Source organism: Podarcis erhardii, assembly GCF_964252035.2.
Source record: "Podarcis erhardii genome assembly, chromosome: W".
Classification (NCBI taxonomy): Eukaryota; Metazoa; Chordata; class Lepidosauria; order Squamata; family Lacertidae; genus Podarcis; species Podarcis erhardii.
Window position 1 is genome coordinate 27,460,661 of NC_138506.1, and position 70,809 is coordinate 27,531,469.

Genomic DNA, 70,809 nt, shown 5'->3' on the forward strand with positions numbered 1-70,809 from the left:
AAATGTTCTTTAACTTCTTCTGTTGTTTCATTTCCTTCCTTATAGATTTCTCTAAAGAATTCGAGAAATCGTTTCTCTATTTCTTTAGGGTTGTTTATTATTTTGCCTTTGCACTTAACTCTATTTATAAGCCTTTCTGCCTCTCTCTTCTTTAATTGCCATGCTAATAACCAGGCTCAGGTTCTGTTTCAGGCTGTGTCTCTGTTTCAGTCTGTATCAACCACTGTTGCAGACTCAGGCTGTGGCACTATGGCTGTAGCTGTGGCTCTGGTTCTGTTTCAGGCTCTGGCACTGTATCAAGCACGGTTTCAGGCTCAGGCTCAGGCTCAGGCTTCTGCTCTTTATTAGGCTTTTTCTCAGTCTTTGGCTCTAGCACTTATTCTAGCTCTATTTCAGGCTCGGCCTGTGTCTCAGCCTTTGTCTCTGTTTCACGCTGTTTCAGGCTCCGACGCTGTTTCAAGCCCTGTATCTGCCTCTGCCTCTGTTTCAGGCACTGGCACTCTATCAAGCACTGTTTCTGGCTCTGGCTCTCTTTCAGGCTCTGGTTCTGAATTAGGGTTTTGTTCTGGCTCTGGCTGTGTCTCTGGATCTGGCTGTGTCTCTGCTTCAGGCTCCTACGCTGTATCAAGCACTGTATCAGGCTCTGCCTCTCCCTCTGCCCCTGGCTACGTTTAAGCGTCAGGCTCAGTTTCAGACAGTGTCTCTATTTCAGGATCAAGCACTCTATCAAGCACTATTTCAGACTCAGGCTGTGCATCTCGGCTGTGGCTGTGGATCTCGGCTGTGGCTCTAGGCTCCGGCTGTGGCTCTGTCTGTGGCTCTGGCTCTCTTTCAGGGTCTGGTTCTGAATGAAGACCTGGTTCTGACTCTGATTCAGGGTCTCATGATGGCTCTTCCTCTGCCTCTGACCCAGCTATGTTTCAGGGTCTGGCTCTCTTTCAGGCTCTGGTTCTGAATTAGGGTTTTGTTCTGGCTCTTGCTCTGGCTCTGGCCCTGGCTCTGGCTCTGTTTCAGGCTCAGGCTCTGTTTGAGGCTGTGTCTCTGTTTCAGGCTCCGGCACTGTATCAAGTACTGTTGCAGACTCAGGCTGTGGCTCTAGGCTGTGGCTGTGGCTGTTGCTCTGGTTCGGGCTGTGGCTCTATTTCAGGCTCTGGTTCTGAATTAGGGCTTGGTTATGGCACTGATTCAGGGTCTCGCTCTGTCTCTGGCTGTGTCTCTGTTGCACCTCAAATGGTGGTTTGTTGTTGTTGTTGTTGTTGTTGTTGTTGTTGTTGTTGTTGTTGTTATTTTCTTTCATGGGTGGGACAAATGTTTAGTTGGGGCGGGGATTATTTTAAGTTTAGCATAATTGTTTCTTGCTTTGTTTTTCTTTTACTATCTTTTTAGGTTATTGTATAGTTTGTATTTTGCTTTTTAAGGGGAAAGGGTCAGGGCTGCCTGGGAGGGGGCCTCAGCCAACAGAATGGCTGGGGCAGGTTCCCTACGGGGGGATGTATTGGAACACCCAATCTCTGTTATCGCGGGTGGGAGGAGCAGTTGCGCTAAGACCAGACCACGTCTTTACCGAAGATCTGGTTCTGACTCTGATTCTGATTCTCTGATTCTGGCTCCCTATCAAGGGTTGTTTCAGACTCAGGCTGTGGCTGTTGCTCTGGTTCTGGCTCTGGCTCTGGCTCTTTCTCAGGCTCTGGTTCTGAATGACGGCTTGGTTCTGGCACTGATTCAGGGTCTGGCTCTGGCTCTGGCTGTGTCTCTGGATCTGGCTGTGTCTCTGCTTCAGGCTCCTACGCTGTATCAAGCACTGTATCAGGCTCTACCTCTCCCTCTGCCCCTGGCTACGTTTAAGCGTCAGGCTCAGTTTCAGACAGTGTCTCTGTTTCAGGATCCAGCACTCTATCAAGCACTATTTCAGACTCAGGCTGTGGATCTCGGCTGTGGCTGTGGATCTCGGCTGTGGCTCTAGGCTCCGTCTGTGGCTCTGTCTGTGGCTCTGGCTCTCTTTCAGGGTCTGGTTCTGAATGAAGACCTGGTTCTGACTCTGATTCAGGGTCTCATGATGGCTCTTCCTCTGCCTCTGACCCAGCTATGTTTCAGGGTCTGGCTCTCTTTCAGGCTCTGGTTCTAAATTAGGGCTCTGGTTCTGAATTAGGGCTCTGGCTCTGGCTCAGGCTCTGGCACTGTATCAAGCACGGTTTCAGGCTCAGGCTCAGGCTCAGGCTTCTGCTCTTTATTAGGCTTTGTCTCAGTCTTTGGCTCTAGCACTTATTCTAGCTCTATTTCAGGCTCGGCCTTTGTCTCTGTTTCACGCTGTTTCAGGCTCCGACGCTGTTTCAAGCCCTGTATTGCCTCTGCCTCTGTTTCAGGCTCTAGCACTCTATCAAGCACTGTTTCTGGCTCTGGCTCTCTTTCAGGCTCTGGTTCTGAATTAGGGTTTTGTTCTGGCTCTGGCTGTGTCTCTGGATCTGGCTGTGTCTCTGCTTCAGGCTCCTACGCTGTATCAAGCACTGTATCAGGCTCTGCCTCTCCCTCTGCCCCTGGCTACGTTTAAGCGTCAGGCTCAGTTTCAGACAGTGTCTCTGTTTCAGGATCCAGCACTCTATCAAGCACTATTTCAGACTCAGGCTGTGCATCTCGGCTGTGGCTGTGGATCTCGGCTGTGGCTCTAGGCTCCGGCTGTGGCTCTGTCTGTGGCTCTGGCTCTCTTTCAGGGTCTGGTTCTGAATGAAGACCTGGTTCTGACTCTGATTCAGGGTCTCATGATGGCTCTTCCTCTGCCTCTGACCCAGCTATGTTTCAGGGTCTGGCTCTCTTTCAGGCTCTGGTTCTGAATTAGGGTTTTGTTCTGGTTCTGGCTCTGGCTCTGGCTCTGTTTCAGGCTCAGGCTCTGTTTGAGGCTGTGTCTCTGTTTCAGGCTCCGGCACTGTATCAAGTACTGTTGCAGACTCAGGCTGTGGCTCTAGGCTGTGGCTGTGGCTGTTGCTCTGGTTCGGGCTGTGGCTCTATTTCAGGCTCTGGTTCTGAATTAGGGCTTGGTTATGGCACTGATTCAGGGTCTCGCTCTGTCTCTGGCTGTGTCTCTGTTGCACCTCAAATGGTGGTTTGCTGTTGTTGTTGTTGTTGTTGTTGTTATTTTCTTTCATGGGTGGGACAAATGTTTAGTTGGGGCGGGGAATATTTTATGTTTAGCATAATTGTTTCTTGCTTTGTTTTTCTTTTACTATGTTTTTAGGTTATTGTATAGTTTGTATTTTGCTTTTTAAGGGGAAAGGGTCAGGGCTGCCTGGGAGGGGGCCTCAGCCAACAGAATGGCTGGGGCAGGTTCCCTACGGGGGGATGTATTGGAACACCCAATCTCTGTTATCGCGGGTGGGAGGAGCAGTTGCGCTAAGACCAGACCGCGTCTTTACCGAAGATCTGGTTCTGACTCTGATTCTGATTCTCTGATTCTGGCTCCCTATCAAGGGTTGTTTCAGACTCAGGCTGTGGCTGTTGCTCTGGTTCTGGCTCTGGCTCTTTCTCAGGCTCTGGTTCTGAATGACGGCTTGGTTCTGGCACTGATTCAGGGTCTGGCTCTGGCTCTGGCTGTGTCTCTGGATCTGGCTGTGTCTCTGCTTCAGGCTCCTACGCTGTATCAAGCACTGTATCAGGCTCTACCTCTCCCTCTGCCCCTGGCTACGTTTAAGCGTCAGGCTCATTTTCAGACAGTGTCTCTGTTTCAGGATCCAGCACTCTATCAAGCACTATTTCAGACTCAGGCTGTGGATCTCGGCTGTGGCTGTGGATCTCGGCTGTGGCTCTAGGCTCTAGGCTCCGGCTGTGGCTCTGTCTGTGGCTCTGGCTCTCTTTCAGAGTCTGGTTCTGAATGAAGACCTGGTTCGGACTCTGATTCAGGGTCTCATGATGGCTCTTCCTCTGCCTCTGACCCAGCTATGTTTCAGGGTCTGGCTCTCTTTCAGGCTCTGGTTCTGAATTAGGGCTCTGGTTCTGAATTAGGGCTTTGGCTCTGAATTAGGGCTCTGAATTAGGGCTCTGGCTCTGGCTCAGGCTCTGGCTCAGGCTCTGGCTCAGGCTCTGGCTCAGGCTCAGGCTCAGGCTCAGGCTCAGGCTCAGGCTCAGGCTCAGGCTCCTCCGGCTCCTCCGGCTCCTCCGGCTCCGGCTCCGGCTCCCGCATTGTATAAAGTACTGTTGCAGACTCAGGCTGTGGCTCTAGGCTGTGGCTGCAGCTATGTTTTGCGCTGCAGCCCTGTATCAAGTCCTATTTCCGGCTCTGGCTCTGGCACTCTATCAAGGACTGTTTCAGACTCAGACTCAGACTCAGGCTGTGGCTGTGGCTCTCCCTCTGTTTCAGGCTCAGGCTCTGTTTGAGGCTGTGTCTCTGTTTCAGGCTCCGGCGCTGTATCAACCACTGTTGCAGACTCAGGCTGTGGCACTATGGCTGTAGCTGTGCTTCTGGTTCTGTTTCAGGCTCTGGCACTGTATCAAGCACGGTTTCAGGCTCAGGCTCAGGCTTCTGCTCTTTATTAGGCTTTGTCTCAGTCTTTGGCTCTAGCACTTATTCTAGCTGTATTTCAGGCTCGGCCTTTGTCTCTGTTTCACGCTGTTTCAGGCTCCGACGCTGTTTCAAGCCCTGTATTGCCTCTGCCTCTGTTTCAGGCTCTAGCACTCTATCAAGCACTGTTTCTGGCTCTGGCTCTCTTTCAGGCTCTGGTTCTGAATTAGGGTTTTGTTCTGGCTCTGGCTGCGTCTCTGGATCTGGCTGTGTCTCTGCTTCAGGCTCCTACGCTGTATCAAGCACTGTATCAGGCTCTGCCTCTCCCTCTGCCCCTGGCTACGTTTAAGCGTCAGGCTCAGTTTCAGACAGTGTCTCTGTTTCAGGATCCAGCACTCTATCAAGCACTATTTCAGACTCAGGCTGTGGATCTCGGCTGTGGCTGTGGATCTCGGCTGTGGCTCTAGGCTCCGTCTGTGGCTCTGTCTGTGGCTCTGGCTCTCTTTCAGGGTCTGGTTCTGAATGAAGACCTGGTTCTGACTCTGATTCAGGGTCTCATGATGGCTCTTCCTCTGCCTCTGACCCAGCTATGTTTCAGGGTCTGGCTCTCTTTCAGGCTCTGGTTCTAAATTAGGGCTCTGGTTCTGAATTAGGGCTCTGGCTCTGGCTCTGGCTCTGGCTCTGGCTCTGGCTCTGGCTCTGGCTCTGGCTCTGGCTCTGGCTCTGGCTCTGGCTCAGGCTCCTCCGGCTCCTCCGGCTCCGGCTCCGGCTCCGGCTCCGGCACTGTATAATGTACTGTTGCAGACTCAGGCTGTGGCTCTAGGCTGTGGCTGCAGCTATGTTTTGCGCTGCGGCCCTGTATCAAGCCCTATTTCTGGCTCTGGCTCTGGCTCTGGCTTTCTTTCAGCTCTGGCTCTGAATGAGGCTCTGGCTCTGACTCTGATTCATGGTCTCACTCTGACTCTGATTCAGGGTCTCGCTCTGGCTCTGGCTCTGGCTCTGGCTCTGGCACTCTATCAAGGACTGTTTTAGACTCAGGCTGTGGCTGTGGCTCTGCCTCTGTTTCAGGCTCAGGCTCTGTTTGAGGCTGTGTCTCTGTTTCAGGCTCCGGCACTGTATCAAGTACTGTTGCAGACTCAGGCTGTGGCTCTAGGCTGTGGCTGTGGCTGTTGCTCTGGTTCGGGCTGTGGCTCTTTTTCAGGCTCTGGTTCTGAATGAGGGCTGATTCAGGGTCTGGCTCTGGCTCTGGCTCTGGCACTCTATCAAGGACTGTTTCAGACTTAGGCTGTGGCTGTGGCTCTGCCTCTGTTTCCATTCTTACAATGGAATGTACACAAAACAATAATCCTTTCTATATAAATTTTCCAATACATTCTGAAAACATAATAAATCCTTAATTGTTGTCCACCTCCTTTTAGTTCCTTTATCACTCGAATGCTAGCACGGAGTCAAAACTATGATTGTATTTTTGAACATATCTTGTATAACCATCCCATTTTTCTGCAAATTTTTGCTTTGAGATTCCTCTGAGTTTGCTAGTCAATTGAGCCGTCTCCACCAATTCCTGTAATTTGATTTGCCAATCTGTTATTTTTGGAGCCTTGTGATCTTTCCATCCCTTGGCCACAAGTAGACGAGCTGCTGCGGTTGCATACAAGAATACCTCTCTTAGATTTTTGGGGATCTCTTTATCTAAAATACTTCATAGAAATGCCTCCGTTTTTTTCGTAAAAGTTATCCTCATCATCTTTTTTAATTCATCGTATATTCCCCCCCCCCAAAAAAAATCTTAATCTTTTCACACGTCCACCACATGTGGCTCATGTCACCGTTACTTCCTCCACATCTCCAACAAGCATTCGCCAAATTTTTATACATTCTTGATCATCTGGAAGGAGTGAGGTACCACCTATGAGCCGTTTTCATCATGTTTGCTCTTATATTATAGCTGCCTGTAAATTTCAAATTTACATTCCATCAGTTTTCCCCATCTTTTAGCATAATTGGACGGCCCACATCTTGGGCCCACTTTATCATTGAAGCCTTAACCTCCTCATCCATTACTTCGTAGTCTAAAAGAAGTCTATACATTTTTGCGATTATTTTGGTTTTACTATTCAGTAGTTCTCTTTCAAATCTTGAAGGCTCCTTTTTAAAACCTATCTGCTTATCCTGTCTGAACACTTCATTCACCTGGAAGTAATCTAGCCAACTAGAAAAGTGATCTTTTATTTTCTCATAACTTATCAATATTAGTTGACCCTCCTCCTCCCCCCTTAATATTGTGTTATACGTTATCCCGTTCTCTTTGATGTTGTTGCTTTTTTTAACAGCGATTGCTTCTAGTGGAGAGTTCCATCTTGGGGTTTTCTGTTCCAAATATCTTTTGTATTTTCCCCATACCTTATATATAGCATTTCTTATTATATGATTTGAAAAACTCCTATGCGTCTTTATTTTCCCATAATTAAGATAGCCATGCCACCCAAAACGGGTGTCATGACCTTCTAGATCTAAAATATCCCATTTTTTAAATAAATACCCATCTTTCAACCAGAGAAGACACGAGGCTTCGTAATATAGCTTCAAATCCGGTAACCCGTAGCCACCTCTTTCTACAGTATCTATTAATATCTTATGCTTTACTCTTGATGTTTTACCCTTCCACAAAAATTTAGAAATTTCTTTTTGCCACTTGTTGATACTGCTGGTCTTTCCTGTAATTGGAATCGTTTGGAATAGAAAGAGTAGCTTCGGTAAAACTATCATTTTAATTACCGAAATAGGGCCCAGGAATGATAAATTTAACCTTGTCCATGTCTCCAACTGTCTTTTGATATCTTTCCAACAATTGGTATACAGTAATTATCTTCATATAAGTTAATATTCTTTGGTGTTATCCAAAATCCTAAATACTTGATTTTGGGGTAGATTTTAATGTGTATTATTTGTTCTAATTCTGCTTTTTCATCTGGCGACATATTTTTAAGTAATAGTTTTGTCTTGTTTAAATTCATTTTGAACCCCGCAACTTTACCGTAGTCATAGATTATTTCCAACGCCTTTCTTAAACTCTGTTTTGGTTGCTCCGTAGTTATAATTAAATCGTCAGCAAATGCCCTCATTTTGTAACTTCTATTTCCCAGCATAATCCCTTTTATTTCTTTTTCTTCCCTAATTTGTTTACATAAAACTTCCAATGTTAATATGAAAATTAAGGGGGATAGTGGGCAACCTTGTCTGACCCCTTTACTGATTTCACACTCCTGTGATAAATTTCCATTGATGATGATTTTCGCTTTTTGTTTTGATTATATTGCTTCAATCCCTTTTATATACTGTATACCAAAATCCATATGGTGTAATAGACCTTTCATAAATTTCCAGGATACCCTGTCGAAAGCTTTTTCTGCATCTATAGCCATTAAGACTGCCTTCTTTTCTATTCTTAAGTCTAAATACGCTAATAAGTTTATAATGTTGCTAGTGTTGCTATAAATGTGCCTCCCGGGCAAAAAGCCAGCTTGGTCATTGTGTATCATCATCTGGAAGACTTTTTTTGATCTTTCGGCTAAAATATTTGCATATAATTTATAATCATAATTTAGAAGTGTGATAGGCCTATAGTTGTTAATAAGTAGATTGTCCGTACCCTGTTTTGGAATTAATGCAATAAGGCTGTCTTTCCAAGAATCCGGCATGGTTCCGTCTTTTAAGATGTTGTTCATGATACTTCTTAATGGGTCAGACAGTAAGTCCTCAATTTTTTTATAATATATTGCCGGTAGGCCATCTGGCCCTGGTGGCTTTCCTATCTTTGCTTCCTTAATTGCTCTTTGAATTTCGTACGATGTAATAGGGGCATTCAACAGTTCTTTTTGTTCTTTAGTAAGTTTCGGAAGACAGTTCTGTTCTAAATGTTCTTTAACTTCTTCTGTTGTTTCATTTCCTTCCTTATAGATTTCGCTAAAGAATTCGAGAAATCGTTTCTCTATTTCTTTAGGGTTGTTTATTATTTTGCCTTTGCACTTAACTCTATTTATAAGCCTTTCTGCCTCTCTCTTCTTTAATTGCCATGCTAATAACCAGGCTCAGGCTCTGTTTCAGGCTGTGTCTCTGTTTCAGTCTGTATCAACCACTGTTGCAGACTCAGGCTGTGGCACTATGGCTGTAGCTGTGGCTCTGGTTCTGTTTCAGGCTCTGGCACTGTATCAAGCACGGTTTCAGGCTCAGGCTCAGGCTCAGGCTTCTGCTCTTTATTAGGCTTTGTCTCAGTCTTTGGCTCTAGCACTTATTCTAGCTCTATTTCAGGCTCGGCCTGTGTCTCAGCCTTTGTCTCTGTTTCACGCTGTTTCAGGCTCCGACGCTGTTTCAAGCCCTGTATCTGCCTCTGCCTCTGTTTCAGGCTCTGGCACTCTATCAAGCACTGTTTCTGGCTCTGGCTCTCTTTCAGGCTCTGGTTCTGAATTAGGGTTTTGTTCTGGCTCTGGCTGTGTCTCTGGATCTGGCTGTGTCTCTGCTTCAGGCTCCTACGCTGTATCAAGCACTGTATCAGGCTCTGCCTCTCCCTCTGCCCCTGGCTACGTTTAAGCGTCAGGCTCAGTTTCAGACAGTGTCTCTATTTCAGGATCCAGCACTCTATCAAGCACTATTTCAGACTCAGGCTGTGCATCTCGGCTGTGGCTGTGGATCTCGGCTGTGGCTCTAGGCTCCGGCTGTGGCTCTGGCTCTCTTTCAGGGTCTGGTTCTGAATGAAGACCTGGTTCTGACTCTGATTCAGGGTCTCATGATGGCTCTTCCTCTGCCTCTGACCCAGCTATGTTTCAGGGTCTGGCTCTCTTTCAGGCTCTGGTTCTGAATTAGGGTTTTGTTCTGGCTCTGGCTCTGGCTCTGGCTCTGGCTCTGGCTCTGGCTCTGGCTCTGGCTCTGGCTCTGGCTCTGGCTCTGGCTCTGGCTCTGGCTCTGGCTCTGTTTCAGGCTCAGGCTCTGTTTGAGGCTGTGTCTCTGTTTCAGGCTCCGGCACTGTATCAAGTACTGTTGCAGACGCAGGCTGTGGCTCTAGGCTGTGGCTGTGGCTGTTGCTCTGGTTCGGGCTGTGGCTCTATTTCAGGCTCTGGTTCTGAATTAGGGCTTGGTTATGGCACTGATTCAGGGTCTCGCTCTGTCTCTGGCTGTGTCTCTGTTGCACCTCAAATGGTGGTTTGTTGTTGTTGTTGTTGTTGTTGTTGTTATTTTCTTTCATGGGTGGGACAAATGTTTAGTTGGGGCGGGGATTATTTTAAGTTTAGCATAATTGTTTCTTGCTTTGTTTTTCTTTTACTATGTTTTTAGGTTATTGTATAGTTTGTATTTTGCTTTTTAAGGGGAAAGGGTCAGGGCTGCCTGGGAGGGGGCCTCAGCCAACAGAATGGCTGGGGCAGGTTCCCTACGGGGGGATGTATTGGAACACCCAATCTCTGTTATCGCGGGTGGGAGGAGCAGTTGCGCTAAGACCAGACCACGTCTTTACCGAAGATCTGGTTCTGACTCTGATTCGGATTCTCTGATTCTGGCTCCCTATCAAGGGTTGTTTCAGACTCAGGCTGTGGCTGTTGCTCTGGTTCTGGCTCTGGCTCTGGCTCTTTCTCAGGCTCTGGTTCTGAATGAGGGCTTGGTTCTGGCACTGATTCAGGGTCTGGCTCTGGCTCTGGCTGTGTCTCTGGATCTGGCTGTGTCTCTGCTTCAGGCTCCTACGCTGTATCAAGCACTGTATCAGGCTCTCCCTCTCCCTCTGCCCCTGGCTACGTTTAAGCGTCAGGCTCAGTTTCAGACAGTGTCTCTGTTTCAGGATCCAGCACTCTATCAAGCACTATTTCAGACTCAGGCTGTGGATCTCGGCTGTGGCTGTGGATCTCGGCTGTGGCTCTAGGCTCCGTCTGTGGCTCCGTCTGTGGCTCTGGCTCTCTTTCAGGGTCTGGTTCTGAATGAAGACCTGGTTCTGACTCTGATTCAGGGTCTCATGATGGCTCTTCCTCTGCCTCTGACCCAGCTATGTTTCAGGGTCTGGCTCTCTTTCAGGCTCTGGTTCTGAATTAGGGCTCTGGTTCTGAATTAGGGCTTTGGCTCTGAATTAGGGCTCTGAATTAGGGCTCTGGCTCTGGCTCTGGCTCTGGCTCTGGCTCTGGCTCTGGCTCTGGCTCTGGCTCTGGCTCTGGCTCCGGCTCCGGCTCCGGCTCCGGCTCCGGCTCCGGCTCCGGCTCAGGCTCAGGCTCAGGCTCAGGCTCAGGCTCAGGCTCAGGCTCCTCAGGCCTCTCCGGCTCCTCCGGCTCCGGCTCCGGCTCCGGCTCCGGCTCCGGCTCCCGCATTGTATAAAGTACTGTTGCAGACTCAGGCTCCGGCTCTAGGCTGTGGCTGCAGCTATGTTTTGCGCTGCGGCCCTGTATCAAGCCCTATTTCTGGCTCTGGCTCTGGCTTTCTTTCAGCTCTGGCTCTGAATGAGGCTCTGGCTCTGGCTCTGATTCATGGTCTCACTCTGACTCTGATTCAGGGTCTCGCTCTGGCTCTGGCACTCTATCAAGGACTGTTTCAGACTCAGGCTGTGGCTGTGGCTCTCCCTCTGTTTCAGGCTCAGGCTCTGTTTGAGGCTGTGTCTCTGTTTCAGGCTCCGGCGCTGTATCAACCACTGTTGCAGACTCAGGCTGTGGCACTATGGCTGTAGCTGTGCTTCTGGTTCTGTTTCAGGCTCTGGCACTGTATCAAGCACGGTTTCAGGCTCAGGCTCAGGCTCAGGCTTCTGCTCTTTATTAGGCTTTGTCTCAGTCTTTGGCTCTAGCACTTATTCTAGCTGTATTTCAGGCTCGGCCTTTGTCTCTGTTTCACGCTGTTTCAGGCTCCGACGCTGTTTCAAGCCCTGTATTGCCTCTGCCTCTGTTTCAGGCTCTAGCACTCTATCAAGCACTGTTTCTGGCTCTGGCTCTCTTTCAGGCTCTGGTTCTGAATTAGGGTTTTGTTCTGGCTCTGGCTGTGTCTCTGGATCTGGCTGTGTCTCTGCTTCAGGCTCCTACGCTTTATCAAGCACTGTATCAGGCTCTGCCTCTCCCTCTGCCCCTGGCTACGTTTAAGCGTCAGGCTCAGTTTCAGACAGTGTCTCTGTTTCAGGATCCAGCACTCTATCAAGCACTATTTCAGACTCAGGCTGTGGATCTCGGCTGTGGCTGTGGATCTCGGCTGTGGCTCTAGGCTCCGTCTGTGGCTCTGTCTGTGGCTCTGGCTCTCTTTCAGGGTCTGGTTCTGAATGAAGACCTGGTTCTGACTCTGATTCAGGGTCTCATGATGGCTCTTCCTCTGCCTCTGACCCAGCTATGTTTCAGGGTCTGGCTCTCTTTCAGGCTCTGGTTCTAATATAGGGCTCTGGTTCTGAATTAGGGCTCTGGCTCTGGCTCTGGCTCTGGCTCTGGCTCAGGCTCAGGCTCAGGCTCAGGCTCAGGCCCCTCCGGCTCCAGCTCCGGCTCCGGCTCCGGCACTGTATAATGTACTGTTGCAGACTCAGGCTGTGGCTCTAGGCTGTGGCTGCAGCTATGTTTTGCGCTGCGGCCCTGTATCAAGCCCTATTTCTGGCTCTGGCTCTGGCTCTGGCTTTCTTTCAGCTCTGGCTCTGAATGAGGCTCTGGCTCTGACTCTGATTCAGGGTCTCGCTCTGGCTCTGGCTCTGGCACTCTATCAAGGACTGTTTTAGACTCAGGCTGTGGCTGTGGCTCTGCCTCTGTTTCAGGCTCAGGCTCTGTTTGAGGCTGTGTCTCTGTTTCAGGCTCCGGCACTGTATCAAGTACTGTTGCAGACTCAGGCTGTGGCTCTAGGCTGTGGCTGTGGCTGTTGCTCTGGTTCGGGCTGTGGCTCTTTTTCAGGCTCTGGTTCTGAATGAGGGCTGATTCAGGGTCTGGCTCTGGCTCTGGCTCTGGCACTCTATCAAGGACTGTTTCAGACTTAGGCTGTGGCTGTGGCTCTGCCTCTGTTTCCATTCTTACAATGGAATGTACACAAAACAATAATCCTTTCTATATAAATTTTCCAATACATTCTGAAAACATAATAAATCCTTAATTGTTGTCCACCTCCTTTTAGTTCCTTTATCACTCGAATGCTAGCACGGAGTCAAAACTATGATTGTATTTTTGAACATATCTTGTATAACCATCCCATTTTTCTGCAAATTTTTGCTTTGAGATTCCTCTGAGTTTGCTAGTCAATTGAGCCGTCTCCACCAATTCCTGTAATTTGATTTGCCAATCTGTTATTTTTGGAGCCTCGTGATCTTTCCATCCCTTGGCCACAAGTAGACGAGCTGCTGCGGTTGCATACAAGAATACCTCTCTTAGATTTTTTGGGATCTCTTTATCTAAAATACTTCATAGAAATGCCTCCGTTTTTTTCGTAAAAGTTATCCTCATCATCTTTTTTAATTCATCGTATATTCCCCCCCCCAAAAAAAATCTTAATCTTTTCACACGTCCACCACATGTGGCTCATGTCACCGTTATTTCCTCCACATCTCCAACAAGCATTCGCCAAATTTTTATACATTCTTGATCATCTGGAAGGAGTGAGGTACCACCTATGAGCTGTTTTCATCATGTTTGCTCTTATATTATAGCTGCCTGTAAATTTCAAATTTACATTCCATCAGTTTTCCCCATCTTTTAGCATAATTGGACGGCCCACATCTTGGGCCCACTTTATCATTGAAGCCTTAACCTCCTCATCCATTACTTCGTAGTCTAAAAGAAGTCTATACATTTTTGCGATTATTTTGGTTTTACTATTCAGTAGTTCTCTTTCAAATCTTGAAGGCTCCTTTTTAAAACCTATCTGCTTATCCTGTCTGAACACTTCATTCACCTGGAAGTAATCTAGCCAACTAGAAAAGTGATCTTTTATTTTCTCATAACTTATCAATATTAGTTGACCCTCCTCCTCCCCCCTTAATATTGTGTTATACGTTATCCCGTTCTCTTTGATATTGTTGCTTTTTTTAACAGCGATTGCTTCTAGTGGAGAGTTCCATCTTGGGGTTTTCTGTTCCAAATATCTTTTGTATTTTCCCCATACCTTATATATAGCATTTCTTATTATATGATTTGAAAAACTCCTATGCGTCTTTATTTTCCCATAATTAAGATAGCCATGCCACCCAAAACGGGTGTCATGACCTTCTAGATCTAAAATATCCCATTTTTTTAATAAATACCCATCTTTCAACCAGAGAAGACACGAGGCTTCGTAATATAGCTTCAAATCCGGTAACCCGTAGCCACCTCTTTCTACAGTATCTATTAATATCTTATGCTTTACTCTTGGTGTTTTACCCTTCCACAAAAATTTAGAAATTTCTTTTTGCCACTTGTTGATACTGCTGGTCTTTCCTGTAATTGGAATCGTTTGGAATAGAAAGAGTAGCTTCGGTAAAACTATCATTTTAATTACCGAAATAGGGCCCAGGAATGATAAATTTAACCTTGTCCATGTCTCCAACTGTCTTTTGATATCTTTCCAACAATTGGTATACAGTAACTTTCTTCATATAAGTTAATATTCTTTGGTGTTATCCAAAATCCTAAATACTTGATTTTGGGGTAGATTTTAATGTGTATTATTTGTTCTAATTCTGCTTTTTCATCTGGCGACATATTTTTAAGTAATAGTTTTGTCTTGTTTAAATTCATTTTGAACCCCGCAACTTTACCGTAGTCATAGATTATTTCCAACGCCTTTCTTAAACTCTGTTTTGGTTGCTCCGTAGTTATAATTAAATCGTCAGCAAATGCCCTCATTTTGTAACTTCTATTTCCCAGCATAATCCCTTTTATTTCTTTTTCTTCCCTAATTTGTTTACATAAAACTTCCAATGTTAATATGAAAATTAAGGGGGATAGTGGGCAACCTTGTCTGACCCCTTGTGTATCATCATCTGGAAGACTTTTTTTGATCTTTCGGCTAAAATATTTGCATATAATTTATAATCATAATTTAGAAGTGTGATAGGCCTATAGTTGTTAATAAGTAGATTGTCCGTAACCTGTTTTGGAATTAATGCAATAAGGCTGTCTTTCCAAGAATCCGGCATGGTTCCGTCTTTTAAGATGTTGTTCATGATACTTCTTAATGGGTCAGACAGTAAGTCCTCAATTTTTTTATAATATATTGCCGGTAGGCCGTCTGGCCCTGGTGGCTTTCCTATCTTTGCTTCCTTAATTGCTCTTTGAATTTCGTACGATGTAATAGGGGCATTCAACAGTTCTTTTTGTTCTTTAGTAAGTTTCGGAAGACAGTTCTGTTCTAAATGTTCTTTAACTTCTTCTGTTGTTTCATTTCCTTCCTTATAGATTTCTCTAAAGAATTCGAGAAATCGTTTCTCTATTTCTTTAGGGTTGTTTATTATTTTGCCTTTGCACTTAACTCTATTTATAAGCCTTTCTGCCTCTCTCTTCTTTAATTGCCATGCTAATAACCAGGCTCAGGCTCTGTTTCAGGCTGTGTCTCTGTTTCAGTCTGTATCAACCACTGTTGCAGACTCAGGCTGTGGCACTATGGCTGTAGCTGTGGCTCTGGTTCTGTTTCAGGCTCTGGCACTGTATCAAGCACGGTTTCAGGCTCAGGCTCAGGCTCAGGCTTCTGCTCTTTATTAGGCTTTGTCTCAGTCTTTGGCTCTAGCACTTATTCTAGCTCTATTTCAGGCTCGGCCTGTGTCTCAGCCTTTGTCTCTGTTTCACGCTGTTTCAGGCTCCGACGCTGTTTCAAGCCCTGTATCTGCCTCTGCCTCTGTTTCAGGCTCTGGCACTCTATCAAGCACTGTTTCTGGCTCTGGCTCTCTTTCAGGCTCTGGTTCTGAATTAGGGTTTTGTTCTGGCTCTGGCTGTGTCTCTGGATCTGGCTGTGTCTCTGCTTCAGGCTCCTACGCTGTATCAAGCACTGTATCAGGCTCTGCCTCTCCCTCTGCCCCTGGCTACGTTTAAGCGTCAGGCTCAGTTTCAGACAGTGTCTCTATTTCAGGATCCAGCACTCTATCAAGCACTATTTCATGTAGGAATGAAAATCACGGGAGACGAGCAGTGGGTGTCACGAGAGGCGTCTGCCGGGAAAAGTCCCGGGAACTCTCTTTTATTGAATATTACAAACATTGCCACAGGTGTGCTTGTGGCTGATTGGTTGATACAAACACAAAGAAACTTAATGCTGATTGGTTAACATACATACAAGGCGGGAATTACATGTGAGGGGTGGGAATTACATGTGAACATTAATCACCGGTAGATTAAAGGCTGGGAAACGAGGTTGGGACTAGACAAGCATGAAACCTCCTAATTAATAATAACTAAAGATTAATATGGCATAAAACAATTACTAATGATTGATCATAACATGAAAGAATACAATAATCAAGTTCTATAGATGTGGTCAGCTATGCATGGAGAACAAGTCACCATGAACTTAAGGTGAACTGAACGATGAGAGAATGTCTTGGTGTTTGGAACAGGTTCGTACAGTGTGTGCAGAAACAGAGAAAAGATTATAAGCAAGACTTCCCAGAATGCAAGAGAAAAGAAGCAATGCTTCCCATAAGGCCACAGTTATGTGTAGAAAGAGAAAGATGCAATGCTTCCCTATAATGCAACAGTTATGTGCAGAGGGAAAACATATGTGCAGAAGGAAAACTTCCCTTTAATTTCAGACTCAGGCTGTGCATCTCGGCTGTGGCTGTGGATCTCGGCTGTGGCTCTAGGCTCCGGCTGTGGCTCTGTCTGTGGCTCTGGCTCTCTTTCAGGGTCTGGTTCTGAATGAAGACCTGGTTCTGACTCTGATTCAGGGTCTCATGATGGCTCTTCCTCTGCCTCTGACCCAGCTATGTTTCAGGGTCTGGCTCTCTTTCAGGCTCTGGTTCTGAATTAGGGTTTTGTTCTGGCTCTGGCTCTGGCTCTGGCTCTGGCTCTGGCTCTGGCTCTGGCTCTGGCTCTGGCTCTGGCTCTGGCTCTGGCTCTGTTTCAGGCTCAGGCTCTGTTTGAGGCTGTGTCTCTGTTTCAGGCTCCGGCACTGTATCAAGTACTGTTGCAGACTCAGGCTGTGGCTCTAGGCTGTGGCTGTGGTTGTTGCTCTGGTTCGGGCTGTGGCTCTATTTCAGGCTCTGGTTCTGAATTAGGGCTTGGTTATGGCACTGATTCAGGGTCTCGCTCTGTCTCTGGCTGTGTCTCTGTTGCACCTCAAATGGTGGTTTGTTGTTGTTGTTGTTGTTGTTGTTGTTGTTGTTGTTGTTATTTTCTTTCATGGGTGGGACAAATGTTTAGTTGGGGCGGGGATTATTTTAAGTTTAGCATAATTGTTTCTTGCTTTGTTTTTCTTTTACTATGTTTTTAGGTTATTGTATAGTTTGTATTTTGCTTTTTAAGGGGAAAGGGTCAGGGCTGCCTGGGAGGGGGCCTCAGCCAACAGAATGGCTGGGGCAGGTTCCCTACGGGGGGATGTATTGGAACACCCAATCTCTGTTATCGCGGGTGGGAGGAGCAGTTGCGCTAAGACCAGACCACGTCTTTACCGAAGATCTGGTTCTGACTCTGATTCGGATTCTCTGATTCTTGCTCCCTATCAAGGGTTGTTTCAGACTCAGGCTGTGGCTGTTGCTCTGGTTCTGGCTCAGGCTCAGGCTCTTTCTCAGGCTCTGGTTCTGAATGAGGGCTTGGTTCTGGCACTGATTCAGGGTCTGGCTCTGGCTCTGGCTGTGTCTCTGGATCTGGCTGTGTCTCTGCTTCAGGCTCCTACGCTGTATCAAGCACTGTATCAGGCTCTACCTCTCCCTCTGCCCCTGGCTACGTTTAAGCGTCAGGCTCAGTTTCAGACAGTGTCTCTGTTTCAGGATCCAGCACTCTATCAAGCACTATTTCAGACTCAGGCTGTGGATCTCGGCTGTGGCTGTGGATCTCGGCTGTGGCTCTAGGCTCCGTCTGTGGCTCCGTCTGTGGCTCTGGCTCTCTTTCAGGGTCTGGTTCTGAATGAAGACCTGGTTCTGACTCTGATTCAGGGTCTCATGATGGCTCTTCCTCTGCCTTTGACCCAGCTATGTTTCAGGGTCTGGCTCTCTTTCAGGCTCTGGTTCTGAATTAGGGCTCTGGTTCTGAATTAGGGCTTTGGCTCTGGCTCTGGCTCTGGCTCTGGCTCTGGCTCTGGCTCTGGCTCTGGCTCTGGCTCTGGCTCTGGCTCTGGCTCCGGCTCAGGCTCAGGCTCAGGCTCAGGCTCAGGCTCAGGCTCAGGCTCAGGCTCAGGCTCAGGCTCAGGCTCAGGCTCAGGCTCAGGCTCAGGCTCAGGCTCCTCAGGCCTCTCCGGCTCCTCCGGCTCCGGCTCCGGCTCCGGCTCCGGCTCCGGCTCCGGCTCCCGCATTGTATAAAGTACTGTTGCAGACTCAGGCTCCGGCTCTAGGCTGTGGCTGCAGCTATGTTTTGCGCTGCGGCCCTGTATCAAGCCCTATTTCTGGCTCTGGCTCTGGCTTTCTTTCAGCTCTGGCTCTGAATGAGGCTCTGGCTCTGGCTCTGATTCATGGTCTCACTCTGACTCTGATTCAGGGTCTCGCTCTGGCTCTGGCACTCTATCAAGGACTGTTTCAGACTCAGGCTGTGGCTGTGGCTCTCCCTCTGTTTCAGGCTCAGGCTCTGTTTGAGGCTGTGTCTCTGTTTCAGGCTCCGCCGCTGTATCAACCACTGTTGCAGACTCAGGCTGTGGCACTATGGCTGTAGCTGTGCTTCTGGTTCTGTTTCAGGCACTGTATCAAGCACGGTTTCAGGCTCAGGCTCAGGCTCAGGCTTCTGCTCTTTATTAGGCTTTGTCTCAGTCTTTGGCTCTAGCACTTATTCTAGCTCTATTTCAGGCTCGGCCTTTGTCTCTGTTTCACGCTGTTTCAGGCTCCGACGCTGTTTCAAGCCCTGTATTGCCTCTGCCTCTGTTTCAGGCTCTAGCACTCTATCAAGCACTGTTTCTGGCTCTGGCTCTCTTTCAGGCTCTGGTTCTGAATTAGGGTTTTGTTCTGGCTCTGGCTGTGTCTCTGGATCTGGCTGTGTCTCTGCTTCAGGCTCCTACGCTTTATCAAGCACTGTATCAGGCTCTGCCTCTCCCTCTGCCCCTGGCTACGTTTAAGCGTCAGGCTCAGTTTCAGACAGTGTCTCTGTTTCAGGATCCAGCACTCTATCAAGCACTATTTCAGACTCAGGCTGTGGATCTCGGCTGTGGCTGTGGATCTCGGCTGTGGCTCTAGGCTCCGTCTGTGGCTCTGTCTGTGGCTCTGGCTCTCTTTCAGGGTCTGGTTCTGAATGAAGACCTGGTTCTGACTCTGATTCAGGGTCTCATGATGGCTCTTCCTCTGCCTCTGACCCAGCTATGTTTCAGGGTCTGGCTCTCTTTCAGGCTCTGGTTCTGAATTAGGGCTCTGGTTCTGAATTAGGGCTTTGGCTCTGAATTAGGGCTCTGGCTCTGGCTCTGGCTCTGGCTCAGGCTCCTCCGGCTCCGGCTCCGGCTCCGGCTCCGGCTCCGGCACTGTATAATGTACTGTTGCAGACTCAGGCTGTGGCTCTAGGCTGTGGCTGCAGCTATGTTTTGCGCTGCGGCCCTGTATCAAGCCCTATTTCTGGCTCTGGCTCTGGCTCTGGCTTTCTTTCAGCTCTGGCTCTCTTTCAGGCTCTGGTTCTGAATTAGGGCTCTGGTTCTGAATTAGGGCTTTGGCTCTGAATTAGGGCTCTGAATTAGGGCTCTGGCTCTGGCTCTGGCTCTGGCTCTGGCTCAGGCTCAGGCTCAGGCTCAGGCTCAGGCTCAGGCTCAGGCTCAGGCTCAGGCTCCTCCGGCTTCTCCAGCTCCTCCGGCTCCTCCGGCTCCGGCTCCGGCTCCGGCTCCCGCATTGTATAAAGTACTGTTGCAGACTCAGGCTGTGGCTCTAGGCTGTGGCTGCAGCTATGTTTTGCGCTGCAGCCCTGTATCAAGTCCTATTTCCGGCTCTGGCTCTGGCTCTGGCTCTGGCTTTCTTTCAGCTCTGGCTCTGAATGAGGCTCTGGCTCTGGCTCTGATTCATGGTCTCACTCTGACTCTGATTCAGGGTCTCGCTCTGGCTCTGGCACTCTATCAAGGACTGTTTCAGACTCAGGCTGTGGCTGTGGCTCTGGCTCTGTTTCAGGCTCAGGCTCTGTTTGAGGCTGTGTCTCTGTTTCAGGCTCCGCCGCTGTATCAACCACTGTTGCAGACTCAGGCTGTGGCACTATGGCTGTAGCTGTGCTTCTGGTTCTGTTTCAGGCTCTGGCACTGTATCAAGCACGGTTTCAGGCTCAGGCTCAGGCTCAGGCTTCTGCTCTTTATTAGGCTTTGTCTCAGTCTTTGGCTCTAGCACTTATTCTAGCTCTATTTCAGGCTCGGCCTTTGTCTCTGTTTCACGCTGTTTCAGGCTCCGACGCTGTTTCAAGCCCTGTATTGCCTCTGCCTCTGTTTCAGGCTCTAGCACTCTATCAAGCACTGTTTCTGGCTCTGGCTCTCTTTCAGGCTCTGGTTCTGAATTAGGGTTTTGTTCTGGCTCTGGCTGTGTCTCTGGATCTGGCTGTGTCTCTGCTTCAGGCTCCTACGCTGTATCAAGCACTGTATCAGGCTCTGCCTCTCCCTCTGCCCCTGGCTACGTTTAAGCGTCAGGCTCAGTTTCAGACAGTGTCTCTGTTTCAGGATCCAGCACTCTATCAAGCACTATTTCAGACTCAGGCTGTGGATCTCGGCTGTGGCTGTGGATCTCGGCTGTGGCTCTAGGCTCCGTCTGTGGCTCTGTCTGTGGCTCTGGCTCTCTTTCAGGGTCTGGTTCTGAATGAAGACCTGGTTCTGACTCTGATTCAGGGTCTCATGATGGCTCTTCCTCTGCCTCTGACCCAGCTATGTTTCAGGGTCTGGCTCTCTTTCAGGCTCTGGTTCTGAATTAGGGCTCTGGCTCTGGCTCTGGCTCTGGCTCTGGCTCTGGCTCTGGCTCTGGCTCTGGCTCAGGCTCAGGCTCAGGCTCAGGCTCAGGCTCAGGCTCCTCCGGCTCCGGCTCCTCCGGCTCCGGCTCCGGCTCCGGCTCCGGCACTGTATAATGTACTGTTGCAGACTCAGGCTGTGGCTCTAGGCTGTGGCTGCAGCTATGTTTTGCGCTGCGGCCCTGTATCAAGCCCTATTTCTGGCTCTGGCTCTGGCTCTGGCTTTCTTTCAGCTCTGGCTCTGAATGAGGCTCTGGCTCTGACTCTGATTCATGGTCTCACTCTGACTCTGATTCAGGGTCTCGCTCTGGCTCTGGCTCTGGCTCTGGCACTCTATCAAGGACTGTTTTAGACTCAGGCTGTGGCTGTGGCTCTGCCTCTGTTTCAGGCTCAGGCTCTGTTTGAGGCTGTGTCTCTGTTTCAGGCTCCGGCACTGTATCAAGTACTGTTGCAGACTCAGGCTGTGGCTCTAGGCTGTGGCTGTGGCTGTTGCTCTGGTTCGGGCTGTGGCTCTTTTTCAGGCTCTGGTTCTGAATGAGGGCTGATTCAGGGTCTGGCTCTGGCTCTGGCTCTGGCACTCTATCAAGGACTGTTTCAGACTTAGGCTGTGGCTGTGGCTCTGCCTCTGTTTCCATTCTTACAATGGAATGTACACAAAACAATAATCCTTTCTATATAAATTTTCCAATACATTCTGAAAACACAATAAATCCTTAATTGTTGTCCACCTCCTTTTAGTTCCTTTATCACTCGAATGCTAGCACGGAGTCAAAACTATGATTGTATTTTTGAACATATCTTGTATAACCATCCCATTTTTCTGCAAATTTTTGCTTTGAGATTCCTCTGAGTTTGCTAGTCAATTGAGCCGTCTCCACCAATTCCTGTAATTTGATTTGCCAATCTGTTATTTTTGGAGCCTCGTGATCTTTCCATCCCTTGGCCACAAGTAGACGAGCTGCTGCGGTTGCATACAAGAATACCTCTCTTAGATTTTTGGGGATCTCTTTATCTAAAATACTTCATAGAAATGCCTCCGTTTTTTTCGTAAAAGTTATCCCCATCATCTTTTTTAATTCATCGTATATCCCCCCCCCCAAAAAAATCTTAATCTTTTCACACGTCCACCACATGTGGCTCATGTCACCGTTATTTCCTCCACATCTCCAACAAGCATTCGCCAAATTTTTATACATTCTTGATCATCTGGAAGGAGTGAGGTACCACCTATGAGCCATTTTCATCATGTTTGCTCTTATATTATAGCTGCCTGTAAATTTCAAATTTACATTCCATCAGTTTTCCCCATCTTTTAGCATAATTGGACGGCCCACATCTTGGGCCCACTTTATCATTGAAGCCTTAACCTCCTCATCCATTACTTCGTAGTCTAAAAGAAGTCTATACATTTTTGCGATTATTTTGGTTTTACTATTCAGTAGTTCTCTTTCAAATCTTAAAGACTCCTTTTCAAAACCTATCTGCTTATCCTGTCTGAACACTTCATTCACCTGGAAGTAATCTAGCCAACTAGAAAAGTGATCTTTTATTTTCTCATAACTTATCAATATTAGTTGACCCTCCTCCTCCCCCCTTAATATTGTGTTATACGTTATCCCGTTCTCTTTGATGTTGTTGCTTTTTTAACAGCGATTGCTTCTAGTGGAGAGTTCCATCTTGGGGTTTTCTGTTCCAAATATCTTTTGTATTTTCCCCATACCTTATATATAGCATTTCTTATTATATGATTTGAAAAACTCCTATGCGTCTTTATTTTCCCATAATTAAGATAGCCATGCCACCCAAAACGGGTGTCATGACCTTCTAGATCTAAAATATCCCATTTTTTAAATAAATACCCATCTTTCAACCAGAGAAGACACGAGGCTTCGTAATATAGCTTCAAATCCGGTAACCCGTAGCCACCTCTTTCTACAGTATCTATTAATATCTTATGCTTTACTCTTGGTCTTTTACCCTTCCACAAAAATTTAGAAATTTCTTTTTGCCACTTGTTGATACTGCTGGTCTTTCCTGTAATTGGAATCGTTTGGAATAGAAAGAGTAGCTTCGGTAAAACTATCATTTTAATTACCGAAATAGGGCCCAGGAATGATAAATTTAACCTTGTCCATGTCTCCAACTGTCTTTTGATATCTTTCCAACAATTGGTATAATTATCTTCATATAAGTTAATATTCTTTGGTGTTATCCATAATCCTAAATACTTGATTTTGGGGTAGATTTTAATGTGTATTATTTGTTCTAATTCTGCTTTTTCATCTGGCGACATATTTTTAAGTAATAGTTTTGTCTTGTTTAAATTCATTTTGAACCCCGCAACTTTACCGTAGTCATAGATTATTTCCAACGCCTTTCTTAAACTCTGTTTTGGTTGCTCCGTAGTTATAATTAAATCGTCAGCAAATGCCCTCATTTTGTAACTTCTATTTCCCAGCATAATCCCTTTTATTTCTTTTTCTTCCCTAATTTGTTTACATAAAACTTCCAATGTTAATATGAAAATTAAGGGGGATAGTGGGCAACCTTGTCTGACCCCTTTACTGATTTCACACTCCTGTGATAAATTTCCATTGATGATGATTTTCGCTTTTTGTTTTGATTATATTGCTTCAATCCCTTTTATATACTGTATACCAAAATCCATATGGTGTAATAGACCTTTCATAAATTTCCAGGATACCCTGTCGAAAGCTTTTTCTGCATCTATAGCCATTAAGACTGCCTTCTTTTCTATTCTTAAGTCTAAATACGCTAATAAGTTTATAATGTTGCTAGTGTTGCTATAAATGTGCCTCCCGGGCAAAAAGCCAGCTTGGTCATTGTGTATCATCATCTGGAAGACTTTTTTTGATCTTTCGGCTAAAATATTTGCATATAATTTATAATCATAATTTAGAAGTGTGATAGGCCTATAGTTGTTAATAAGTAGATTGTCCGTACCCTGTTTTGGAATTAGTGCAATAAGGCTGTCTTTCCAAGAATCCGGCATGGTTCCGTCTTTTAAGATGTTGTTCATGATACTTCTTAATGGGTCAGACAGTAAGTCCTCAATTTTTTTATAATATATTGCCGGTAGGCCGTCTGGCCCTGGTGGCTTTCCTATCTTTGCTTCCTTAATTGCTCTTTGAATTTCGCACGATGTAATAGGGGCATTCAACAGTTCTTTTTGTTCTTTAGTAAGTTTCGGAAGACAGTTCTGTTCTAAATGTTCTTTAACTTCTTCTGTTGTTTCATTTCCTTCCTTATAGATTTCTCTAAAGAATTCGAGAAATCGTTTCTCTATTTCTTTAGGGTTGTTTATTATTTTGCCTTTGCACTTAACTCTATTTATAAGCCTTTCTGCCTCTCTCTTCTTTAATTGCCATGCTAATAACCAGGCTCAGGTTCTGTTTCAGGCTGTGTCTCTGTTTCAGTCTGTATCAACCACTGTTGCAGACTCAGGCTGTGGCACTATGGCTGTAGCTGTGGCTCTGGTTCTGTTTCAGGCTCTGGCACTGTATCAAGCACGGTTTCAGGCTCAGGCTCAGGCTCAGGCTTCTGCTCTTTATTAGGCTTTTTCTCAGTCTTTGGCTCTAGCACTTATTCTAGCTCTATTTCAGGCTCGGCCTGTGTCTCAGCCTTTGTCTCTGTTTCACGCTGTTTCAGGCTCCGACGCTGTTTCAAGCCCTGTATCTGCCTCTGCCTCTGTTTCAGGCTCTGGCACTCTATCAAGCACTGTTTCTGGCTCTGGCTCTCTTTCAGGCTCTGGTTCTGAATTAGGGTTTTGTTCTGGCTCTGGCTGTGTCTCTGGATCTGGCTGTGTCTCTGCTTCAGGCTCCTACGCTGTATCAAGCACTGTATCAGGCTCTGCCTCTCCCTCTGCCCCTGGCTACGTTTAAGCGTCAGGCTCAGTTTCAGACAGTGTCTCTATTTCAGGATCCAGCACTCTATCAAGCACTATTTCAGACTCAGGCTGTGCATCTCGGCTGTGGCTGTGGATCTCGGCTGTGGCTCTAGGCTCCGGCTGTGGCTCTGTCTGTGGCTCTGGCTCTCTTTCAGGGTCTGGTTCTGAATGAAGACCTGGTTCTGACTCTGATTCAGGGTCTCATGATGGCTCTTCCTCTGCCTCTGACCCAGCTATGTTTCAGGGTCTGGCTCTCTTTCAGGCTCTGGTTCTGAATTAGGGTTTTGTTCTGGCTCTGGCTCTGGCTCTGGCTCTGGCTCTGTTTCAGGCTCAGGCTCTGTTTGAGGCTGTGTCTCTGTTTCAGGCTCCGGCACTGTATCAAGTACTGTTGCAGACTCAGGCTGTGGCTCTAGGCTGTGGCTGTGGCTGTTGCTCTGGTTCGGGCTGTGGCTCTATTTCAGGCTCTGGTTCTGAATTAGGGCTTGGTTATGGCACTGATTCAGGGTCTCGCTCTGTCTCTGGCTGTGTCTCTGTTGCACCTCAAATGGTGGTTTGTTGTTGTTGTTGTTGTTGTTGTTGTTGTTGTTGTTGTTGTTATTTTCTTTCATGGGTGGGACAAATGTTTAGTTGGGGCGGGGATTATTTTAAGTTTAGCATAATTGTTTCTTGCTTTGTTTTTCTTTTACTATGTTTTTAGGTTATTGTATAGTTTGTATTTTGATTTTTAAGGGGAAAGGGTCAGGGCTGCCTGGGAGGGGGCCTCAGCCAACAGAATGGCTGGGGCAGGTTCCCTACGGGGGGATGTATTGGAACACCCAATCTCTGTTATCGCGGGTGGGAGGAGCAGTTGCGCTAAGACCAGACCACGTCTTTACCGAAGATCTGGTTCTGACTCTGATTCTGATTCTCTGATTCTGGCTCCCTATCATGGGTTGTTTCAGACTCAGGCTGTGGCTGTTGCTCTGGTTCTGGCTCTGGCTCTGGCTCTTTCTCAGGCTCTGGTTCTGAATGAGGGCTTGGTTCTGGCACTGATTCAGGGTCTGGCTCTGGCTCTGGCTGTGTCTCTGGATCTGGCTGTGTCTCTGCTTCAGGCTCCTACGCTGTATCAAGCACTGTATCAGGCTCTGCCTCTCCCTCTGCCCCTGGCTACGTTTAAGCGTCAGGCTCAGTTTCAGACAGTGTCTCTGTTTCAGGATCCAGCACTCTATCAAGCACTATTTCAGACTCAGGCTGTGGATCTCGGCTGTGGCTGTGGATCTCGGCTGTGGCTCTAGGCTCCGTCTGTGGCTCTGTCTGTGGCTCTGGCTCTCTTTCAGGGTCTGGTTCTGAATGAAGACCTGGTTCTGACTCTGATTCAGGGTCTCATGATGGCTCTTCCTCTGCCTCTGACCCAGCTATGTTTCAGGGTCTGGCTCTCTTTCAGGCTCTGGTTCTGAATTAGGGCTCTGGTTCTGAATTAGGGCTTTGGCTCTGAATTAGGGCTCTGAATTAGGGCTCTGGCTCTGGCTCTGGCTCTGGCTCTGGCTCAGGCTCAGGCTCAGGCTCAGGCTCAGGCTCAGGCTCAGGCTCAGGCTCAGGCTCAGGCTCAGGCTCCTCCGGCTTCTCCGGCTTCTCCGGCTCCTCCGGCTCCGGCTCCGGCTCCCGCATTGTATAAAGTACTGTTGCAGACTCAGGCTGTGGCTCTAGGCTGTGGCTGCAGCTATGTTTTGCGCTGCAGCCCTGTATCAAGTCCTATTTCCGGCTCTGGCTCTGGCTCTGGCTCTGGCTTTCTTTCAGCTCTGGCTCTGAATGAGGCTCTGGCTCTGGCTCTGATTCATGGTCTCACTCTGACTCTGATTCAGGGTCTCGCTCTGGCTCTGGCACTCTATCAAGGACTGTTTCAGACTCAGGCTGTGGCTGTGGCTCTGGCTCTGTTTCAGGCTCAGGCTCTGTTTGAGGCTGTGTCTCTGTTTCAGGCTCCGCCGCTGTATCAACCACTGTTGCAGACTCAGGCTGTGGCACTATGGCTGTAGCTGTGCTTCTGGTTCTGTTTCAGGCTCTGGCACTGTATCAAGCACGGTTTCAGGCTCAGGCTCAGGCTCAGGCTTCTGCTCTTTATTAGGCTTTGTCTCAGTCTTTGGCTCTAGCACTTATTCTAGCTCTATTTCAGGCTCGGCCTTTGTCTCTGTTTCACGCTGTTTCAGGCTCCGACGCTGTTTCAAGCCCTGTATTGCCTCTGCCTCTGTTTCAGGCTCTAGCACTCTATCAAGCACTGTTTCTGGCTCTGGCTCTCTTTCAGGCTCTGGTTCTGAATTAGGGTTTTGTTCTGGCTCTGGCTGTGTCTCTGGATCTGGCTGTGTCTCTGCTTCAGGCTCCTACGCTGTATCAAGCACTGTATCAGGCTCTGCCTCTCCCTCTGCCCCTGGCTACGTTTAAGCGTCAGGCTCAGTTTCAGACAGTGTCTCTGTTTCAGGATCCAGCACTCTATCAAGCACTATTTCAGACTCAGGCTGTGGATCTCGGCTGTGGCTGTGGATCTCGGCTGTGGCTCTAGGCTCCGTCTGTGGCTCTGTCTGTGGCTCTGGCTCTCTTTCAGGGTCTGGTTCTGAATGAAGACCTGGTTCTGACTCTGATTCAGGGTCTCATGATGGCTCTTCCTCTGCCTCTGACCCAGCTATGTTTCAGGGTCTGGCTCTCTTTCAGGCTCTGGTTCTGAATTAGGGCTCTGGCCCAGGCTCAGGCTCAGGCTCAGGCTCAGGCTCAGGCTCAGGCTCAGGCTCAGGCTCAGGCTCAGGCTCAGGCTCAGGCTCAGGCTCAGGCTCCGGCTCCGGGTCCGGCTCCGGCACTGTATAATGTACTGTTGCAGACTCAGGCTGTGGCTCTAGGCTGTGGCTGCAGCTATGTTTTGCGCTGCGGCCCTGTATCAAGCCCTATTTCTGGCTCTGGCTCTGGCTCTGGCTTTCTTTCAGCTCTGGCTCTGAATGAGGCTCTGGCTCTGACTCTGATTCATGGTCTCACTCTGACTCTGATTCAGGGTCTCGCTCTGGCTCTGGCTCTGGCTCTGGCTCTGGCACTCTATCAAGGACTGTTTTAGACTCAGGCTGTGGCTGTGGCTCTGCCTCTGTTTCAGGCTCAGGCTCTGTTTGAGGCTGTGTCTCTGTTTCAGGCTCCGGCACTGTATCAAGTACTGTTGCAGACTCAGGCTGTGGCTCTAGGCTGTGGCTGTGGCTGTTGCTCTGGTTCGGGCTGTGGCTCTTTTTCAGGCTCTGGTTCTGAATGAGGGCTGATTCAGGGTCTGGCTCTGGCTCTGGCTCTGGCACTCTATCAAGGACTGTTTCAGACTTAGGCTGTGGCTGTGGCTCTGCCTCTGTTTCCATTCTTACAATGGAATGTACACAAAACAATAATCCTTTCTATATAAATTTTCCAATACATTCTGAAAACACAATAAATCCTTAATTGTTGTCCACCTCCTTTTAGTTCCTTTATCACTCGAATGCTAGCACGGAGTCAAAACTATGATTGTATTTTTGAACATATCTTGTATAACCATCCCATTTTTCTGCAAATTTTTGCTTTGAGATTCCTCTGAGTTTGCTAGTCAATTGAGCCGTCTCCACCAATTCCTGTAATTTGATTTGCCAATCTGTTATTTTTGGAGCCTCGTGATCTTTCCATCCCTTGGCCACAAGTAGACGAGCTGCTGCGGTTGCATACAAGAATACCTCTCTTAGATTTTTGGGGATCTCTTTATCTAAAATACTTCATAGAAATGCCTCCGTTTTTTTCGTAAAAGTTATCCCCATCATCTTTTTTAATTCATCGTATATCCCCCCCCCCCAAAAAATCTTAATCTTTTCACACGTCCACCACATGTGGCTCATGTCACCGTTATTTCCTCCACATCTCCAACAAGCATTCGCCAAATTTTTATACATTCTTGATCATCTGGAAGGAGTGAGGTACCACCTATGAGCCATTTTCATCATGTTTGCTCTTATATTATAGCTGCCTGTAAATTTCAAATTTACATTCCATCAGTTTTCCCCATCTTTTAGCATAATTGGACGGCCCATATCTTGGGCCCACTTTATCATTGAAGCCTTAACCTCCTCATCCATTACTTCGTAGTCTAAAAGAAGTCTATACATTTTTGCGATTATTTTGGTTTTACTATTCAGTAGTTCTCTTTCAAATCTTAAAGACTCCTTTTCAAAACCTATCTGCTTATCCTGTCTGAACACTTCATTCACCTGGAAGTAATCTAGCCAACTAGAAAAGTGATCTTTTATTTTCTCATAACTTATCAATATTAGTTGACCCTCCTCCTTCCCCCTTAATATTGTGTTATACGTTATCCCGTTCTCTTTGATGTTGTTGCTTTTTTAACAGCGATTGCTTCTAGTGGAGAGTTCCATCTTGGGGTTTTCTGTTCCAAATATCTTTTGTATTTTCCCCATACCTTATATATAGCATTTCTTATTATATGATTTGAAAAACTCCTATGCGTCTTTATTTTCCCATAATTAAGATAGCCATGCCACCCAAAACGGGTGTCATGACCTTCTAGATCTAAAATATCCCATTTTTTAAATAAATACCCATCTTTCAACCAGAGAAGACACGAGGCTTCGTAATATAGCTTCAAATCCGGTAACCCGTAGCCACCTCTTTCTACAGTATCTATTAATATCTTATGCTTTACTCTTGGTCTTTTACCCTTCCACAAAAATTTAGAAATTTCTTTTTGCCACTTGTTGATACTGCTGGTCTTTCCTGTAATTGGAATCGTTTGGAATAGAAAGAGTAGCTTCGGTAAAACTATCATTTTAATTACCGAAATAGGGCCCAGGAATGATAAATTTAACCTTGTCCATGTCTCCAACTGTCTTTTGATATCTTTCCAACAATTGGTATAATTATCTTCATATAAGTTAATATTCTTTGGTGTTATCCAAAATCCTAAATACTTGATTTTGGGGTAGATTTTAATGTGTATTATTTGTTCTAATTCTGCTTTTTCATCTGGCGACATATTTTTAAGTAATAGTTTTGTCTTGTTTAAATTCATTTTGAACCCCGCAACTTTACCGTAGTCATAGATTATTTCCAACGCCTTTCTTAAACTCTGTTTTGGTTGCTCCGTAGTTATAATTAAATCGTCAGCAAATGCCCTCATTTTGTAACTTCTATTTCCCAGCATAATCCCTTTTATTTCTTTTTCTTCCCTAATTTGTTTACATAAAACTTCCAATGTTAATATGAAAATTAAGGGGGATAGTGGGCAACCTTGTCTGACCCCTTTACTGATTTCACACTCCTGTGATAAATTTCCATTGATGATGATTTTCGCTTTTTGTTTTGATTATATTGCTTCAATCCCTTTTATATACTGTATACCAAAATCCATATGGTGTAATAGACCTTTCATAAATTTCCAGGATACCCTGTCGAAAGCTTTTTCTGCATCTATAGCCATTAAGACTGCCTTCTTTTCTATTCTTAAGTCTAAATACGCTAATAAGTTTATAATGTTGCTAGTGTTGCTATAAATGTGCCTCCCGGGCAAAAAGCCAGCTTGGTCATTGTGTATCATCATCTGGAAGACTTTTTTTTATCTTTCGGCTAAAATATTTGCATATAATTTATAATCATAATTTAGAAGTGTGATAGGCCTATAGTTGTTAATAAGTAGATTGTCCGTACCCTGTTTTGGAATTAGTGCAATAAGGCTGTCTTTCCAAGAATCCGGCATGGTTCCGTCTTTTAAGATGTTGTTCATGATACTTCTTAATGGGTCAGACAGTAAGTCCTCAATTTTTTTATAATATATTGCCGGTAGGCCGTCTGGCCCTGGTGGCTTTCCTATCTTTGCTTCCTTAATTGCTCTTTGAATTTCGTACGATGTAATAGGGGCATTCAACAGTTCTTTTTGTTCTTTAGTAAGTTTCGGAAGACAGTTCTGTTCTAAATGTTCTTTAACTTCTTCTGTTGTTTCATTTCCTTCCTTATAGATTTCTCTAAAGAATTCGAGAAATCGTTTCTCTATTTCTTTAGGGTTGTTTATTATTTTGCCTTTGCACTTAACTCTATTTATAAGCCTTTCTGCCTCTCTCTTCTTTAATTGCCATGCTAATAACCAGGCTCAGGCTCTGTTTCAGGCTGTGTCTCTGTTTCAGTCTGTATCAACCACTGTTGCAGACTCAGGCTGTGGCACTATGGCTGTAGCTGTGGCTCTGGTTCTGTTTCAGGCTGTGGCACTGTATCAAGCACGGTTTCAGGCTCAGGCTCAGGCTCAGGCTTCTGCTCTTTATTAGGCTTTGTCTCAGTCTTTGGCTCTAGCACTTATTCTAGCTCTATTTCAGGCTCGGCCTGTGTCTCAGCCTTTGTCTCTGTTTCACGCTGTTTCAGGCTCCGACGCTGTTTCAAGCCCTGTATCTGCCTCTGCCTCTGTTTCAGGCTCTGGCACTCTATCAAGCACTGTTTCTGGCTCTGGCTCTCTTTCAGGCTCTGGTTCTGAATTAGGGTTTTGTTCTGGCTCTGGCTGTGTCTCTGGATCTGGCTGTGTCTCTGCTTCAGGCTCCTACGCTGTATCAAGCACTGTATCAGGCTCTGCCTCTCCCTCTGCCCCTGGCTACGTTTAAGCGTCTGGCTCAGTTTCAGACAGTGTCTCTATTTCAGGATCCAGCACTCTATCAAGCACTATTTCAGACTCAGGCTGTGCATCTCGGCTGTGGCTGTGGATCTCGGCTGTGGCTCCAGGCTCCGACTGTGGCTCTGTCTGTGGCTCTGGCTCTCTTTCAGGGTCTGGTTCTGAATGAAGACCTGGTTCTGACTCTGATTCAGGGTCTCATGATGGCTCTTCCTCTGCCTCTGACCCAGCTATGTTTCAGGGTCTGGCTCTCTTTCAGGCTCTGGTTCTGAATTAGGGTTTTGTTCTGGCTCTGGCTCTGGCTCTGGCTCTGGCTCTGTTTCAGGCTCAGGCTCTGTTTGAGGCTGTGTCTCTGTTTCAGGCTCCGGCACTGTATCAAGTACTGTTGCAGACTCAGGCTGTGGCTCTAGGCTGTGGCTGTGGCTGTTGCTCTGGTTCGGGCTGTGGCTCTATTTCAGGCTCTGGTTCTGAATTAGGGCTTGGTTATGGCACTGATTCAGGGTCTCGCTCTGTCTCTGGCTGTGTCTCTGTTGCACCTCAAATGGTGGTTTGTTGTTGTTGTTGTTGTTGTTGTTGTTGTTGTTGTTGTTGTTGTTATTTTCTTTCATGGGTGGGACAAATGTTTAGTTGGGGCGGGGATTATTTTAAGTTTAGCATAACTGTTTCTTGCTTTGTTTTTCTTTTACTATGTTTTTAGGTTATTGTATAGTTTGTATTTTGCTTTTTAAGGGGAAAGGGTCAGGGCTGCCTGGGAGGGGGCCTCAGCCAACAGAATGGCTGGGGCAGGTTCCCTACGGGGGGATGTATTGGAACACCCAATCTCTGTTATCGCGGGTGGGAGGAGCAGTTGCGCTAAGACCAGACCACGTCTTTACCGAAGATCTGGTTCTGACTCTGATTCTGATTCTCTGATTCTGGCTCCCTATCAAGGGTTGTTTCAGACTCAGGCTGTGGCTGTTGCTCTGGTTCTGGCTCTGGCTCTGGCTCTTTCTCAGGCTCTGGTTCTGAATGAGGGCTTGGTTCTGGCACTGATTCAGGGTCTGGCTCTGGCTCTGGCTGTGTCTCTGGATCTGGCTGTGTCTCTGCTTCAGGCTCCTACGCTGTATCAAGCACTGTATCAGGCTCTACCTCTCCCTCTGCCCCTGGCTACGTTTAAGCGTCAGGCTCAGTTTCAGACAGTGTCTCTGTTTCAGGATCCAGCACTCTATCAAGCACTATTTCAGACTCAGGCTGTGGATCTCGGCTGTGGCTGTGGATCTCGGCTGTGGCTCTAGGCTCCGTCTGTGGCTCTGTCTGTGGCTCTGGCTCTCTTTCAGGGTCTGGTTCTGAATGAAGACCTGGTTCTGACTCTGATTCAGGGTCTCATGATGGCTCTTCCTCTGCCTCTGACCCAGCTATGTTTCAGGGTCTGGCTCTCTTTCAGGCTCTGGTTCTGAATTAGGGCTCTGGTTCTGAATTAGGGCTTTGGCTCTGAATTAGGGCTCTGAATTAGGGCTCTGGCTCTGGCTCTGGCTCTGGCTCTGGCTCAGGCTCAGGCTCAGGCTCAGGCTCAGGCTCAGGCTCCTCCGGCTTCTCCGGCTTCTCCGGCTCCTCCGGCTCCGGCTCCGGCTCCCGCATTGTATAAAGTACTGTTGCAGACTCAGGCTGTGGCTCTAGGCTGTGGCTGCAGCTATGTTTTGCGCTGCAGCCCTGTATCAAGTCCTATTTCCGGCTCTGGCTCTGGCTCTGGCTCTGGCTTTCTTTCAGCTCTGGCTCTGAATGAGGCTCTGGCTCTGGCTCTGATTCATGGTCTCACTCTGACTCTGATTCAGGGTCTCGCTCTGGCTCTGGCACTCTATCAAGGACTGTTTCAGACTCAGGCTGTGGCTGTGGCTCTGGCTCTGTTTCAGGCTCAGGCTCTGTTTGAGGCTGTGTCTCTGTTTCAGGCTCCGCCGCTGTATCAACCACTGTTGCAGACTCAGGCTGTGGCACTATGGCTGTAGCTGTGCTTCTGGTTCTGTTTCAGGCTCTGGCACTGTATCAAGCACGGTTTCAGGCTCAGGCTCAGGCTCAGGCTTCTGCTCTTTATTAGGCTTTGTCTCAGTCTTTGGCTCTAGCACTTATTCTAGCTCTATTTCAGGCTCGGCCTTTGTCTCTGTTTCACGCTGTTTCAGGCTCCGACGCTGTTTCAAGCCCTGTATTGCCTCTGCCTCTGTTTCAGGCTCTAGCACTCTATCAAGCACTGTTTCTGGCTCTGGCTCTCTTTCAGGCTCTGGTTCTGAATTAGGGTTTTGTTCTGGCTCTGGCTGTGTCTCTGGATCTGGCTGTGTCTCTGCTTCAGGCTCCTACGCTTTATCAAGCACTGTATCAGGCTCTGCCTCTCCCTCTGCCCCTGGCTACGTTTAAGCGTCAGGCTCAGTTTCAGACAGTGTCTCTGTTTCAGGATCCAGCACTCTATCAAGCACTATTTCAGACTCAGGCTGTGGATCTCGGCTGTGGCTGTGGATCTCGGCTGTGGCTCTAGGCTCCGTCTGTGGCTCTGACTGTGGCTCTGGCTCTCTTTCAGGGTCTGGTTCTGAATGAAGACCTGGTTCTGACTCTGATTCAGGGTCTCATGATGGCTCTTCCTCTGCCTCTGACCCAGCTATGTTTCAGGGTCTGGCTCTCTTTCAGGCTCTGGTTCTGAATTAGGGCTCTGGCTCTGGCTCAGGCTCAGGCTCAGGCTCAGGCTCAGGCTCAGGCTCAGGCTCAGGCTCAGGCTCAGGCTCAGGCTCCTCCGGCTCCGGCTCCGGCTCCGGCTCCGGCACTGTATAATGTACTGTTGCAGACTCAGGCTGTGGCTCTAGGCTGTGGCTGCAGCTATGTTTTGCGCTGCGGCCCTGTATCAAGCCCTATTTCTGGCTCTGGCTCTGGCTCTGGCTTTCTTTCAGCTCTGGCTCTGAATGAGGCTCTGGCTCTGACTCTGATTCATGGTCTCACTCTGACTCTGATTCAGGGTCTCGCTCTGGCTCTGGCTCTGGCTCTGGCTCTGGCACTCTATCAAGGACTGTTTTAGACTCAGGCTGTGGCTGTGGCTCTGCCTCTGTTTCAGGCTCAGGCTCTGTTTGAGGCTGTGTCTCTGTTTCAGGCTCCGGCACTGTATCAAGTACTGTTGCAGACTCAGGCTGTGGCTCTAGGCTGTGGCTGTGGCTGTTGCTCTGGTTCGGGCTGTGGCTCTTTTTCAGGCTCTGGTTCTGAATGAGGGCTGATTCAGGGTCTGGCTCTGGCTCTGGCTCTGGCACTCTATCAAGGACTGTTTCAGACTTAGGCTGTGGCTGTGGCTCTGCCTCTGTTTCCATTCTTACAATGGAATGTACACAAAACAATAATCCTTTCTATATAAATTTTCCAATACATTCTGAAAACACAATAAATCCTTAATTGTTGTCCACCTCCTTTTAGTTCCTTTATCACTCGAATGCTAGCACGGAGTCAAAACTATGATTGTATTTTTGAACATATCTTGTATAACCATCCCATTTTTCTGCAAATTTTTGCTTTGAGATTCCTCTGAGTTTGCTAGTCAATTGAGCCGTCTCCACCAATTCCTGTAATTTGATTTGCCAATCTGTTATTTTTGGAGCCTCGTGATCTTTCCATCCCTTGGCCACAAGTAGACGAGCTGCTGCGGTTGCATACAAGAATACCTCTCTTAGATTTTTGGGGATCTCTTTATCTAAAATACTTCATAGAAATGCCTCCGTTTTTTTCGTAAAAGTTATCCCCATCATCTTTTTTAATTCATCGTATATCCCCCCCCCAAAAAAAATCTTAATCTTTTCACACGTCCACCACATGTGGCTCATGTCACCGTTATTTCCTCCACATCTCCAACAAGCATTCGCCAAATTTTTATACATTCTTGATCATCTGGAAGGAGTGAGGTACCACCTATGAGCCATTTTCATCATGTTTGCTCTTATATTATAGCTGCCTGTAAATTTCAAATTTACATTCCATCAGTTTTCCCCATCTTTTAGCATAATTGGACGGCCCACATCTTGGGCCCACTTTATCATTGAAGCCTTAACCTCCTCATCCATTACTTCGTAGTCTAAAAGAAGTCTATACATTTTTGCGATTATTTTGGTTTTACTATTCAGTAGTTCTCTTTCAAATCTTAAAGACTCCTTTTCAAAACCTATCTGCTTATCCTGTCTGAACACTTCATTCACCTGGAAGTAATCTAGCCAACTAGAAAAGTGATCTTTTATTTTCTCATAACTTATCAATATTAGTTGACCCTCCTCCTCCCCCCTTAATATTGTGTTATACGTTATCCCGTTCTCTTTGATGTTGTTGCTTTTTTAACAGCGATTGCTTCTAGTGGAGAGTTCCATCTTGGGGTTTTCTGTTCCAAATATCTTTTGTATTTTCCCCATACCTTATATATAGCATTTCTTATTATATGATTTGAAAAACTCCTATGCGTCTTTATTTTCCCATAATTAAGATAGCCATGCCACCCAAAACGGGTGTCATGACCTTCTAGATCTAAAATATCCCATTTTTTAAATAAATACCCATCTTTCAACCAGAGAAGACACGAGGCTTCGTAATATAGCTTCAAATCCGGTAACCCGTAGCCACCTCTTTCTACAGTATCTATTAATATCTTATGCTTTACTCTTGGTGTTTTACCCTTCCACAAAAATTTAGAAATTTCTTTTTGCCACTTGTTGATACTGCTGGTCTTTCCTGTAATTGGAATCGTTTGGAATAGAAAGAGTAGCTTCGGTAAAACTATCATTTTAATTACCGAAATAGGGCCCAGGAATGATAAATTTAACCTTGTCCATGTCTCCAACTGTCTTTTGATATCTTTCCAACAATTGGTATAATTATCTTCATATAAGTTAATATTCTTTGGTGTTATCCAAAATCCTAAATACTTGATTTTGGGGTAGATTTTAATGTGTATTATTTGTTCTAATTCTGCTTTTTCATCTGGCGACATATTTTTAAGTAATAGTTTTGTCTTGTTTAAATTCATTTTGAACCCCGCAACTTTACCGTAGTCATAGATTATTTCCAACGCCTTTCTTAAACTCTGTTTTGGTTGCTCCCTAGTTATAATTAAATCGTCAGCAAATGCCCTCATTTTGTAACTTCTATTTCCCAGCATAATCCCTTTTATTTCTTTTTCTTCCCTAATTTGTTTACATAAAACTTCCAATGTTAATATGAAAATTAAGGGGGATAGTGGGCAACCTTGTCTGACCCCTTTACTGATTTCACACTCCTGTGATAAATTTCCATTGATGATGATTTTCGCTTTTTGTTTTGATTATATTGCTTCAATCCCTTTTATATACTGTATACCAAAATCCATATGGTGTAATAGACCTTTCATAAATTTCCAGGATACCCTGTCGAAAGCTTTTTCTGCATCTATAGCCATTAAGACTGCCTTCTTTTCTATTCTTAAGTCTAAATACGCTAATAAGTTTATAATGTTGCTAGTGTTGCTATAAATGTGCCTCCCGGGCAAAAAGCCAGCTTGGTCATTGTGTATCATCATCTGGAAGACTTTTTTTGATCTTTCGGCTAAAATATTTGCATATAATTTATAATCATAATTTAGAAGTGTGATAGGCCTATAGTTGTTAATAAGTAGATTGTCCGTAACCTGTTTTGGAATTAGTGCAATAAGGCTGTCTTTCCAAGAATCCGGCATGGTTCCGTCTTTTAAGATGTTGTTCATGATACTTCTTAATGGGTCAGACAGTAAGTCCTCAATTTTTTTATAATATATTGCCGGTAGGCCGTCTGGCCCTGGTGGCTTTCCTATCTTTGCTTCCTTAATTGCTCTTTGAATTTCGTACGATGTAATAGGGGCATTCAACAGTTCTTTTTGTTCTTTAGTAAGTTTCGGAAGACAGTTCTGTTCTAAATGTTCTTTAACTTCTTCTGTTGTTTCATTTCCTTCCTTATAGATTTCTCGAAAGAATTCGAGAAATCGTTTCTCTATTTCTTTAGGGTTGTTTATTATTTTGCCTTTGCACTTAACTCTATTTATAAGCCTTTCTGCCTCTCTCTTCTTTAATTGCCATGCTAATAACCAGGCTCAGGCTCTGTTTCAGGCTGTGTCTCTGTTTCAGTCTGTATCAACCACTGTTGCAGACTCAGGCTGTGGCACTATGGCTGTAGCTGTGGCTCTGGTTCTGTTTCAGGCTGTGGCACTGTATCAAGCACGGTTTCAGGCTCAGGCTCAGGCTCAGGCTTCTGCTCTTTATTAGGCTTTGTCTCAGTCTTTGGCTCTAGCACTTATTCTAGCTCTATTTCAGGCTCGGCCTGTGTCTCAGCCTTTGTCTCTGTTTCACGCTGTTTCAGGCTCCGACGCTGTTTCAAGCCCTGTATCTGCCTCTGCCTCTGTTTCAGGCTCTGGCACTCTATCAAGCACTGTTTCTGGCTCTGGCTCTCTTTCAGGCTCTGGTTCTGAATTAGGGTTTTGTTCTGGCTCTGGCTGTGTCTCTGGATCTGGCTGTGTCTCTGCTTCAGGCTCCTACGCTGTATCAAGCACTGTATCAGGCTCTGCCTCTCCCTCTGCCCCTGGCTACGTTTAAGCGTCAGGCTCAGTTTCAGACAGTGTCTCTATTTCAGGATCCAGCACTCTATCAAGCACTATTTCAGACTCAGGCTGTGCATCTCGGCTGTGGCTGTGGATCTCGGCTGTGGCTCCAGGCTCCGACTGTGGCTCTGTCTGTGGCTCTGGCTCTCTTTCAGGGTCTGGTTCTGAATGAAGACCTGGTTCTGACTCTGATTCAGGGTCTCATGATGGCTCTTCCTCTGCCTCTGACCCAGCTATGTTTCAGGGTCTGGCTCTCTTTCAGGCTCTGGTTCTGAATTAGGGTTTTGTTCTGGTTCTGGCTCTGGCTCTGGCTCTGTTTCAGGCTCAGGCTCTGTTTGAGGCTGTGTCTCTGTTTCAGGCTCCGGCACTGTATCAAGTACTGTTGCAGACTCAGGCTGTGGCTCTAGGCTGTGGCTGTGGCTGCTGCTCTGGTTCGGGCTGTGGCTCTATTTCAGGCTCTGGTTCTGAATTAGGGCTTGGTTATGGCACTGATTCAGGGTCTCGCTCTGTCTCTGGCTGTGTCTCTGTTGCACCTCAAATGGTGGTTTGTTGTTGTTGTTGTTGTTGTTGTTGTTGTTGTTGTTGTTGTTGTTATTTTCTTTCATGGGTGGGACAAATGTTTAGTTGGGGCGGGGATTATTTTAAGTTTAGCATAATTGTTTCTTGCTTTGTTTTTCTTTTACTATGTTTTTAGGTTATTGTATAGTTTGTATTTTGCTTTTTAAGGGGAAAGGGTCAGGGCTGCCTGGGAGGGGGCCTCAGCCAACAGAATGGCTGGGGCAGGTTCCCTACGGGGGGATGTATTGGAACACCCAATCTCTGTTATCGCGGGTGGGAGGAGCAGTTGCGCTAAGACCAGACCGCGTCTTTACCGAAGATCTGGTTCTGACTCTGATTCTGATTCTCTGATTCTGGCTCCCTATCAAGGGTTGTTTCAGACTCAGGCTGTGGCTGTTGCTCTGGTTCTGGCTCTGGCTCTTTCTCAGGCTCTGGTTCTGAATGACGGCTTGGTTCTGGCACTGATTCAGGGTCTGGCTCTGGCTCTGGCTGTGTCTCTGGATCTGGCTGTGTCTCTGCTTCAGGCTCCTACGCTGTATCAAGCACTGTATCAGGCTCTACCTCTCCCTCTGCCCCTGGCTACGTTTAAGCGTCAGGCTCAGTTTCAGACAGTGTCTCTGTTTCAGGATCCAGCACTCTATCAAGCACTATTTCAGACTCAGGCTGTGGATCTCGGCTGTGGCTGTGGATCTCGGCTGTGGCTCTAGGCTCCGTCTGTGGCTCTGTCTGTGGCTCTGGCTCTCTTTCAGGGTCTGATTCTGAATGAAGACCTGGTTCTGACTCTGATTCAGGGTCTCATGATGGCTCTTCCTCTGCCTCTGACCCAGCTATGTTTCAGGGTCTGGCTCTCTTTCAGGCTCTGGTTCTGAATTAGGGCTCTGGTTCTGAATTAGGGCTTTGGCTATGAATTAGGGCTCTGAATTAGGGCTCTGGCTCTGGCTCTGGCTCTGGCTCTGGCTCTGGCTCTGGCTCTGGCTCTGGCTCTGGCTCAGGCTCAGGCTCAGGCTCAGGCTCAGGCTCAGGCTCAGGCTCAGGCTCAGGCTCCTCCGGCTCCGGCTCCGGCTCCGGCTCCGGCTCCGGCATTGTATAAAGTACTGTTGCAGACTCAGGCTCCGGCTCTAGGCTGTGGCTGAAGCTATGTTTTGCGCTGCGGCCGTGTATCAAGCCCTATTTCCGGCTCTGGCTCTGGCTTTCTTTCAGCTCTGGCTCTGAATGAGGCTCTGGCTCTGGCTCTGATTCATGGTCTCACTCTGACTCTGATTCAGGGTCTCGCTCTGGCTCTGGCACTCTATCAAGGACTGTTTCAGACTCAGACTGTGGCTGTGGCTCTCCCTCTGTTTCAGGCTCAGGCTCTGTTTGAGGCTGTGTCTCTGTTTCAGGCTCCGGCGCTGTATCAACCACTGTTGCAGACTCAGGCTGTGGCACTATGGCTGTAGCTGTGCTTCTGGTTCTGTTTCAGGCTCTGGCACTGTATCAAGCACGGTTTCAGGTTCAGGCTCAGGCTCAGGCTTCTGCTCTTTATTAGGCTTTGTCTCAGTCTTTGGCTCTAGCACTTATTCTAGCTCTATTTCAGGCTCGGCCTTTGTCTCTGTTTCACGCTGTTTCAGGCTCCGACGCTGTTTCAAGCCCTGTATTGCCTCTGCCTCCTTTTCAGGCTCTAGCACTCTATCAAGCACTGTTTCTGGCTCTGGCTCTCTTTCAGGCTCTGGTTCTGAATTAGGGTTTTGTTCTGGCTCTGGCTGTGTCTCTGGATCTGGCTGTGTCTCTGCTTCAGGCTCCTACGCTGTATCAAGCACTGTATCAGGCTCTGCCTCTCCCTCTGCCCCTGGCTACGTTTAAGCGTCAGGCTCAGTTTCAGACAGTGTCTCTGTTTCAGGATCCAGCACTCTATCAAGCACTATTTCAGACTCAGGCTGTGCATCTCGGCTGTGGCTGTGGATCTCGGCTGTGGCTCTAGGCTCCGGCTGTGGCTCTGTCTGTGGCTCTGGCTCTCTTTCAGGGTCTGGTTCTGAATGAAGACCTGGTTCTGACTCTGATTCAGGGTCTCATGATGGCTCTTCCTCTGCCTCTGACCCAGCTATGTTTCAGGGTCTGGCTCTCTTTCAGGCTCTGGTTCTGAATTAGGGTTTTGTTCTGGTTCTGGCTCTGGCTCTGGCTCTGTTTCAGGCTCAGGCTCTGTTTGAGGCTGTGTCTCTGTTTCAGGCTCCGGCACTGTATCAAGTACTGTTGCAGACTCAGGCTGTGGCTCTAGGCTGTGGCTGTGGCTGTTGCTCTGGTTCGGGCTGTGGCTCTATTTCAGGCTCTGGTTCTGAATTAGGGCTTGGTTATGGCACTGATTCAGGGTCTCGCTCTGTCTCTGGCTGTGTCTCTGTTGCACCTCAAATGGTGGTTTGCTGTTGTTGTTGTTGTTGTTGTTGTTATTTTCTTTCATGGGTGGGACAAATGTTTAGTTGGGGCGGGGAATATTTTATGTTTAGCATAATTGTTTCTTGCTTTGTTTTTCTTTTACTATGTTTTTAGGTTATTGTATAGTTTGTATTTTGCTTTTTAAGGGGAAAGGGTCAGGGCTGCCTGGGAGGGGGCCTCAGCCAACAGAATGGCTGGGGCAGGTTCCCTACGGGGGGATGTATTGGAACACCCAATCTCTGTTATCGCGGGTGGGAGGAGCAGTTGCGCTAAGACCAGACCACGTCTTTACCGAAGATCTGGTTCTGACTCTGATTCGGATTCTCTGATTCTGGCTCCCTATCAAGGGTTGTTTCAGACTCAGGCTGTGGCTGTTGCTCTGGTTTAGGCTCTGGCTCTGGCTCTGGCTCTTTCTCAGGCTCTGGTTCTGAATGAGGGCTGGGTTCTGGCACTGATTCAGGGTCTGGCTCTGGCTCTGGCTGTGTCTCTGGATCTGGCTGTGTCTCTGCTTCAGGCTCCTACGCTGTATCTAGCACTGTATCAGGCTCTACCTCTCCCTCTGCCCCTGGCTACGTTTAAGCGTCAGGCTCAGTTTCAGACAGTGTCTCTGTTTCAGGATCCAGCACTCTATCAAGCACTATTTCAGACTCAGGCTGTGGATCTCGGCTGTGGCTGTGGATCTCGGCTGTGGCTCTAGGCTCCGTCTGTGGCTCTGTCTGTGGCTCTGGCTCTCTTTCAGTGTCTGGTTCTGAATGAAGACCTGGTTCTGACTCTGATTCAGGGTCTCATGATGGCTCTTCCTCTGCCTCTGACCCAGCTATGTTTCAGGGTCTGGCTCTCTTTCAGGCTCTGGTTCTGAATTAGGGCTCTGGTTCTGAATTAGGGCTTTGGCTCTGAATTAGGGCTCTGAATTAGGGCTCTGGCTCTGGCTCTGGCTCTGGCTCTGGCTCTGGCTCTGGCTCTGGCTCTGGCTCAGGCTCAGGATCTGGCTCAGGCTCCGGCTCCTCAGGCTTCTCCGGCTCCGGCTCCGGCTCCGGCTCCCGCATTGTATAAAGTACTGTTGCAGACTCAGGCTCCGGCTGTAGGCTGTGGCTGCAGCTATGTTTTGCGCTGCGGCCGTGTATCAAGCCCTATTTCCGGCTCTGGCTCTGGCTCTGGGTCTGGCTTTCTTTCAGCTCTGGCTCTGAATAAGGCTCTGGCTCTGGCTCTGATTCATGGTCTCACTCTGACTCTGATTCAGGGTCTCGCTCTGGCTCTGGCACTCTATCAAGGACTGTTTCAGACTCAGGCTGTGGCTGTGGCTCTCCCTCTGTTTCAGGCTCAGGCTCTGTTTGAGGCTGTGTCTCTGTTTCAGGCTCCGGCGTTGTATTAACCACTGTTGCAGACTCAGGCTGTGGCACTATGGCTGTAGCTGTGCTTTTGGTTCTGTTTCAGGCTCTGGCACTGTATCAAGCAAGGTTTCAGGCTCAGGCTCAGGCTCAGGCTCAGGCTTCTGCTCTTTATTAGGCTTTGTCTCAGTCTTTGGCTCTAGCACTTATTCTAGCTCTATTTCAGGCTCGGCCTTTGTCTCTGTTTCACGCTGTTTCAGGCTCCGACGCTGTTTCAAGCCCTGTATTGCCTCTGCCTCTGTTTCAGGCTCTAGCACTCTATCAAGCACTGTTTCTGGCTCTGGCTCTCTTTCAGGCTCTGGTTCTGAATTAGGGTTTTGTTCTGGCTCTGGCTGTGTCTCTGGATCTGGCTGTGTCTCTGCTTCAGGCTCCTACGCTGTATCAAGCACTGTATCAGGCTCTGCCTCTCCCTCTGCCCCTGGCTACGTTTAAGCGTCAGGCTCAGTTTCAGACAGTGTCTCTGTTTCAGGATCCAGCACTCTATCAAGCACTATTTCAGACTCAGGCTGTGGATCTCGGCTGTGGCTGTGGATCTCGGCTGTGGCTCTAGGCTCCGTCTGTGGCTCTGTCTGTGGCTCTGGCTCTCTTTCAGGGTCTGGTTCTGAATGAAGACCTGGTTCTGACTCTGATTCAGGGTCTCATGATGGCTCTTCCTCTGCCTCTGACCCAGCTATGTTTCAGGGTCTGGCTCTCTTTCAGGCTCTGGTTCTAAATTAGGGCTCTGGTTCTGAATTAGGGCTCTGGCTCTGGCTCTGGCTCTGGCTCTGGCTCTGGCTCTGGCTCTGGCTCTGGCTCTGGCTCTGGCTCTGGCTCTGGCTCAGGCTCAGGCTCAGGCTCAGGCTCAGGCTCAGGCTCAGGCTCAGGCTCAGGCTCCGGCTCCGGCTCCGGCTCCGGCTCCGGCTCCGGCTCAGGCTCCGGCTCAGGCTCAGGCTCAGGCTCAGGCTCAGGCTCAGGCTCAGGCTCAGGCTCAGGCTCAGGCTCCGGCTCAGGCTCCGGCTCCGGCTCCGGCTCCGGCTCCGGCACTGTATAATGTACTGTTGCAGACTCAGGCTGTGGCTCTAGGCTGTGGCTGCAGCTATGTTTTGCGCTGCGGCCCTGTATCAAGCCCTATTTCTGGCTCTGGCTCTGGCTCTGGCTTTCTTTCAGCTCTGGCTCTGAATGAGGCTCTGGCTCTGACTCTGATTCATGGTCTCACTCTGACTCTTATTCAGGGTCTCGCTCTGGCTCTGGCTCTGGCTCTAGCACTCTATCAAGGACTGTTTTAGACTCAGGCTGTGGCTGTGGCTCTGCCTCTGTTTCCATTCTTACAATGGAATGTACACAAAACAATAATCCTTTCTATATAAATTTTCCAATACATTCTGAAAACATAATAAATCCTTAATTGTTGTCCACCTCCTTTTAGTTCCTTTATCACTCGAATGCTAGCACGGAGTCAAAACTATGATTGTATTTTTGAACATATCTTGTATAACCATCCCATTTTTCTGCAAATTTTTGCTTTGAGATTCCACTGAGTTTGCTAGTCAATTGAGCCGTCTCCACCAATTCCTGTAATTTGATTTGCCAATCTGTTATTTTTGGAGCCTCGTGATCTTTCCATCCCTTGGCCACAAGTAGACGAGCTGCTGCGGTTGCATACAAGAATACCTCTCTTAGATTTTTGGGGATCTCTTTATCTAAAATACTTCATAGAAATGCCTCCGTTTTTTTCGTAAAAGTTATCCCCATCATCTTTTTTAATTCATCGTATATTCCCCCCCCCAAAAAAATCTTAATCTTTTCACACGTCCACCACATGTGGCTCATGTCACCGTTATTTCCTCCACATCTCCAACAAGCATTCGCCAAATTTTTATACATTCTTGATCATCTGGAAGGAGTGAGGTACCACCTATGAGCCGTTTTCATCATGTTTGCTCTTATATTATAGCTGCCTGTAAATTTCAAATTTACATTCCATCAGTTTTCCCCATCTTTTAGCATAATTGGACGGCCCACATTTTGGGCCCACTTTATCATTGAAGCCTTAACCTCCTCATCCATTATAAAAGAAGTCTATACATTTTTGCGATTATTTTGGTTTTACTATTCAGTAGTTCTCTTTCAAATCTTGAAGACTCCTTTTCAAAACCTATCTGCTTATCCTGTCTGAACACTTCATTCACCTGGAAGTAATCTAGGCAACTAGAAAAGTGATCTTTTATTTTCTCATAACTTATCAATATTAGTTGACCCTCCTCCTCCCCCCTTAATATTGTGTTATACGTTATCCCGTTCTCTTTGATGTTGTTGCTTTTTTTAACAGCGATTGCTTCTAGTGGAGAGTTCCATCTTGGGGTTTTCTGTTCCAAATATCTTTTGTATTTTCCCCATACCTTATATATAGCATTTCTTATTATATGATTTGAAAAACTCCTATGCGTCTTTATTTTCCCATAATTAAGATAGCCATGCCACCCAAAACGGGTGTCATGACCTTCTAGATCTAAAATATCCCATTTTTTTAATAAATACCCATCTTTCAACCAGAGAAGACACGAGGCTTCGTAATATAGCTTCAAATCCGGTAACCCGTAGCCACCTCTTTCTACAGTATCTATTAATATCTTATGCTTTACTCTTGGTCTTTTACCCTTCCACAAAAATTTAGAAATTTCTTTTTGCCACTTGTTGATACTGCTGGTCTTTCCTGTAATTGGAATCGTTTGGAATAGAAAGAGTAGCTTCGGTAAAACTATCATTTTAATTACCGAAATACGGCCCAGGAATGATAAATTTAACCTTGTCCATGTCTCCAACTGTCTTTTGATATCTTTCCAACAATTGGTATAATTATCTTCATATAAGTTAATATTCTTTGGTGTTATCCAAAATCCTAAATACTTGATTTTGGGGTAGATTTTAATGTGTATTATTTGTTCTAATTCTGCTTTTTCATCTGGCGACATATTTTTAAGTAATAGTTTTGTCTTGTTTAAATTCATTTTGAACCCCGCAACTTTACCGTAGTCATAGATTATTTCCAACGCGTTTCTTAAACTCTGTTTTGGTTGCTCCGTAGTTATAATTAAATCGTCAGCAAATGCCCTCATTTTGTAACTTCTATTTCCCAGCATAATCCCTTTTATTTCTTTTTCTTCCCTAATTTGTTTACATAAAACTTCCAATGTTATTATGAAAATTAAGGGGGATAGTGGGCAACCTTGTCTGACCCCTTTACTGATTTCACACTCCTGTGATAAATTTCCATTGATTATGATTTTCGCTTTTTGTTTTGATTATATTGCTTCAATCCCTTTTATATACTGTATACCAAAATCCATATGGTGTAATAGACCTTTCATAAATTTCCAGGATACCCTGTCGAAAGCTTTTTCTGCATCTATAGCCATTAATACTGGCTTCTTTTCTATTCTTAAGTCTAAATACGCTAATACGTTTATAATGTTTCTAGTGTTGCTATAAATGTGCCTCCCGGGCAAAAAGCCAGCTTGGTCATTGTGTATCATCATCTGGAAGACTTTCTTTGATCTTTCGGCTAAAATATTTGCATATAATTTATAATCGTAATTTAGAAGTGCGATAGGCCTATAGTTGTTAATAAGTAGATTGTCCGTTCCCTGTTTTGGAATTAGTGCAATAAGGCTGTCTTTCCAAGAATCCGGCATGGTTCCGTCTTTTAAGATGTTGTTCATGATACTTCTTAATGGGTCAGACAGTAAGTCCTCAATTTTTTTATAATATATTGCCGGTAGGCCATCTGGCCCTGGTGGCTTTCCTATCTTTGCTTCCTTAATTGCTCTTTGAATTTCGTACGATGTAATAGGGGCATTCAACAGTTCTTTTTGTTCTTTAGTAAGTTTCGGAAGACAGTTCTGTTCTAAATGTTCTTTAACTTCTTCTGTTGTTTCATTTCCTTCCTTATAGATTTCTCCAAAGAATTCGAGAAATCGTTTCTCTATTTCTTTAGGGTTGTTTATTATTTTGCCTTTGCACTTAACTCTATTTATAAGCCTTTCTGCCTCTCTCTTCTTTAATTGCCATGCTAATAACCAGGCTCAGGTTCTGTTTCAGGCTGTGTCTCTGTTTCAGGCTCCGGCGCTGTATCAACCACTGTTGCAGACTCAGGCTGTGGCACTATGGCTGTAGCTGTGGCTCTGGTTCTGTTTCAGGCTCTGGCACTGTATCAAGCACGGTTTCAGGCTCAGGCTCAGGCTCAGGCTTCTGCTCTTTATTAGGCTTTGTCTCAGTCTTTGGCTCTAGCACTTATTCTAGCTGTATTTCAGGCTCGGCTTGTGTCTCAGCCTTTGTCTCTGTTTCACGCTATTTCAGGCTCCGACGCTGTTTCAAGCCCTGTATCTGCCTCTGCCTCTGTTTCAGGCTCTGGCACTCCATCAAGCACTGTTTCTGGCCCTGGCTCTCTTTCAGGCTCTGGTTCTGAATTAGGGTTTTGTTCTGGCTCTGGCTGTGTCTCTGGATCTGGCTGTGTCTCTGCTTCAGGCTCCTACGCTGTATCAAGCACTGTATCAGGCTCTACCTCTCCCTCTGCCCCTGGCTACGTTTAAGCGTCAGGCTCAGTTTCAGACAGTGTCTCTGTTTCAGGATCCAGCACTCTATCAAGCACTATTTCAGACTCAGGCTGTGGATCTCGGCTGTGGCTGTGGATCTCGGCTGTGGCTCTAGGCTCCGGCTGTGGCTCTGTCTGTGGCTCTGGCTCTCTTTCAGGGTCTGGTTCTGAATGAAGACCTGGTTCTGACTCTGATTCAGGGTCTCATGATGGCTCTTCCTCTGCCTCTGACCCAGCTATGTTCAGGGTCTGGCTCTCTTTCAGGCTCTGCTTCTGAATTAGGGCTCTGGTTCTGAATTAGGGCTTTGGCTCTGAATTAGGGCTCTGAATTAGGGCTCTGGCTCTGGCTCTGGCTCTGGCTCTGGCTCTGGCTCTGGCTCTGGCTCAGGCTCAGGCTCAGGCTCAGGCTCAGGCTCAGGCTCAGGCTCCTCAGGCTCCTCAGGCTTCTCCGGCTCCTCCGGCTCCTCCGGCTCCTCCAGCTCCTCCGGCTCCGGCTCTGGCTCCCGCATTGTATAAAGTACTGTTGCAGACTCAGGCTGTGGCTCTAGGCTGTGGCTGCAGCTATGTTTTGCGCTGCGGCCCTGTATCAAGCCCTATTTCCGGCTCTGGCTCTGGCTCTGGCTCTGGCTCTGGCTTTCTTTCAGCTCTGGCTCTGAATGAGGCTCTGGCTCTGACTCTGATTCAGGGTCTCGCTCTGGCTCTGGCACTTTATCAAGGACTGTTTCAGACTCAGACTGTGGCTGTGGCTCTCCCTCTGTTTCAGGCTCAGGCTCTGTTTGAGGCTGTGTCTCTGTTTAAGGATCCGGCGCTGTATCAACCACTGTTGCAGACTCAGGCTGTGGCACTATGGCTGTAGCTGTGCCTCTGTTTCTGTTTCAGGCTCTGGCACTGTATCAAGCACGGTTTCAGGCTCAGGCTCAGGCTCAGGCTTCTGCTGTTTATTAGGCTTTGTCTCAGTCTTTGGCTCTAGCACTTATTCTAGCTCTATTTCAGGCTCGGCCTTTGTCTCTGTTTCACGCTGTTTCAGCTCTGCTTCTGAATTAGGGCTCTGGTTCTGAATTAGGGCTTTGGCTCTGAATTAGGGCTCTGAATTAGGGCTCTGGCTCTGGCTCTGGCTCTGGCTCTGGCTCTGGCTCTGGCTCTGGCTCTGGCTCTGGCTCAGGCCCTGGCTCAGGCTCAGGCTCAGGCTCAGGCTCCTCAGGCTTCTCCGGCTCCTCCGGCTCCGGCTCCGGCTCCCGCATTGTATAAAGTACTGTTGCAGACTCAGACTGTGGCTCTAGGCTGTGGCTGCAGCTATGTTTTGCGCTGCGGCCCTGTATCAAGCCCTATTTCCAGCTCTGGCTCTGGCTCTGGCTCTGGCTCTGGCTCTGGCTCTGGCTCTGGCTCTGGCTCTGGCTCTGGCTTTCTTTCAGCTCTGGCTCAGAATGAGACTCTGGCTCTGGCTCTGATTCATGGTCTCACTCTGACTCTGATTCAGGGTCTCGCTCTGGCTCTGGCACTCTATCAAGGACTGTTTCAGACTCAGGCTGTGGCTGTGGCTCTCCCTCTGTTTCAGGCTCAGGCTCTGTTTATGGCTGTGTCTCTGTTTCAGGCTCCGTCACTGTATCAACCACTGTTGCAGACTCAGGCTGTGGCACTACGGCTGTAGCTGTGGCTCTGGTTCTGTTTCAGGCTCTGGCACTGTATCAAGCACGGTTTCAGGCTCAGGCACCCACTTCTGCTCTTTATTAGGCTTTGTCTCAGTCTTTGGCTCTAGCACTTATTCTAGCTCTATTTCAGGCTCGGCCTTTGTCTCTGTTTCACGCTGTTTCAGGCTCCGACGCTGTTTCAAGCCCTGTATTGCCTCTGCCTCTGTTTCAGGCTCTAGCACTCTATCAAGCACTGTTTCTGGCTCTGGCTCTCTTTCAGGCTCTGGTTCTGAATTAGGGTTTTGTTCTGGCTCTGGCTGTGTCTCTGGATCTGGCTGTGTCTCTGCTTCAGGCTCCTACGCTGTATCAAGCACTGTATCAGGCTCTGCCTCTCCCTCTGCCCCTGGCTACGTTTAAGCGTCAGGCTCAGTTTCAGACAGTGTCTCTGTTTCAGGATCCAGCACTCTATCAAGCACTATTTCAGACTCAGGCTGTGGATCTCGGCTGTGGCTGTGGATCTCGGCTGTGGCTCCAGGCTCCGACTGTGGCTCTGTCTGTGGCTCTGGCTCTCTTTCAGGGTCTGGTTCTGAATGAAGACCTGGTTCTGACTCTGATTCAGGGTCTCATGATGGCTCTTCCTCTGCCTCTGACCCAGCTATGTTTCAGGGTCTGGCTCTCTTTCAGGCTCTGGTTCTGAATTAGGGCTCTGGTTCTGAATTAGGGCTTTGGCTCTGAATTAGGGCTCTGGCTCTGGCTCTGGCTCTGGCTCTGGCTCTGGCTCTGGCTCTGGCTCTGGCTCTGGCTCTGGCTCTGGCTCTGGCTCAGGCTCAGGCTCAGGCTCAGGCTCAGGCTCAGGCTCAGGCTCAGGCTCAGGCTCCGGCGCCGGCTCCTCCGGCTCCGGCTCCGGCTCAGGCTCCTGCTCCGGCACTGTATAATGTACTGTTGCAGACTCAGGCTGTGGCTCTAGGCTGTGGCTGCAGCTATGTTTTGCGCTGCGGCCCTGTATCAAGCCCTATTTCTGGCTCTGGCTCTGGCTCTGGCTTTCTTTCAGCTCTGGCTCTGAATGAGGCTCTGGCTCTGACTCTGATTCATGGTCTCACTCTGACTCTGATTCAGGGTCTCGCTCTGGCTCTGGCTCTGGCTCTGGCTCTGGCACTCTATCAAGGACTGTTTTAGACTCAGGCTGTGGCTGTGGCTCTGCCTCTGTTTCAGGCTCAGGCTCTGTTTGAGGCTGTGTCTCTGTTTCAGGCTCCGGCACTGTATCAAGTACTGTTGCAGACTCAGGCTGTGGCTCTAGGCTGTGGCTGTGGCTGTTGCTCTGGTTCGGGCTGTGGCTCTTTTTCAGGCTCTGGTTCTGAATGAGGGCTGATTCAGGGTCTGGCTCTGGCTCTGGCTCTGTGTGATGGCCTGGGATTCCGATTCAGAGGATGAACCAGAGGAATCCCAGCCTGCACAGGAGTCCCCGCCTCCAGGGCCGGCTGAACTGGGGCAAGGCCTAGATGCTGAAGAGCCTGCACCTGTGGCAGAGCACCGGGAGCTGGCCCCAGGTGAAACCCTTCTGGCCCCAGAGGGGCTTGAGGACTCAGTGACTACAGGTGAGCCTCCTCCAGGGCCCAGTAACCCTTCGGCCTCTCCTGATCTGCAGAGGCTTAGGGCAGAGAGGCGAAGGGAACTGGTTGCTCCCAGGAGGAGTGCTCGCCTTAAGGCCAGAGGAGGCGGGGCTCCTGGGGGCCGGGACCGCCCCTGGCCTTAGAAGAGGATAAAAGCCCAGTCAGCCCGGCCCCAGGTTGCGGGAGCAACGTCGTTGTTGGCTTTGGACCTTCCTGTGTTCCTGATCCCTGCTCGGCCTCCTGTTCCTGACCATCCGGTGCTCCTGTACCCTGCTCGGCCTCCTGTTCCAGCATTCCTGTTCCCCGCCCGGCTCTCCGCCTCGGACCTCGCCCCTCTTCGTGTGGACTCAGACTACGCTCACGGTACCTTTCCCCCGGGTCCAGCACAGTTTGCTCCCGCCACACCCGCACTCCCCCTTCGTTGGGGTGCGTTCGGGAAGAGCCAGAGGCCATGGCTGACCAGGCGGCTGCGATGGTGGCTTTGGCCCAGAAGAACCAGGCCTTGACTCACACCGTGCAGCAGCTCAGCGACGCGGTTACGGCACTTCAGCAGCGCTTGGAAGCCCTACCGGCTCCTGGGGCCGACGCCCCGGCTCCTGGCAAGTACCCAGTGGCTTTGCCCGAGAAATTTGATGGGGCCCCGGCCAGCTTTCCCATGTTCCTCGCCCAAGCCAAGCTGTATATTCAGGGGCGAGCCCGGAACTTCCCTGACGACCGCACCAAGGTGCACTTTTTGATTAGTTTGTTAAAGGACCAGGCAGCCAAGTGGGCGTTGCCGCTACTCAGGCAAGACTCCCCCTTGCTGGCAGACTATACGGGGTTTTGCAATCTTTTGGAGGCCGCATTCGGCAACCACCAGAAAGGGAGTCAAGCCAACTAGGCGATTCGGCGGTTGAAACAGGGCAAGTCCACGGTGGCCGCATATACCACGGAGTTTCGGCTGTTGGCACAGGACTTGACCTGGAACGACTCGGCACTGCGGGACCAGTATCTCGAAGGGCTTTCGGAGGAGATACTGGACCAGCTGGCCACAATGGAACGCCCCACCACGCTAGACACTCTCATTCAACGGAGTCTACAGATAGACGACCGGCTGGAGGATCGTCGCCAGGCCCGGGGCCGCCGACACCTCCAGTTCTCGGCACCAGTTTCTTCCGGCAGCCCCACGGTCACAACTGAGTTATGGAGGAGCCTCTGCAGTTTGGGGCAGTGCGGCCACGCCTTTCCCCCGCAGAGAAGGTGCGGCGACGGGAGGGGAATCTATGTCTCTACTGTGGCGGAAGTGGACATTACGCTCGGTCCTGCCCTGAGAAACGCCAGCCGCAGGGAAACCGCCAAACCCCAGTAGCTGATGGCCCTAGCTACCGGGGGTCCCAAACAGCGCAGAATGGGCCCGCACCAATGGACTTGCAACATCTTATGGTTCCGGTACGTTTATACCCTCCAGGTGGGCCCTGCATTCTTACCCATGCTTTGGTGGATTCAGGAGCAACCCGTTCTTATATGGACGCTGCTTTTGCTGCCCATCATCAGGTGCCACTTCGGAACAAGCCAGAACCGGTCCAGGTGGAAGCAATTGACGGACGGCTTCTACGTTCAGGAGCCGTTACTCAGGAGACCCAGCCCCTGGTCCTGTGTCTCCAGCAGCACCGGGAGTTGCGAACTTTGGACATTGCCTCTATGCCCCTCATGCTCGGGATGGACTGCCTGGAAGCTCACAACGTTCAGATTGACTGGGTCAAACGGACTGTGCACTTCCCAGACCCATGTTCCCATGCTCAATCCGAGACGCTGGCGGCCGTGCCCACGGAGGAGGCAGCACCCACGCTCCCAGCCGTGTACCAGGACTACCAGGACGTGTTCGAGGAACGGGGGGCAGACCAGCTGCCGCCGCATCGGCCTTTTGACTGCGGCATAGACCTCCAGCCCGGAGCGCCCTTACCAGTGAGTCGCTTATATTCTCTAACAGAGCCAGAGCGTGAGGCTTTGCAGGACTTCTTGCGCAAGAACCTGGAGCGTGGGTTCGTTAGGCCTTCCACCTCGCCTACCGCGGCACCAGTGCTCTTTGTTAAGAAGAAATGTGGGGAACTCCGCCCTTGCCATGATTACCGAGCCCTGAACAAAATTACCATCCCAGACCGGTACCCCTTGCCCCTTATCTCGGAGTTGCTGGAGCGGGTGCAAGGGGCACAGGTGTTCACCAAGCTGGACCTCCGGGGGGCCTACAACTTGATTCGGATCCGGTACCTTTCCCCCGGGTCCAGCACACTCTGGCACTTTATCAAGGACTGTTTCAGACTTAGGCTGTGGCTGTGGCTCTGCCTCTGTTTCCATTCTTACAATGGAATGTACACAAAACAATAATCCTTTCTATATAAATTTTCCAATACATTCTGAAAACATAATAAATCCTTAATTGTTGTCCACCTCCTTTTAGTTCCTTTATCACTCGAATGCTAGCACGGAGTCAAAACTATGATTGTATTTTTGAACATATCTTGTATAACCATCCCATTTTTCTGCAAATTTTTGCTTTGAGATTCCTCTGAGTTTGCTAGTCAATTGAGCCGTCTCCACCAATTCCTGTAATTTGATTTGCCAATCTGTTATTTTTGGAGCCTCGTAATCTTTCCATCCCTTGGCCAGAAGTAGACGAGCTGCTGCGGTTGCGTACAAGAATACCTCTCTTAGATTTTTTGGGATCTCTTTATCTAAAATACTTCATAGAAATGCCTCCGTTTTTTTCGTAAAAGTTATCCCCATCATCTTTTTTAATTCATCGTATATTCCCCCCCCAAAAAAATCTTAATCTTTTCACACGTCCACCACATGTGGCTCATGTCACCGTTATTTCCTCCACATCTCCAACAAGCTTTCGCCAAATTTTTATACATTCTTGATCATCTGGAAGGAGTGAGGTACCACCTATGAGCTGTTTTCATCATGTTTGCTCTTATATTATAGCTGCCTGTAAATTTCAAATTTACATTCCATCAGTTTTCCCCATCTTTTAGCATAATTGGACGGCCCACATCTTGGGCCCACTTTATCACTGAAGCCTTAACCTCCTCATCCATTATAAAAGAAGTCTATACATTTTTGCGATTATTTTGGTTTTACTATTCAGTAGTTCTCTTTCAAATCTTGAAGACTCCTTTTCAAAACCTATCTGCTTATCCTGTCTGAACACTTCATTCACCTGGAAGTAATCTAGCCAACTAGAAAAGTGATCTTTTATTTTCTCATAACTTATCAATATTAGTTGACCCTCCTCCTCCCCCCTTAATATTGTGTTATACGTTATCCCGTTCTCTTTGATGTTGTTGCTTTTTTTAACAGCGATTGCTTCTAGTGGAGAGTTCCATCTTGGGGTTTTCTGTTCCAAATATCTTTTGTATTTTCCCCATACCTTATATATAGCATTTCTTATTATATGATTTGAAAAACTCCTATGCGTCTTTATTTTCCCATAATTAAGATAGCCATGCCACCCAAAACGGGTGTCATGACCTTCTAGATCTAAAATATCCCATTTTTTAAATAAATACCCATCTTTCAACCAGAGAAGACACGAGGCTTCGTAATATAGCTTCAAATCCGGTAACCCGTAGCCACCTCTTTCTACAGTATCTATTAATATCTTATGCTTTACTCTTGGTCTTTTACCCTTCCACAAAAATTTAGAAATTTCTTTTTGCCACTTGTTGATACTGCTGGTCTTTCCTGTAATTGGAATCGTTTGGAATAGAAAGAGTAGCTTCGGTAAAACTATCATTTTAATTACCGAAATACGGCCCAGGAATGATAAATTTAACCTTGTCCATGTCTCCAACTGTCTTTTGATATCTTTCCAACAATTGGTATAATTATCTTCATATAAGTTAATATTCTTTGGTGTTATCCATAATCCTAAATACTTGATTTTGGGGTAGATTTTAATGTGTATTATTTGTTCTAATTCTGCTTTTTCATCTGGCGACATATTTTTAACTAATAGTTTTGTCTTGTTTAAATTCATTTTGAACCCCGCAACTTTACCGTAGTCATAGATTATTTCCAACGCCTTTCTTAAACTCTGTTTTGGTTGCTCCCTAGTTATAATTAAATCGTCAGCAAATGCCCTCATTTTGTAACTTCTATTTCCCAGCATAATCCCTTTTATTTCTTTTTCTTCCCTAATTTGTTTACATAAAACTTCCAATGTTATTATGAAAATTAAGGGGGATAGTGGGCAACCTTGTCTGACCCCTTTACTGATTTCACACTCCTGTGATAAATTTCCATTGATTATGATTTTCGCTTTTTGTTTTGATTATATTGCTTCAATCCCTTTTATTTACTGTATACCAAAATCCATATGGTGTAATAGACCTTTCATAAATTTCCAGGATACCCTGTCGAAAGCTTTTTCTGCATCTATAGCCATTAAGACTGCCTTCTTTTCTATTCTTAAGTCTAAATACGCTAATACGTTTATAATGTTGCTAGTGTTGCTATAAATGTGCCTCCCGGGCAAACAGCCAGCTTGGTCATTGTGTATCATCATCTGGAAGACTTTCTTTGATCTTTCAGCTAAAATATTTGCATATAATTTATAATCGTAATTTAGAAGTGCGATAGGCCTATAGTTGTCCGTTCTCTGTTTTGGAATTAGTGCAATAAGGCTGTCTTTCCAAGAATCCGGCATGGTTCCGTCTTTTAAGATGTTGTTCATGATACTTCTTAATGGGTCAGACAGTAAGTCCTCAATTTTTTTATAATATATTGCCGGTTTTATAATATATTGTTGCAGACTCTTTTTTATATATATAAAAAATAATATTTATTACTTTTAAACCTTACAAACAAGAAGAAAAAGAAAAGGAGGGGGGAAAAGAAGAAAAAACAATACAATACAATATATAAACAATACACCACACAACATTAACACATTAAACAAAACAAAACAGAACAAAAACAATTTAAAAACATACATCATACCATTTCAATGCCTTATCTTTCATTCCCTTGTTTCATCGACTTCCTCTCACCTGCCTTTTGTATTCCACTTCTGTTAATTGTTTCCGCAAATCCTTTCCATCTTTCACTATTTTCTGTCATATAAATATCTTAACTTATTTTAACCTTATTTTCCATTAATACTATAATACTTATTTATGCTTAACTCCTTATAAAACTTCTACTAAGGCCATATGTCAGAGCTGCCTCTAGGTCCCAGCTCACAGAGGACCAACGCCCGGCTGATGTTATGTACAAAAGTCTTTATTGAAGTTTAATTTCCATTTCAAAGCCAGAGCGTGCAGCCCTACGTCTAGACTCTAGATCGGCGAAGTCCCGTCTGAGTCTCCGCCCCTTCCACACCAGTTTAAGATCCTAGCCCTGCTCCACCTCCTGCGCTGCTCTCTTCTCCTCTGGGTCCTCCTGCCCTCTGGGGCATTGCCCTTTCTGGACTCTTCCGACGCTGAGTCGCTTAGCTCCTCCCCCTGCCTCCGGCGTGCTTTAGGACCCGGTTCCCAATCCTCACTCTCTGCTGTCCCGCGCTCCTGTACATTTGAACTTGCTTCTCGCGCCAACCCAGTGACCTTTCTCCTAACCGTTACACTACTTCTATCACTGCTTCCCTCTTCCGTGACACTGGCCGGATCTGACCTCCCTTCCGTTGTCCGACTCTCCGAGGGAGGCGTGGTAGACTCTGCCTCGTCTCCTCTCCCTGGTGGGGAAAGCACTGGCCCCGATGCCTGGGACTCTTCCCCCCCACTCTGCTCTGGTGGGGAAGCTGGTCCTGATTTCCAACTACTGCTCTGGGAGTCCCTGCTGCCCCCTTGCTCCTGGGGCGTTCCCCTTGGGACCCCCCTGCCCCTGGCCACTGGCGCTCCCTTCTGTGAATCTTCCGATTCACTGGAGAGGCTCATGGAATCCCTCGGACCACTGTCCCCTCCTACGCTCCCTTCGGATTCCTCCCCCTCGTTCTCCATCTCCCATCTTCCCTGTGCCTCAGCTCCTGAGCCCCTGACATCCATCCCCCCCTCGAAGCCCCCCTCCCCCCTCCCCCCTCCCCTTCTTCCGGTGTGGGTTCTGGGTGCTCCAGTGTTGTGGGGGTGAGTGCAGGGTACAGTTCTTCCCCCGTGGCGTGCAGCCAGCCGGATAAGTCCGGGGAGTCCTCCATGGTCCCGTCGACGGCGATCTCCTCTGCTTCCATCTCTTGGGAGGTGTGTTCGAAACCTGGATCTTAATCCTTAATTAATCCTGGATCTTATCCTTAATTAAGTACTCTATGTATATGTTTAAATCTACGTTTGGTTCTAGCTCCTATTTATTTAATAATTATTCGCCTGGATTCATACTGTTATACTATCTATGTATATGTTTTGTTTATGCTGGTCTATGACCGTAATAAAGTACTTGACTTGACTTGAAACCTGGATCTACCCCCAACTCGCCCGGTGCCCCCCCCTTCCTCTGTTGTCTGGGGTGACACTGCGTGCCTTGGTCCCCTCGGCAGTTCTCTGCGCCAGCCCACCTCAGGTTGATCCTCCCACCAATAAGATCCGCCTGTACCAAACCCTGAGAGGGATCCCTCTGGGGAGCTGGTCTCCTGTGACACCTCTTCAGCTGAAGAGAAACCCTGGAATGTGCTGGTTGAGAGTGTGGGTGTGAAAAGATATTCGTCAAAATAATCCGCCGGCATGGGCCTGTGTGGGTACAGTGCGTGGAACTCGTCTTTGAGGTAGTGCTCCTCCACCGCATAGTACGGTACCCAGTTGTTGGCGCTGGCCGGGGTACCTTCCCTGGCTAGTAGATATTCAACCCCCTCTTCCCCCCATCTCGAGTCCAAGATCTCCGTGACCTCGTTGAGCGGCTCCTCCCTCGGCGGCCCCCCCTTGTGGGTGCGCCTCTGAGCGGGCTAGGAGCTGTCCCTGGTTCTTGGAACCTGTGAGTTGCCTTATAAGGCGTGAGCACCGATCTATGAAAGACCGGGTGCATTCTGGATCCTTCCGGGAGTGTCAACTGGAAGGCCACTGGGTTGATCTGTGCCTCGACTTGGTAAGGCCCTAGCTGCTTGTGTCCGAGCTTCTTCTTAGCTAACGATCTGGCCGGCACTGCCTGGGCTGCTAACCAGACCCAGTCCCCCACCCGTATGTCCTCACCAACTCTCCTGTGTCGGTCTGCCTGCATTTTGTAAGCGTGTTTAGCTAGCTCCAACTGCCTTCGGAGCTGTTCGTGGACCTCCTGTAACTCCGCCGCCCAGTCCTCAGCTCCCTGCGGCTCCCCCTCCCCCACTTTCTCTAACCCCGGGAAGGTTCTGGGATGCCGCCCATTGTTGGCGAAAAACGGTGTCACCCCCGTGGACACGTGCTTCGTGTTGTTGTAGGCAAACTCGGCCAGCGGTAGATAGTCCACCCAGGTCGAGGGCTGCTGGTTCGCGTAGCATCTCAGGTACTGCTGCATGATGGCGTTGACCCTCTCCGCTTGTCCGTTGGTCTGCGGGTGTCTCGCCGACGATAGGTTGACCTTGACGTTCAGGATGCCCATCAGCTTCTGCCAGAAACTCGAGATGAACTGGCGCCCCCGGTTGGACAGGATAGACCGTGGTAGGCCGTGCACCTTGAACACGTGGTTTATGAACATCTTGGCTGTCTGTTCCGCTGTGGCCACCTTCGCGCAAGGAATGAAGTGGGCCATCTTGGTGAACAAGTCCACTACCACGAGTACCGCTGTCTTGCCTCGCGAGCTGGGCAGATCTGTGACGAAGTCCAGGGCCACTTTCTCCCACGGCTCAAGGGGCGTCTGTAGCGGTTCCAGCAATCCCGCCGGCAGCCTGTGTACTGGTTTGGCTCTTTGGCATGTGTCGCACCTCTTGACGTAATCCTCGACTTCTCCCCTCATCTTGGGCCACCAAAAGTCTCTGGCTACTAATTCCACCGTCTTCTCTTTGCCGAAGTGCCCAGCGCTGGGTGCGTCGTGTAATTGCTGCAGTACCTTTGCACGGAGGTCGTCTCCCGGCACGTAGAGGGCCCCTTTGCGGATGAGCAGTCCGTCGCGTATCTGAAACTGCTCGTCCTTCGCTGTGCCGCTTCGCACCTCCTCCATCTTGGATTGTGCGAAGGAGTCTGTCTGCAGCGCGCGACGTACTGCGTCCAGGTCCACCGTGGCTGCGGCGCATGCCCACGCTTTCGGTGCGAAAATGTGCTTGGCTGCCGCCGGTGCCTCTGCCTCGAGATACTGCGGCTTCCTGGATAGCGCATCCGCCATGATGTTGCTGTCTCCTGGGATGTATTCTATTCTGAAGTCGAAATCTGCAAAGAACTCCGCCCATCGGATGTGTCTCTGGTTCAGGAACCGCGTCGTACGCCAGTACTCCAGGTTCTTGTGGTCCGTGAGAACTTGCACTGTGTGTTTGGCTCCGATGAGGAAGTGCCGCCACGCCTTGAAGGCTGCATGAATGGCCAGCAGTTCCCTGTCCCAGATGGTGTAGTTCTGCTCCGACTTGCTGAGTTTCCTGGAGTAGAAAGCGCACGGCCTCCAGTCCCCTTGCGGATCTTGCTGCAACAGGACTGCCCCCACCGCTCTGTCGGAGGCGTCCGTTTCAACCCTCATGGGTTTGCTGGGGTTCACATGTAGCAGTTGTTCTTCGGATGTGAAGAGTCGCTTGAGCTCCTGAAAGGACTTCTCCGCCTGCTCCGTCCAGATGAACTTCTTTTTCTTGGAGCTGAGGGTGTCTGTGATGGCCGCCGTTTGCATCGCGAAACCCTTGATAAACTTGCGATAAAAGTTGGCGAAGCCGACAAACTTCTGGACCTCCTTCCGATTGCGCGGGCTCTTCCAGTCCAGCACCGAGCGGACCTTGGCGCTGTCCATGGCGAGACCCCTGTCGGACAGCTTGTAGCCCAGGAAATCCACCTCCGTCATGTCGAACTGGCACTTCTCCAGTTTGGCGTAAAGTCTGTGCTCCCGTAGCCTCTGCAGGACTTCCTTGACATCTCTCTCGTGAGCCTCCTGCGATTCCGAGAAGATCAGAATGTCGTCCAGGAAGCAGACGCACTTCTTGTAGAGGAGCCCCGCCAACACGTGATGCATGAAGGCTTGGAAACAGTGGGAGCCATTTTGCAAGCCAAACGGCATAACTCTGTATTCGTAGGTGCCCAAAGGTGTAAACATGGCCGTCTTCCACTCGTCGCCCTCCCTCATGCGTATAAGGTTGTACGCCCCTCGCAGATCCAACTTGGTGAAGATGCGACCCTTCCGCACCGTCGCCAGCAGGTCGTCGATCTTGGGCATGGGGAACGCCGTGGGCTTCGTCCTCGAGTTTATGACCCTGTAATCAACTACAAGCCTCTTTTGGGGCGTGTCTTTTTTCTTCACAAAAAACAAGGGGCTGCCCCCCACCGCTTTGGATTCTCGGATGAATCCCCGCTTCAAGTTGAGTTCTATGAACTCCCTGAGTTCCTGCAGTTCATCTTCAGACATGGAATACAGTTTTCCAGTCGGCAGCGTCGCCCCCGGCAGGAGGTCAATCTTGCAATCGTATGGTCTGTGGGGGGGTAGTTTGTCCGCCTCCTTCTCGCAGAAGACTTCCAAGAATTCTCTGTATTTGTCGGGTACCGCTTGCAGCATGCCCAAGTGTAACTGCGTTCCATCTTCCGGCCCTTCATCTTCCTGGGTGGGCAGTATGCAGTGTGCTGCGCAGTAGGAGGAGCTGAAAGTCAATTGGCGCTGGTACCATGCTAATGCCGGACTGTGCCGGTCCAGCCAACTCATGCCCAACACTATGGGCGTGTCTGACAGGTGGGTAACATTGAAGCTGATGACTTCGCGGTGGTTTCCAATTCTCATCACCATTGGCGGCGTTTGCTGTAGCACTTGTCCCCCCAGTAGCTCTCTGCCGTCGACTGTCACTACTTTGAGGGGCATCGTGGCAGGCAGGAGCGCTATGCCATGTTGCGTGATGAAATCCACTCCTATAAAGTCTGCATTGCTGCCAGAGTCAATGGTAATAGGCACTTCCATGGTGAGGCCATTGGGAAGCTGGAGCGCTGCGGTGAGCTGCACCACTGGTTTGGGTGGGAGGGGGGTCTGTGGGCTGTAAGATCTCTGGGGACTGCTTCACTGACTCGTCTGGCTGGGCCCCAGTGCCTATGATTCCAGCCAGACTCCGTCGTTTCCCTGCTGTGGTACATGCTGCTGAACTGCTTCTGTAATTCCAGTTACAGATAGGTAGCCGTGTTGGTCTGCCATAGTCAAAGCAAAACAAATTCCTTCCAGTAGCACCTTAAAGACCAACTAAGTCAGTTCTTGGTATGAGCTTTCGTGTGCATGCACACTTCTTCAGATGGTATCTTAGTTGGTCTTTAAGGTGCTACTGGAAGGAATTTGTTTTGCTTTGACTATGGCAGACCAACACGGCTACCTATCTGTAACTGAAACTATGGAAGGCACCACATTGAGCCGCATGAAATGGAAGTCCATCAACCGTATCTGAAGAAGTGTGCATGCACACGAAAGCTCATACCAAGAACTGACTTAGTTGGTCTTTAAGGTGCTACTGGAAGGAATTTGTTTTGCTTCTGTAATTGTCACTGAGGCTGCAGTGTGCTTGTGCAACCTCTGGTGACACTATTTCGCCATGTGCTGAGCACTGTCGCAGATGTAACACTTCCTGTTCCCTCTAGGAGGCTTCGTTTTGACTGCTCCCGGCGTTAGGGCTCTGGCTGCTGACTGAGCCTTGGCACCACCTATCTCCATCGGCTCCTCTCCCCCTCCCAGTGGAGGCGTGGATTGAGCGCGCGCTGTGTCCCTGGGAAAAAGAGGAGGTGCTCTTGCTGGCGTGCGTCCCCAACGTCCTTCATCTTTGCTCCAGGAACGTTCTTCCAGACGCACCCCAATCGTCAGCGCCCTCTGGACCACTTCTTGAGTGCTCTGGGGTCTCTCCCCCCTTGCAATTTCGTCTTTCACAGCCCCATTCAACCCCTCCCAAAAAAGGTCCCTGACGGCAGCTGAATCTTTCTCCCATCCCAGCGCGTTGACCAATGCAAAATAGCGGGAGTGATATTGCCTCACAGTGGCTCTGCCTTGTTTTAATCCATGTATCTCTTTCCTGGCAACATCCACATCTATCGCTGATAAAAAACAAGCGTCCATCGCCTTAAGGAAGGCTTTTGCATCTTGGAGAGCTGGGTCCTTATCTCGCCACAGATTACGCAGCCACGCTTTAGCGTCTCCGTGGAGATGAGTTAGTATGAACCCCACTTTCTCCTGCTCATCTCTAAAGTCCTTCTCCAGCAACTCTAGTGCGTACATCACGTCTGCTCTGAAGTTAGGATACTGCTGCAGATTCCCATCGAAATGAGACACGAGGCTGCCTCCTCTCTTTCCCAGCCCAATCCCCTCTGGTCTGGTTCCCGGCGCCCCCTGTTTAGTCAACATTTCCAACCTGATTTGCAGATCCTTGCAGGCAGCAGCGGCTTCGTCTTCCCTCTTCCTAGATGCTAGAATTTCCGCGTTAAGTTGTGCCACTGGGTTTTGCAGGGCTGTTATGTGTTCTTCGGTAGTCATCTTGTCTTGCTTTCGTGAGCTCGCGAAGCACCAATCTTCGCCCCTCGCTGCGTCCACTCACGCTGCGAGGTTTTTATGGAGACGGGACTGACTGTCAGAGCTGCCTCTAGGTCCCAGCTCACAGAGGACCAACGCCCGGCTGATGTTATGTACAAAAGTCTTTATTGAAGTTTAATTTCCATTTCAAAGCCAGAGCGTGCAGCCCTACGTCTAGACTCTAGATCGGCGAAGTCCCGTCTGAGTCTCCGCCCCTTCCACACCAGTTTAAGATCCTAGCCCTGCTCCACCTCCTGCGCTGCTCTCTTCTCCTCTGGGTCCTCCTGCCCTCTGGGGCATTGCCCTTTCTGGACTCTTCCGACGCTGAGTCGCTTAGCTCCTCCCCCTGCCTCCGGCGTGCTTTAGGACCCGGTTCCCAATCCTCACTCTCTGCTGTCCCGCGCTCCTGTACATTTGAACTTGCTTCTCGCGCCAACCCAGTGACCTTTCTCCTAACCGTTACACTACTTCTATCACTGCTTCCCTCTTCCGTGACACTGGCCGGATCTGACCTCCCTTCCGTTGTCCGACTCTCCGAGGGAGGCGTGGTAGACTCTGCCTCGTCTCCTCTCCCTGGTGGGGAAAGCACTGGCCCCGATGCCTGGGACTCTTCCCCCCCACTCTGCTCTGGTGGGGAAGCTGGTCCTGATTTCCAACTACTGCTCTGAGAGTCCCTGCTGCCCCCTTGCTCCTGGGGCGTTCCCCTTGGGACCCCCCTGCCCCTGGCCACTGGCGCTCCCTTCTGTGAATCTTCCGATTCGCTGGAGAGGCTCATGGAATCCCTCGGACCACTGTCCCCTCCTACGCTCCCTTCGGATTCCTCCCCCTCGTTCTCCATCTCCCATCTTCCCTGTGCCTCAGCTCCTGAGCCCCTGACACCATATAAATTCATTCCAACATTTTTCTAACACTCATTAATTTTACCATATTTCTATAAATAAACTTTCAACTTTTTCCAATCTTCTTCCACCGTCTCTTCTCCCTGGTCTCGGATTCTGCCAGTCATTTCCGTCAATTCCATATAGTCCATCAACCTGGTGCTCTTCTGTCCGAGGCGCTTAACTCTTTTCCAGGTCCCTTCTGCAAGTCTTCTTTGCATTTATACATACACTTTATTTTGTCTTCTGCTGATCTTGTTCTTAATTTCCTTTCTTTGATGCTGAAGAGTAGGTCTCGAGGGAGCTCCAGCCTAACAATGTTTTTATTCCTTCTCGACATGTCATCCACATCTCCGTGGTTAAAACTAGAATCCAAAAGATATTTCAGGACGTGTTTCAAAGTCCCTCCAAATCTGCAGGTCCCCACAACTCCAATTTCCTCCTGACCCAGGTCCAGATCCCAAAGGTCAGTAAATCCCTGCATGAGGTGATCTATCCAACTTTCCTTCTCCAGTCCAAGCAGGGTTCCAATCTGACTTTCTCTGAATTCAATCATAGAGGGCAACAACTTGTAATCATCAAGTTGCCTCTGTAAGGCTGGGGCTCTCTCCCTCTCCACTTGTATTACTTTAGGTTCAACAACCACAACTTTCTCCCTCGCTTTCTCCACCATTTGGCATTTCAAAGTAGATTCCTGTATCGGTTCCTGAATAGTTTCTGTGTAGATGTTCACTTTTTGTCCCAAATTAGTCGCTTTTTGTCCCAAAATATCAATTTTAATATTCCTCACATCCATCTTTTTATGGAGCTGTTCCAATGACTCACTTATCTTGCATAGTGCAATCACTAAGGCTTCTTCTGTCGACATTCTCAAGCAATCCAAGGTCAATCTCACAGTTTTCTCTTGCAGCTGGAGATTCCACCAGCCCAACTCTTGTAACAATTTCAAAGGCTCCCTCTAGAGGGAAACAATTTCTGTTTGTATCAATCCTTTTAAGCACAGTTCAAGCAGTAAAATTAGTTTCAGTTTTCAGCTACTGTCACTCCTTTTTAAACGCTGAAGGAGACAATGAAAACAATGTATTTCTCTTATTTAACTAACTGTCACAGTCAATGAACTTTCCCATAAAGTCAGTCTTACTAGCAGTCCATTTCCAGGTTCAGAGCGGTGGTGATCCAACTTTCTTCACTCTCTCCTGCAGGCTTACGTGATTCAAAATTTTCCCCCTCTTCTCCTGCCTCCAAGGGGGGTTTAATGATTTTAGCCGTTGGAGGTTTAATCCTTTACATAGGACTTTCCAAGACTTTAGCTTGCAAATTCTTTGCTTCAATCTATTTACAAAAGGTGAAGGCGGACTTCCTGTTTGAAACCTCCCCGTTTCGGTGCTAAATTAAGACGTTTAAAAATCCAATTTTCCGTTCTACTCACGGGTAGTTGTTTAGAATCAAATTGTCCACTGGAAAAAGTCAGCGCTCTCCGGCAACAGCAATGCGGCTTCACTCCGTGAAAGAAGCAGTCAATTCGAAGCACCGCGCCACTCACCCCACATCGCTCCGGATACCCGAAACCGGGTCTCCCCAAGAGTAGGGGAGGCGCAAAAGGTGCCAGCCGAATCCCACGTTCACAGGCTTCTCCCGCCTGCGATTTTTAGTGGGTCTCCGCCTTCGCCGTGGCGGCCAGACCCTAAATTCCACAGAGCAAGTTCCTCCCGATCAGAGGAACTCCGCCATTGCCGGAGGCACTAACCCGGAAGTAAGTACTGTTGCAGACTCAGGCTGTGGCTCTAGGCTGTGGCTGCAGCTATGTTTTGCGCTCCGGCCCTGTATCAAGCCCTATTTCTGGCTCTGGCTCTGGCTCTGGCTCTGGCTCTGGCTCTGGCTCTGGCTCTGGCTCTGGCTCTGGCTCTGGCTCTGGCTCTGGCTCTGGCTCTGGCTCAATTTCAGCTCTGGCTCTGAATGAGGCTCTGGCTCTGCTCTGATTCATGGCTCTGGCTCTGGCTCTGGCTCTGGCTCTGGCTCTGGCTCAATTTCAGCACTGGCTCTGAATGAGGCTCTGGCTCTGCTCTGATTCATGGCTCTGGCTCTGGCTCTGGCTCTGGCTCTGGCTCTGGCTCTGGCTCAATTTCAGCACTGGCTCTGAATGAGGCTCTGGCTCTGCTCTGATTCATGGTCTCACTCTGACTCTGATTCAGGGTCTCGCTCTGGCTCTGGCACTCTATCAAGGACTGTTTCAGACTCAGGCTGTGGCTGTGGCTCTCCCTCTGTTTCAGGCTCAGGCTCTGTTTGAGGCTGTGTCTCTGTTTCAGGCTCCGGCACTGTATCAAGTACTGTTGCAGACTCAGGCTGTGGCTCTAGGCTGTGGCTGTGGCTGTTGCTCTGGTTCGGGCTGTGGCTCTTTTTCAGGCTCTGGTTCTGATAATAATAATAATAATAATAATAATAATAATAATAATAATAATAATAATTTATTATTTGTACCCCGCCCATCTGGCTGGGTTTCCCCAGCCACTCTGGGCGGCTTCCAACAAAGATGAAAAGTACACTAAAATGTCACATATTAAAAATTTCCCTGAACAGGGCTGCCTTCAGATGTCTTCTGAATGTCAGGTAGTTGTTTATCGCTTTGACATCTGATGGGAGGGCATCTGATGGAACACAGGGCGGGCGCCACTACCGAGAATGCCCTCTGCCTGGTTCCCTGTAACTTGGCCTCTCGCAGTGAGGGAACCGCCAGAAGGCCCTCGGAGCTGGACCTCAGTGTCTGGGCAGAACGATGGGGGAGGAGACGCTCCTTCAGATATACTGGACCGAGGCCGTTTAGGGCTTTAAAGGTCAGCACCAACACTTTGAATTGTGCTTGGAAACGCACTGGGAGCCAATGTAGGTCTTTCAAGACTGGTGTTATATGGTCTCGGCGGCCGCTCCCAGTCACCAGTCTAGCTGCCGCGTTCTGGATTAGTTGTAGTTTCCGGGTCACCTTTAAAGGTAGCCCCACGTAGAGCGCATTGCAGTACTCCAAGCTGGAGATAACCAGAGCATGCACCACTCTGGCGAGACAGTCTGCAGGCAGATAGGGTCTCAGCCTACGTGCCACATGGAGCTGGTAAACTCTGAATGAGGGCTTGGTTATGGCACTGATTCAGGGTCTCGCTCTGTCTCTGGCTGTGTCTCTGTTGCACCTCAAACGGTGGTTTGTTGTTGTTGTTGTTATTTTCTTTCTGGGGTGGGACAAATGTTTAGTTGGGGCGGGGATTATTTTAAGTTTAGCATAATTGTTTCTTGCTTTGTTTTTCTTTTACTATTTTTTTAGGTTATTGTATAGTTTGTATTTTGATTTTTAAGGGGAAAGGGTCAGGGCTTCCTGGGAGGGGGACTCAGCCATCAGAATGTATGGGGCAGGTTCCCTACGGGGGGATGTATTGGAACACCCAATCTCTGTTATCGCGGGTGGGAGGAGCAGTTGCGCTAAGACCAGACCACGTCTTTACCGAAGATCTGGTTCTGACTCTGATTCTGATTCTCTGATTCTGGCTCTCTATCAAGGGCTGTTTCAGACTCAGGCTGTGGCTGTTGCTCTGGTTCTGGCTCTGGCTCTGGCTCTTTCTCAGGCTCTGGCTCTGAATGAGGGCTTGGTTCTGGCACTGATTCAGGGTCTGGCTCTGGCTCTGGCTCTGGCACTCTATCAAGGACTGTTTCAGACTTAGGCTGTGGCTGTGGCTGTGGCTCTGCCTCTGTTTCCATTCTTACAATGGAATGTACACAAAACAATAATCCTTTCTATATAAATTTTCCAATACATTCTGAAAACATAATAAATCCTTAATTGTTGTCCACCTCCTTTTAGTTCCTTTATCACTCGAATGCTAGCACGGAGTCAAAACTATGACTGTATTTTTGAACATATCTTGTATAACCATCCCATTTTTCTGCAAATTTTTGCTTTGAGATTCCTCTGAGTTTGCTAGTCAATTGAGCCGTCTCCACCAATTCCTGTAATTTGATTTGCCAATCTGTTATTTTTGGAGCCTCGTGATCTTTCCATCCCTTGGCCACAAGTATACGAGCTGCTGCTCTCTCTTAGATTTTTTGGGATCTCTTTATCTAAAATACTTCATAGAAATGCCTCCGTTTTTTTCGTAAAAGTTATCCCCATCATCTTTTTTAATTCATCGTATATTCTCCCCCCCCCCAAAAAAAATCTTAATCTTTTCACACGTCCACCACATGTGGCTCATGTCACCGTTACTTCCTCCACATCTCCAACAAGCATTCGCCAAATTTTTATACATTCTTGATCATCTGGAAGGAGTGAGGTACCACCTATGAGCCGTTTTCATCATGTTTGCTCTTATATTATAGCTGGCTGTAAATTTCAAATTTACATTCCATCAGTTTTCCCCATCTTTTAGCATAATTGGACGGCCCATATCTTGGGCCCACTTTATCATTGAAGCCTTAACCTCCTCATCCATTATAAAAGAAGTCTATACATTTTTGCGATTATTTTGGTTTTACTATTCAGTAATTCTCTTTCAAATCTTGAAGGCTCCTTTTCAAAACCTATCTGCTTATCCTGTCTGAACACTTCATTCACCTGGAAGTAATCTAGCCAACTAGAAAAGTGATCTTTTATTTTCTCATAACTTATCAATATTAGTTGACCCTCCTCCTCCCCCCTTAATATTGTGTTATACGTTATCCCGTTCTCTTTGATGTTGTTGCTTTTTTTAACAGCGATTGCTTCTAGTGGAGAGTTCCATCTTGGGGTTTTCTGTTCCAAATGTCTTTTGTATTTTCCCCATAACTTATATATAGCATTTCTTATTATATGATTTGAAAAACTCCTATGCATCTTTATTTTCCCATAATTAAGATAGCCATGCCACCCAAAACGGGTGTCATGACCTTCTAGATCTAAAATATCCCATTTTTTTAATAAATACCCATCTTTCAACCAGAGAAGACACGAGGCTTCGTAATATAGCTTCAAATCCGGTAACCCGTAGCCACCTCTTTCTACAGTATCTATTAATATCTTATGCTTTACTCTTGGTCTTTTACCCTTCCACAAAAATTTAGAAATTTCTTTTTGCCACTTGTTGATACTGCTGGTCTTTCCTGTAATTGGAATCGTTTGGAATAGAAAGAGTAGCTTCGGTAAAACTATCATTTTAATTACCGAAATACGGCCCAGGAATGATAAATTTAACCTTGTCCATGTCTCCAACTGTCTTTTGATATCTTTCCAACAATTGGTATAATTATCTTCATATAAGTTAGTATTCTTTGGTGTTATCCATAATCCTAAATACTTGATTTTGGGGTAGATTTTAATGTGTATTATTTGTTCTAATTCTGCTTTTTCATCTGGCGACATATTTTTAACTAATAGTTTTGTCTTGTTTAAATTCATTTTGAACCCCGCAACTTTACCGTAGCCATAGATTATTTCCAACGCCTTTCTTAAACTCTGTTTTGGTTGCTCCCTAGTTATAATTAAATCGTCAGCAAATGCCCTCATTTTGTAACTTCTATTTCCCAGCATAATCCCTTTTATTTCTTTTTCTTCCCTAATTTGTTTACATAAAACTTCCAATGTTAATATGAAAATTAAGGGGGATAGTGGGCAACCTTGTCTGACCCCTTTACTGATTTCACACTCCTGTGATAAATTTCCATTGATTATGATTTTCGCTTTTTGTTTTGATTATATTGCTTCAATCCCTTTTATATACTGTATACCAAAATCCATATGGTGTAATAGACCTTTCATAAATTTCCAGGATACCCTGTCGAAAGCTTTTTCTGCATCTATAGCCATTAAGACTGCCTTCTTTTCCGTTCTTAAGTCTAAATACGCTAATCAGTTTATAATGTTTCTAGTGTTGCTATAAATGTGCCTCCCGGGCAAAAAGCCAGCTTGGTCATTGTGTATCATCATCTGGAAGACTTTCTTTGATATTTCGGCTAAAATATTTGCATATAATTTATAATCGTTATTTAGAAGTGCGATAGGCCTATAGTTGTTAATAAGTAGATTGTCCGTTCCCTGTTTTGGAATTAATGCAATAAGGCTGTCTTTCCAAGAATCCGGCATGGTTCCGTCTTTTAAGATGTTGTTCATCATACTTCTTAATGGGTCAGACAGTAAGTCCGCAATTTTTTTATAATATATTGCCGGTAAGCCTTCTGGCCCTGGTGGCTTTCCTATCTTTGCTTCCTTAATTGCTCTTTGAATTTCGTACGATGTAATAGGGGCATTCAACAGTTCTTTTTGTTCTTTAGTAAGTTTCGGAAGACAGTTCTGTTCTAAATGTTCTTTAACTTCTTCTGTTGTTTCATTTCCTTCCTTATAGATTTCTCTAAAGAATTCGAGAAATCGTTTCTCTATTTCTTTAGGGTTGTTTATTATTTTGCCTTTGCACTTCACTCTATTTATAAGCCTTTCTGCCTCTCTCTTCTTTAATTGCCATGCTAATAACCAGGCTCAGGTTCTGTTTCAGGCTGTGTCTCTGTTTCAGGCTCCTGCGCTGTAGCAACCACTGTTGCAGACTCAGGCTGTGGCACTATGGCTGTAGCTGTGGCTCTGGTTCTGTTTCAGGCTCTGGCACTGTATCAAGCACGGTTTCAGGCTCAGGCTCAGGCTCAGGCTTCTGCTCTTTATTAGGCTTTGTCTCAGTCTTTGGCTCTAGCACTTATTCTAGCTCTATTTCAGGCTCGGCCTGTGTGTCAGCCTTTGTCTCTGTTTCACGCTGTTTCAGGCTCCGACGCTGTTTCAAGCCCTGTATCTGCCTCTGCCTCTGTTTCAGGCTCTGGCACTCTATCAAGCACTGTTTCTGGCTCTGGCTCTCTTTCAGGCTCTGGTTCTGAATTAGGGTTTTGTTCTGGCTCTGGCTGTGTCTCTGGATCTGGCTGTGTCTCTGCTTCAGGCTCCTACGCTGTATCAAGCACTGTATCAGGCTCTGCCTCTCCCTCTGCCCCTGGCTATGTTTAAGCGTGTGTCTCTGTTGCACCTCAAACGGTGGTTTGTTGTTGTTGTTGTTGTTGTTTTCTTTCTGGGGTGGGACAAATGTTTAGTCGGGGCGGGGATTATTTTAAGTTTAGCATAATTGTTTCTTGCTTTGTTTTTCTTTTACTATCTTTTTAGGTTATTGTATAGTTTGTATTTTGATTTTTAAGGGGAAAGGGTCATGGCTGCCTGGGAGGGGGCCTCAGCCAACAGAATGGCTGGGGCAGTTTCCCTACGGGGGGATGTATTGGAACACCCAATCTCTGTTATCGCGGGTGGGAGGAGCAGTTGCGCTAAGACCAGACCACGTCTTTACCGAAGATCTGGTTCTGACTCTGATTCTGATTCTCTGATTCTGGCTCTCTATCAAGGGCTTTTTCAGAGTCAGGCTGTGGTTGTGGCTGTGGCTGTTGCTCTGGTTCTGGTTCTGGCTCTGGCTCTGGCTCTGGCTCTTTCTCAGGCTCTGGTTCTGAATGAGGGCTTGGTTCTGGCACTGATTCAGGGTCTGGCTCTGGCTCTGGTTCTGTGTCTCTGTTTCAGGCTCCGGCGCTGTATCAACCACTGTTGCAGACTCAGGCTGTGGCACTATGGCTGTAGCTGTGGCTCACGCTCAGGCTCAGGCTCAGGCCTCTGCTCTTTATTAGGCTTTGTCTCAGTCTTTGGCTCTAGCACTTATTTCTAGCTCTATTTCAGGTTCGGCCTGTGTCTCAGCCTTTGTCTCTGTTTCACGCTGTTTCTCTGTTTCAGGCTCCGACGCTGTTTCAAGCCCTGTATCTGCGTCTGCTGTGGATCTTAGCTGTGGCTGTGGCTGTGGCTGTGTGGCTGTTTGAGGCTCCCACGCTGTATCAACTACTGCTGCAAGCACAGGCTGTGGCTCTAAGCTATGGCTGATTCAGGTTCTCACGATGGCTCTTGCTCTGCCTCTCTTTCAGTGTCAGGCTCAGGTTCTGGCTCAGCTATGTTTCTGGCTCTATGTGTCAGGCTTTGTTTCTGTTTCATGCTGTTTCTCTGTTTCAGGCTCCGACGCTTTCAAGCCCTCTTTCTGGCTCTACCTCTGCCTCTGCCTCTGCCTATTTTTCAGGCTTAGGCTCTGTTTCAGGCTGTGTCTCTATTTCTGGCTCCGGCACTGTATCAAGTACTGTTGCAGAATCAGGCTCTGCCTCTCTTTCAGGTCCTGGTTCTGAATGAGGGTCTGGTTCTGGCTGTGATTCAGCGTCCCGCTCTGGCTCTGGCTGTGTGTCTGTTTCAGGCTCCAACGATGTATCAAGCACAGTATCAGCCACTGCCTCTGCCTCTGGCTATGTTTCTTTCTTTTTTTAACATGATTTTTATTGAGTTTTCCATGTTACTTTTAATTTTTTACACAAATCCATAGCTTACATTATTGCTTGAAAAGAGCACCAACCTCCTTCCCTCCCTCTTTCTGACTTCCCCATACCTTTAACGTATCCATTTTTATTTCTGTAATCGCTTCTTTACCTTATGTCAACTTTTAACAATCACCCTCTTACACGTAAATTAGCTCCTTAATTTCACATTACCAAACATTTCACGTTAAAGCTGCA